Source organism: Megascapheus bottae, chromosome 27 (assembly GCF_031878675.1).
Source record: "Megascapheus bottae isolate mThoBot1 chromosome 27, mThoBot2.hap1, whole genome shotgun sequence".
In the NCBI taxonomy this organism is placed as follows: domain Eukaryota; kingdom Metazoa; phylum Chordata; class Mammalia; order Rodentia; family Geomyidae; genus Megascapheus; species Megascapheus bottae.
Genome location: NC_143535.1, coordinates 23,001,303 through 23,073,391, shown reverse-complemented (window position 1 = coordinate 23,073,391; position 72,089 = coordinate 23,001,303). Strand labels below are relative to the sequence as shown.

Below are 72,089 nucleotides of genomic sequence, written 5' to 3'. Positions count from 1 at the left end.
TCCAGGTGAGCAGGGCATGTCTCAGGACACCATTGGCTGACGGTCGCATTCAGGGAGGTCCCTACTTGATGACTGGTGGTCACTGCTCAATCTGTATTTAGCGAGCACGTTTTCTAAAATAAAGTTACATCTTCACCGAGAGTCTGGTCTCCAGTGTCTGTGTTCCTAGGATTATTCGTGGGCTCTGTGGCCATCTTGCCCCCCTCCTAGACTTCTGAGAAGGATCCCAACATATATATGTATGCATGACATAGAACATTCAGCTACAAAGAAATCCATGCTATGTCTTACAGGTCCCTTGTTTATGTTTCTTTTACCCCTGGGGATCTTATCAATTGTCTTTGTTAGAGGCTTTTCATTGATATTAGCTTTTGAAGAGCTACTGTCAGCAATGAACTATGCTATATGCATTTTACATTCTATTGATTGGTGGGCCAAAGACCCAGACCACCAGTACCCCTTAATAGAAGCCAAAAAGATATGGCCCATACCCTGGAGTTACTCTTGTCCTTGATGCTGAATTTATCACTTGGGTGTGGGGAGCTGGGAGGGCTGTGCCTTAAAGATGGCGCCGGTTTCCGCCTTCCACCATCCCGACGGCGAGTGCTCTCTGTGAAAAACAACTCCTTATATGGCTAAGTTTTAGCTTCTGGCTTGCTTCCGCGTAGTTGGCCCTATCGGCATCTCCCACGTGGCTTTTCAGGATTGGCCAGGCGGAGGTCTTATAAGACCGGGGATAGTCGGGGGGGGGGGGGGGGGGGGGGTGAGGAGAAGAAGAAGAAAGAAGGAGAAAGGAAGAAGCTTGTTAAGGGTTCCTGAATAAACCACTTGGAGAAGAATCCTGTGTTGCGTCTTCCTTGCTGGTTGAGGCGGAAGCGACAAGTGGTGGCCCGTAAGGGGAAACACTTATACGGAAGATTCAGAACTCTTTGTGGTCAGGGCGGTGCACCGGAAAGTTCCCAGGTAAGTGGGAATCCGCGGTCAAAGCGGGCATAGTTCGGGGCTCTACTCTGTAGATAAGAGAGAGAGCAGCAACCCGGGGAGAAACAAAAATAAAGGAAAAGTGAAAGCGTAACAAAGTGACAATTTTCTTAACTGAAGATGGGTGCCACGACGTCACATTCAATTTTTCTGGCCCTCGATGAACTATTGCATTCTAAGGGGCTAAAACTAAGAAAGAGTACACTGCAAGGATTTCTTAATGAGTGTGAAACTGTGGCTCCTTGGTTTATTGTATCAGGGAACCTTACAGTAACTTCTTGGGATAAATTAGGGAAGGATTTGGACTTTGCTTATGAGCAAGGCATGTTAAAAGCTGGAGTTAGAACCATTTGGAAAATGATTAGGGGGTTTCTTCAAGACCAGCGCTGTTGTGACGCTGTGGAAAATGGATGGTCGGCGCTAGAACAGCTGCAGGAGGAAAGATCTGAAAAGGCGTACAGTGAAAGTTCACTTAGCGAGAAAGGGAAGGCGTCCACAAGACTTTACCCTGACCTGTCTGAGTATAAAGAGGAAGGAGGGTCTGATCTAAGCAGCTCAGAAGACAATGAGGAAGTACAGGCCTTGATACAACAAATGCGGAAGACTCGTTTAAAACGAGAGAAGTGGAAGCAGAGCAGTAAGTGGAATGTAGGGGAGGAGGCTCCTGAGAAGGATCCTCCAGCCGCTGCCTCAGCACCCTTTAATCCACCTCCTTATCAGCAGGGGGCAGTTGGTCACACGTTTTGCCCCGAGATGTGAAGGACAGTTCACACAGAACTAGCTTGTCCAGTTTTTCAGGACCAAAACCAACAGAGATATCATGAGCCACTTGAGTTTAAAGTGGTTAAGTCCTTGGCTGAGTCAGTTCGAATGTATGGCATAACTGCCTCCTTTACAGTGGCTCAGGTAGAGGCCTTGAAGAGAAATTGTATGACCCCTTCTGACTGGGCCGGACTTACTCGTGCCTGTTTGAGCCCAGGGCAATACTTGGACTGGCGAGCTTTTGTGTTGGAGTTTTCCAACGAACAGGCAGCAATTAATCAAGCAAATGGTCACGGACCCTGGGACAGGGACATGCTTCTGGGGCAGGGAAGATTTGCTAACGCTCAAACAAGACATCCACTGGAAGTATATGAGCAAATTAATGACATTTGTATTAGAGCCTGGAAAGCCTTGCCTAATAGAGGGGAAGTTAGTGGCAATCTTACAAAAATCCTGCAGGGGGCCACCGAACCGTTTTCGGACTTTGTTGCTTGGATGGTTGAGGCAGCAGGGAGAATTTTTGGCGACCCAGATAGAGCCATGCCCCTAGTAAAACAACTGATTTATGAGCAGTGTAACAAAGAGTGCAAGGCTGCTATAACTCCATATAAACATAAAGGCATAGAAGCATGGATGAAAGTTTGTAGAGAGTTGGGGGATCCATTGACTAATTCTGGCCTTGCTGCAGCTGTAATCCAGCTCACTAGAAAGAAAAGCAATGCATCCGGAGCATGCTTTAAATGTGGAAAAATGGGACATCTTAAGCGAGATTGTCCAGAACGAAGAGGAGCTGGAGGAGCAGGAAGGACCCAGCCAAGCAGACAACCTGGACTCTGTCCAAGATGCAGAAAGGGCAAGCATTGGGCAAATGAATGTAAATCAGTAAAGGATGTAAATGGACAGCCTCTAGGCCACCCTGCCCAGTCAAAAAACGGCCAGAGGGGCCCACATCCCTAGGGCCCGCAAATATATGGGGCTGTAGAGAGCCAGAGCGAGGGGGTGCCCCAGGAGAGATGGCCCACCTTACGCCATCCCAAGGACCGCGGAGAGCCACTGCAGGTTCAGCGGGATTGGACCTCCGTGCCACCGCCAGTATCATATTAACACCTCAAATGGGAGTGCAACTGGTGGACTCAGATTTTCAGGGGCCCCTAAAGAGTGGTACAGTGGGGTTGTTAATTGGCCATTCCTCGGCAACCCTCCGAGGCCTCAGAGTTCACCCAGGGGTCATTGACCCAGATTACACAGGAATAGTTAAAATTATGGTTGAAGCACCAAAAGGCATAGTGGCTATTTCTCCAGGAGATAGAATAGCACAATTACTACTTCTTCCTAGTCTCCATGAGATTTTCCCTGCCAGGCAGGCCGCCAGGGGAGACAAAGGCTTTGGATCCACCGGCGTGGAGCTGGTGTGTATGTCACTGGACTTGAATGAAAGGCCTACTATGGAACTAGAGGTAGATGGAAAAAGAATCATTGGACTTTTAGATACAGGAGCAGACCGCAGCATTATAGCCAAAAAGGACTGGCCTCGGGGATGGCCAGTGCAGGCCTCTGATCAGACACTGAGAGGTCTAGGCTATGCAAGGGCCCCCGATGTCAGTGCTCGGCAATTGAATTGGAAAGATGAGGAAGGACACTCAGGAACCATTCAGCCTTATGTTCTTGAGCTTCCGGTCTCACTGTGGGGCCGTGACCTAATGAAAGAGATGGGCTTCTGTCTTAGCAATGATTATTCACCTGCCTCCAAAGACATGATACTACAGATGGGATATTATCCTGGCCGTGGACTGGGGAAGAAGTTGCAGGGCCGAAAAAAAACCCTATTGAGGTCCAGAAAAAATTAGATAAACATGGGTTGGGTTTTTCCTAGGGGCCGCTGAGGAACAAGTCCCCATTACTTGGAAGACGGAGGAACCAGTATGGGTGCCTCAGTGGCCATTAACTTCTGAGAAATTAGCAGCAGCCCAAACCCTTGTGAAAGAACAATATGACTTACATCATATTAGGCCCTCTGTGTCACCTTGGAACACACCTATTTTTGTTATAAAGAAGAAGTCTGGAAAATGGCGATTATTGCATGATCTGCGAGCCATTAATGCCCAAATGCAAACTATGGGCCCCATACAAAGGCGATTACCTGTGTTGTCCGCCCTTCCCGAGCATTGGCCCATTACAGCAATAGATATTAAGGATTGCTTTTTTTCCATACCCTTGCACCCCCGAGATTGTGAACGCTTTGCTTTTACTGTGCCATCTTGTAATCATGAGGATCCAGATCAAAGATATGAGTGGATTATTTTCCCTCAAGGTATGGCAAATAGCCCAACCATGTGTCAACTATATGTGGGGCAAGCTATCCGCCCTATTAGACAAAAGTATCCAACTTTGAAATGCATCCATTATATGGATGATGTTCTCTTAGCCGCAAAAAATGAGGAAATATTGAATGAAGCATATGGTGAATTAGTTAACACCATGCAACAACAGGGATTGCATGTGGCCCCGGAGAAAGTTCAATTAGGAAGGGTAGTAGAATATTTGGGTGCAAAAATTACCCCCGTTTCTGTGATGCCACAGAAGTTAACTTTGAGAATAGATAATTTGAAAACCTTGAATGATTTTCAAAAATTGTTAGGAGATATTAATTGGATAAGGAATTATTTAGGTATACCAAATTATGAGTTGAAGCCCCTTTTTGATGTTCTTAAGGGCAGTTCAGATTTAGCTTCCCCTCGGGTCTTGAGTGAGGAAGCCTGCTCAGCCCTTGTGAAGGTAGAGAATACACTTAGTAATACTATCCTATGTAGGTTGAAGGAGGGTGAACCCTTTTCCTTGTGTATAATTCCCTCCTTTTATCAGCCCACTGGTGTTTTATGGCAAAAGGGCCCTTTATTATGGATTCATCCTCGAGTGTCCCCTGGAAAGTCCCTTGGATACTATCCTGATGCTGTTGCCCTATTGGCATTACAGGGTATCCAGCAAAGTATTCAATTTTTGGGACAAGCCCTCAACACAATTATTGTTCCATATACCTCTGAACAGGTACAGGTTTTATGTGCTGCTGTTGACAATTGGGCTGTTCTTAAATGCTCCTTTAATGGAGAAATTGATAACCATTATCCAAAGCATCCTTTATTGGGATTTATAAAGGAACACCCAATTATTTTTCCAAAAATTACCGTACAAGAATCTATAGCAGATGCTCCCAATATCTTTACTGATGGGTCCAAAACAGGCTGTGGTGTGTATGTAATTAACACCCAACCCCCAGTTCAACATCAATTTACTCCGGGCAACCCCCAAGTAATAGAATTAATGGTTGTTTTAGAAGTTTTTAAAAATTTTCCTGGTCCCTTTAATTTAATTTCTGATTCTGCTTATGTAGTAAATGCTTTGAAAGTGTTAGAAGCCGTGGGCCCTATAAAGGCGACTGCATCTGTTTACCCCCTATTTGTTCAACTTCAAATATTAATATGGCAGAGAAGAAGTCCATTCTTTCCTCTACATATCAGAGCCTACTCAGGTCTTCCAGGTCCACTTACAGCGGGAAACAATATGGCAGGTGTTTATACTAGAGCCCCATGGATCCTGTCAGTATCCTCTTTGGATAGAGCCAGAGAATTCCATCAGACCTTCCATGTCAATTCTCGGGCACTACGGGCCTGTTTTTCCTTATCCAGGGCAGATGCCCGTCAAGTAATTTTGGATTGTCCCAAATGTGTTATTTACCAGCACCCTCCTAGTGTTGGGATGAACCCATGCGGGTTACTCCCGTTGAAAATTTGGCAAATGGATGTGACTCACATACCCGAATTTGGACGTTTAAAGTATGTTCATGTGTCTGTGGACACTTGTTCCGGTGTCATTCATGCCTCGCCATTGTCCGGAGAAAAGGCCCATAATGTTATTGCCCACTGCCTTGAGGCATGGGCAGCCTGGGGCCTCCCACAAATGTTAAAGACGGACAATGGTCCTGCTTACACTGGAAAGCAATTCACCTCCTTTTGCGCCTGTATGGGTGTTTCCTTAATTCATGGCTTACATTATAATCCTCAAGGCCAAGGTATTGTGGAACGTGCTCACCGCACTCTTAAGGAACTTTTACAAAAACAAAAAGGGGGAGAGGGCTTAGCCCCTACTCCAAAAGAGAGAATATCCCTGGCTTTATTTACCTTGAATTTTTTGAATTTGGATATCCATGGCCGTTCTACGGCAGATAAGCACAGCTCTCCAGCTGCCCCAAATTTAGGGACTGTAATGTGGAAAGATGTGATCACGGGGTGCTGGAATGGCCCTGACCCCGTGCTGGCATGGGCACGAGGATCTGCATGTGTTTTTCCGCAGGACTGCCTGGATCCGGTGTGGGTGCCTGAACGACTTATACGGAAAGCCAAAAATGGAGAAATGCAAGACACTGCAGATACTCCTCCTTCTGATGATACTGTGCTTGACAATTCAGCGAGGGAGTGCAATACTGGATCCTGTCAGCCTTTCCGAGACCCATGCCCATAAGATATGATGCAGCTTTATTCCCTCGCCCTTTTACCACTAATAAGACACTTAATCTCCCATTTTATCCTTTAGATAAGGAGGAGGCAGGGACTGGGGAAGAGCGCAACATCACCCTACTAGGAACTTTGTGTTTCACCATAACTAATGAGACAGGGAGTAATATCACTTGTATAGGGCTTCCTCAGTCAAAGGCAGCATACTTTAGGGGCTGGCAAGGGTCCTCTGGGTCTACGGAGGTTTGGGCCAATGCGACAGGTTTCACATATGCTGCAAATTTATCTAAACAATTATCAAGTTATCTTTTAGGAAATTGGACTGGAGAATTTGATGTATTAATGATGCAGTTGCGGACTGCCATTACAAGTGTGAATTCTACCCGGGTTGATGAAACTCTACTGCAGGATGTTTCTTCCTGGATCCTGTCGGCAGTTGGACACCTGAAAGAGTGGGCAGGAATGGGATCTCTTATGGGAATTTTGGCCATAATTATCCTATTGTGCCTGTGGTGTATTTGCCGCATTAGGAGCCTCCATCGCCGGAACATGGCTATGCTGGTTCAGGCCTTCACTGCCATAGAAGCAGGACAGTCCCCCTATGTGTGGCTTGCCACACTTAAAGAGTAAGCGCAGGATGCGAGGCAAGCGCACTGCACTTGGGAATCGCTTCCCGGCGCGAGCCCCAAGAAGAGCATGTCAGGGTGCATGTAGGTTGATGCCCAAAATCCCACCTCTGTAAAAAGGCATCGGACAGGTCTGGTAGACCTTGGGAAAGGTACCGCCCAGGTGAAGACCAGTGCACAGTCCTGAACAACAATTTTTAGCAGAGCCCTGACCTCTACTCTTGCCTGCTGCTTAATAAATAAAAAAGGGGGAGCTGTGGGGAGCTGCGAAGGCTGCGCCTTAAAGATGGTGCCGGTTTCTGCCTTCCACCATCCCGACGGCGAGTGCTCTCTGTGAAAAACAACTCCTTATATGGCTAAGTTTTAGCTTCTGGCTTGCTTCCGCGTAGTTGGCCCTATCGGCATCTCCCACGTGGCTTTTCAGGATTGGCCAGGCGGAGGTCTTATAAGACCGGGGATAGTCCCGGGGGGGAGGAGAAGAAGAAGAAAGAAGGAGAAAGGAAGAAGCTTGTTAAGGGTTCCTGAATAAACCACTTGGAGAAGAATCCTGTGTCGCGTCTTCCTTGCTGGTCAAAGCGGAAGCGACACCTGGATTTTGCAGGTAAGTCTGCATGGGGTTCCAGCTTCACCACCTCTCACTTCACAGGCAATTTGATAAATGTTTAGCTTCCTCTTCAAAGTGATGAAGTGCATCTCATAATGTGGTAGCAGCCTCGAGTTCATTATTGAAAGAGGTCAGTTTGGGTGCAGATGGGAATGTGGTACATCAGATCAGAGAGATGATTATTTAGCAATTCATGCAGAAGATGGTAATCACTTAGCTTACTTGACAGTTATTATCATGGTATAAGCATATAGAAGTGGATATCTTTAATAAGTGTTTAATTGATGAAGGGTTTGGTAATAGATTAGATATGGCAACTAAATGAAGGGAGTCAGAAATAAATTCCAGGCCTCAAATTCTTGTCATTAGATGAACAATTATAGGTCTGTTGTAATTGTAGGAATTGCTGGTGGATATTCATCCAGATTTTGGCATGATGGGTTTCATCCAGGGAGAGAAATCAGGAAGATTTTGAAATGCATAAGTCTGGAGCTCAGAAAATATGTACTGAAGTCATGTATTTGCACAATTCACATGTATCTATAGTAGCATATAATGCCTAGAATGGGCTTCATATGAAGTCTAAGAAAATGAGTGGCAAAATGATAGTGTAGAACCAGCTAAGATGAACCTAAGACATCTAAGTTCATGTGGAAGCAGAGTTTGGAAGGCCAGAGTGGCCATGTCTTTAGGTGGTGTTAACATTCCTTTTCTTATAACTCACCCAGTGTCAACTAAGAGGAGAGACTACCAGGGATAGTGCTCCCAGTACTGTGGTGGAAAATTGGAGAAAGAAATTAGAATTCCCAGCTAGGCTTAACAGGGGCAATCATACTCATCCCAGCACAATTATAATCCACTTATTTGTCTTAGTCAACTCAGAAAAATATAACTTTACTTCTGGTCTCACTAGAAAGCCCTTGAAACTTCTCATTTCTGAATGTTTTTTCTAAAACTTTTCAATTCTGAAATTCATAATGCATATATATATGCATATACATATGTATACATAAATATATGCACACATATGCATGCATACACATGTATGCATATCTGTATGCATGTATACATTTGCCCACACCTATATGTATATAAATGAAAACTATACTTAAAGTAAAACTATATAAAAGCAAAGAGTAATCTACTAAATTTTGAAGCAAATGGTAATCTACTAAATTCATTCATGGTATTCAAACGTATAAGGATTATCAATTCTTTTTGGAAATTCTTGGAAATATCCCCTCACTTCTCAGATTACCCCTGGATAAAGTGCTATGCTGTCACATACGGTAACATGTCTCACTAAGGATTTAAGGCTCTAACATTAAGTAGTCCAAGATGGACTTAATACAAAGCAATATTACCACAGGTAAACTGCCTCTGGCATCTCTATTAAATATTTCTACTTTGTTTTTTTGCATATATTTTTATTGTAATTAATAGAAGGGTTACATGATATTTGCCAGATAGAAGATCCATTAATTCACATACATTGATACCCTTTCACATGTCTTGATCCCCATTTCCCTCCCCCCCACCCCCACCCCTCATCTTGTTTTCCCCCTTCTCTATCCAATAATATTTTTACTTTGTAAAGTGAGATGGAAGGGACTTATTCAGTAATACAGTTTGTATTGTACTCCACATGTCTCTGGGCTGTGCAGAACTCAGCCTTGCAGATGTTCTATCTGTCTGAGAGATGGAAGCCACTGAGCAAGTAACAGAAATGAAAAATGACTATTAGAAGAATCTTTGGTCCAAGGTATCCTGACTTAAGACACAGACCTATCCCTGCAATTGCTGCACTTTGTTTCCTTAAGACAGTGGCAACATTTGGGGTATTGGTACTTGACCAACACATAATTGAGCACTGAGTCTTTCTGCTTTCTAGCTCCATCCCAGTGGCTGGGATAGATCACTATTCAGCAGGGCTGTCTTTTGCAGTGAGGGTGGTGGCAGGGAATGAGCTCAGGGAGGGGGCGGGTGTGTGTGGTTTGCCCATGAATGATGTGTTATAGTTCAGTAATTGCCCTCTGGGAGCTGGAGGTGCCATTATCTCTTACAAGGTAATGAAGCTGTGGGATGACACCAATTTTCTTAATCCTCTGACTTCTGCTGATTCAGTTTTAGTCACTCTAGCAGAGGGGAGTAGGAGAAAAAGCTTTCCTGCAGTTCCAGGTGGAGCAGCCTCAGATCCAGTGCTTCTCTTTCAGAGTTCCCCAAAGTCCTCCCTCCTGCATTTCAGGATGCAGAATGGAGGACAAATTGACAAAAATGAAAGGGGCACATAAACTCAACATCATCCAGAATTCTTAGATTTGAACTCAGAACCTTATACTTGCTTGGTTTTCTTGCACAGTCTCATGGAATTTTCTGCATGGGCTTGCTTCAAACTGTAATTCTCAGAATCTTACCCACCCAAGTGACTAGGATAAATGATATAACCCACTGGCACCCAGTCAGAATTACATTTCTTTTCTTTTTTACAGGTAAGTGAGAATTGCATCTTTTAATAAAATAATTGTTTTTCTTTCTCATCTTAGTTGACTGAAACATGGTTTATATGAATGGCTGTCATCTCATTAGGTTCTTTACAGCTAGTGATGATTCAAAGCATGTAATCTGTTATCACAAGTTACATTTTAGGAGGGGTGTTGGCACTGGTCCTGCACTGCCCTTACTCTCACAATTACATTTAATGCCTTAAATGTCACTTTATTAATTAAAAATGCAATAGAAAATAAAATTAGAGGCACAGAGAGATTTGGTAGCAGTAAATTGATCCCATCGGTAAAAACCAGAACTTAGACTAAAGTATAGATTTCTAACTATAAAATAGGAGAGAACTGACTGAAGTCTTCATCTCAAATTTAATTCTTTGGGGAGCTATAGTGAATAGTTGCTCTTGGGGCTTCACTGAATCACGAGCAGGGCTTATGAGAGAGATTCTCCTCTAATGGCTCCAAACTTCCCACCCATTTCTTTCCTGAGGTCTGTTCCTTTCTTCCCCATACTGAGGACTGTGGTCAGATCTGGTAGTGTGAGGAGCCGACCCTTCTCAATATTATGAAGTGTGTTACATATAGATGGTCCCTTTCACTTTGTACAGTAGTATGTGGTCCTCCTTTATAAGTGTGGTGACAGAAGCAGTGAGCTTCTTTCCCTTGTTTTCCTCATTAAAGGGCCCAAAGAAGCTGAGATTTCCCTACCCTCCACGAGCCTTTCAGCTAATGCACAGTGCTCAGTGCTAAATCCTGGCTTCTTTGTGGATCTGGACTTATTACTGTGTAGACGAAAAGAATGTTTATCTAGCAAGGTGCAGTTGGCTCACACCTATAATTCTAGCTATTCAGTAGGTTGAGGTGTGAAGATTGTTGTTTGAAGCCATCCTGGCAAAAAAGTCTTTGAGAACCTTATCTCCAATTAACCACCCCCTTTCCCCCCCCCAAAAAAAAAACAAGCTTGAAGATGTGCCTCAAATGGTAAAATGCTAGCCTTGAGAAAATTGCTCAAGGGAGAGCACCCAGGCCCTGAGTTCAATCCCTGTCACAATTTTTTTTAAAGAATGTTTACTGTTTAGTCTCTCTAGGCCTTTTCATTTCAGGTTTTTTAGCTGAGCAAGTGAAAAGAGAGAGAACCAACACAAGCTTCTAGGCCTGATCTGATCTTCATCAACAGGCCCAGGTACAGAGCTGGTCAGCCATCACCAATTATACACATTCCAGCATGTTGTTCAACATCCCCACCCTCCAGGTGATATAACCACAGCTAACTTTCATGGCCATGAATGAGCCCATGCCAAAAACACATAGAATTTAGAAAAGACACTTCTGTGTTCACTAACCACTTGATAGTCAGAAACTACCAGAGTGAATCCTTAGGCTGCAGTGACATTGAAACAAGAGTCGGAGAATTCCTACCTTTGTTCACTTGTCCATGTAAGTCAGTCAGCCATAGGTTTCTGAGATGGTGCTGGCTTTACCTCAGCCACTGGCCCCTCATCAGTGAAAGGCAGATACTGAACCTTAGAAATTTCAGTTCTTGTTATTGCTCCAAGATAAGATTTGCTGCTTCCTGAGCTACTCTAACTTGCTCAGAGTCCAAATCTGTTCTTTCTTAGAAATAAAATTAAGTCCCTTAAATGGATACTTGTTTCACCCAATGCATTTTTGTCTTATGTCATTACTAGATCTAAATCTAGAATTAACATAGGAGATGAGGTCATGTCTTCCAGAGATGAGAGACTCCTCAATCTGCTCCTTTAGGGAAGGAACTCTTCCCTTGTAAGGACCCTATGAGCTTTGCTGCCCCAGCCCTTCATCCTTCATAGGGTTGTACCTGAAAATGTAACACATCCAGGCATGTTAGAACCCCAGGTTGGACAAACCCTGACTGATGTAGATGTTCAGATTTCTAAAAGTGAATATCAGGCAATCTAAGACTTGTACAGATGCAGTGATATTGAGTTAGTAGCAGGAGAGATGAAGAGGTGGTGAGAGGCTAGATTTCCAGTGCATGTGACTAAATGAAATAAGCTAATAATATGCTGGTTTGGAGAATGTCCATGGGCTTATGATGATAGCCCTTAAAAACTGAATGAAGCTGGGTGCTGGTGGCTCATGCCTGTAATCCTAGCTACTCAGGAGGAGACATCTGAGGATCGTTCAAAGCCAGCCTGGGCATGAAAGTCTGTGAAATTCTTATCTCCAATGAACCACCAGGAAACTGGAAGTTCCACGGTGGCTCAAGTGGTAGAATGCTAGCCTTGAGCTGGAGAGCTCAGAGATAGCACCCAGGCCCAGAGTTCAAGCCCCACAACCTATTTTTTTTCCCCACAACCTATTGAATAAGATGGAAAATATACAAACTTAAAATATGTGATTTTAGGTGTGAATAAAGACTATCATCTGAGATTAGGATAAAGAACTTGATTTTGGTCCAAATCAAACCATATATTCTTTTTGGAAAAATATCGAGTTTTTATTTAGTTACTTATTATCCCGCCATATAGTTTATGCAAATATTTAGGATAAAATCTCGGTTATAGAATTTCATTACAGTAAGTTCTAGTGACCTATTGACCAACATGATGATACTCAATAAAATGCATTGTATATTTCACAGAGTTAAAAGAGTAAGTTTAAATGTTCCCACTAAAACAGTGATAGATATGTGACATGATAGTTGTTAATTTGCTTGTCTTAGTCATTCCTCAATGTCTATATGCCTATACATACATATATATGTAAGTGATATATAATGCAGATACTATACATATATAACCAAGATATATATGTACTCCATACATATATATATACAATTATGATTTTTTTAACTAAAAATACATTTCACTACAACTTTCCTTACAGCACAGTTCTAAAAATGTTCCTGGACTTTTACATTATGATATATCAAAAAGTGTGGTTATTGTCCTCTCTCTTAGAGGGCTTATAGTAGGGATGCTAGATATTAGAAACGTCCTAGAGACAAAGGTGTGAGGAGGTCCCTTTCCCTTTGTCATAATGCATTCTCTTATTGTTCTCACAGAAAGAGGAATGGCCCCTCTGCTCCATGAAATCTCTTCTGCTCTGCCACATCCTGTGTGAAGGCTGAGAGAAGCAGGCAAGGAGTCTTCTGGCATCTAAAGAGGAAGTTACAGAAGCAGTACATGACCCTCACCCAACACACTTCAGCTGATGGCACCAGGCCCTTCCTGTATTCTGTCACTTCAGTGACAGGAACTTGGATCTGCTTCCCTGAGTGACATAAACTCTCTCTTTAGTGACTAAAGGAGACATATAATCACAGACTCCTGCCTATCTGTATTAGGCAATTCATATACTGTCCAGGTGGGGATCTTTGACATCTTAGGGCAGCCACACTAGTGAAGGTCAGAAAGGAAAAAGTCAATTTTTACTAGCAACTAGAAAAGAGAATTTTTTTTCTTGTTTATATTTTAAAAATTCCTTTTCACAAGAAAGAGTCTACAGTTTCCAAAATTCCTCTTTGTGCCCCTGTTGTGGTATATGAAGACTTACTCAACATTTCAGCTAATGGGGAGCCGACAGCTGCTAAACTATTCTACATATTGAGAAACATCTTCCATCTGCCCAGGGCAGGCCAGAGACAGAAAAGGGAGCTGGGAAGAACAGAGACAGTAGCTGAGAACATTGCAGTACTATGATTCAAAATTTGCAGAAGAAAACAAAATCTGGCCAAGTGCTGGTGACTCATGCCCATAATCCTAGCTACTCTGGAGATTGAGATCTGAGAATCAGTTTTCAAAGTCAGACTTGGAAGAAAAGTCCATGAGACTCTTCAACAAACTACTCAGAAAAAACAAACAAACAAACAAAAAAAACCAACCCTGAAGTAGTGCTGTGACTCAAGTGGCAGAGTGAAGAGTGTTAGCCTTGAGCACAAAGAGGCTCAGAGACAGCATCAAGGCTCTGAATTCAAGCCTCAGGACCAGCAGAAAGAAAAAAAGAAAAAGAGAGAAAAAAAACAGAATTTTTTCCTTGATTCATGTCATAACTAAGATTGTGTGTCTCAGCTTTAGATGACCTAGGTGGATTGTTCTCTCAGAAGCTCTTACCTAGGCAGGTACTGAAGAGATTTGGTTTAAAAACACAACATTCCATGGGTTGTAGGCACAGTTTGCATAGTAGTGCACCAGCCAAAAAGCAAAAGCAAGAAGGTGAATACGAGTTCCAGATTAAAAAAAAAAATGCAGTCCACAAGAACTTCACACTTCTCTTTATCAGCAAGGGTGTCTGATAGATCCATGGTGCAGTCCCACAATCTCCTTGCACTTCTCAAACATTTATCCTACCACATTTATTCAAGATTCCATTCATTCATTCATCTTTACTACAGGGAGCCATGCATAGGCAAGATCCTCAGGCAATAAACAGTTTTGAAGTCATGCCCTACCTCAGGTAAATCATTAGTCTGAGGTTTAGCTTTTTATCTATACAAAGGACCTAATAACCAATAGCTTCTCACACAAAGTAGTGTGATAATTAAATAAGACAATTATGTAAATCAGTTAATACCATAGCTAAAATATGAAACTGTCGCTGCCCACCGCAACGACATGTCACTTCGGAGGTATATTGGGAATGATCACAGACTCAAATCGCTGCAAGCAGAGGTCATTTATTTCTCTCTCCTTTCTTCTCTGCCTCTCTCCTCTCTCCTCTCCCTTCTCCATCTTTTCTCCCTTCTTCTCGTTTCTTCTCTGGAAATCCGACACTACTGTGATTGAAGCAGCCAATCACAGTAAAGGTCATCTGCAAAGCAGCAAACAAACCTGGAAGAGATCTAGTGATCCACTCTATACACAAGCATGGAAGAAACAAATCAACAAATGCAAAGAAGCTTCGTGGTCAGCAAGTACTGACTCATTAGCGAGCTGCCAGGTGCCATCTTACTTTCTCAGGAGGCTGAAAGCAATGGTCTCCAACATCTCCCCCTTTTTTACTTTAGAAAAGAAAAGAAAGGAAAAAAGGAGAAGACCTAGGATATGTGGAGCTACCATCATATCAGATCGACTGTGCCTGTCTTAGGTGTCTCCAAGCTCGTTAGTCTTCTTACCTGTCATGGGATCACCAAGTACTCTTTACTTGGCTCCTGTCTTAGGTAGATAGGCTAACAACTGGGACTTACCCGTCTCTGACTACCAGCCATCCATTTACGCAAGCCAGACCTGAGGGGAGGCAACTGTTTCCATGGCAGCAAACACCTATTGTATCCGCATTCGCTGTCTACGTTGACTTTGCATTATTTTACACAAGCAATATAGACATATTACAATTATAACACAGAAAAACAAACCCAAGCCAATCAATTGTGCCCACCTTTGACCAAGTCCCAAAACAGTCTCAAATAAAGATGTCCAATCACCCAAGGTTGGAATATCAACATGTGTCCAATTATTTATGTACGTAGAGAGGCTGTCAAGTTATCAACCTGAGCATTCCATGTTATGTCCAAGTTCTTTAGACAGATTAGCCGCTCAACTGAAATTGTTGTATGGTATTCCCATCAAGCAAAAGCCAGAATAAGCAGCTACACAAGAGGTGCTCATCACCTGCTCCAGAATATTCAATTGTTCTTGCAATAGATCAACTCGTTGAATAAGCATAACAATTGCAGTCCTCAGTTGGATTTTGATAAAAGATGACTGAGCCACAAAATTAGCTCTTGAGGATCCTTGACATCCAGTCCAGGAGGGTGGCCAAGATTGTTCAGGTTCCCAGCAGCATGGTCCTCAGCAATGTTGATAGGGTCGTGCATTGTTGCCGCATGGATTCATTCGGGGAACCGTATTGGTGCTAAGTAGAAGAGCCTTCATCTTGATTGACATGCTTCCAAGGAGCATCCACCGTCTGACTTATCAGTCTCTCCGGCACCCAAATGGGACAGTCAGCATCCTGTGGAAAAACACAAACACTTCCTTACCCCCACATGAGAACAGGGTTTGGTCCTTTCCAGTTTCCAGAAAAACTATCTTTCCATAATACTAAAGGTTTATGACTTCTAGAAGGATTAAAATGTGTATCTCCTCAGAACGTCCTTCAGCATCAAGAGCTAAAAAAATTTACAGTAAAAAGAGCTATAGCAAGTCTATCCTTGGGAGTTTTCCAATCCCCCCTTTTGTTTTAAAAGCAATAACTTTAATGTCTGATATGCACACTCTACTATCCCTTGTCCTTGAGGATTATAAGGAATACCTATTTTATGAACAATATTTAAAGTTATACAAAATTGAATAAAGGAAGCAGATGTATATGCCGGAACATTATCTGTTTTTATACTTTCAGGCATCCCCTAAGAGATGTTGAAAATCATTTAAAGTAATCAATTTATCTTTAACAATTTGAATTTTTTGTGGGTTAATACATGTATCCATAATTTGATATCCCAAATAAAGAATGGAAGAACCTGATTGTACCTTTTCCTCATTTATACAAAGTCCATAACTCTTTGACATATCCGACATCAAGCCAAATAGTTGTAAAAGTAAATTTAAATTGGGGTGTGCTAATAAGACATCATCCATATAATGTATTACCGATATGTCAGGATAGCTTTCTCTAAAGGGCTTAATGGCTGCATCAACATACACCTGACAGATTGTGGGTCTGTTAGCCATACCCTGAGGTAGGACTTTCCATTGAAATCTTTGACAAGGGCCTTCATTGTTTATGGCGGGTACTGAAAAGGCAAACCTTGGAACATCCTCAGGATGTAATGGAATAGAAAAAAGGCAATCATTAATATCAATAGCAATAATTTGATATCCTTTTGGAATGGCTACAGGGAGGCCAGGTTGTGAGGGACCCATAAGTTGCATAGAATTATTAATGACCCTCAGATCATGAAGAAGTCCCCATTTCCAAGATTTCTTCTTTTATTACAAAAATAGGGGAATTCAAAGGAGAAGTAGAAGGCTCAATGTGGCCAGCTTGCAATTGCTCTTGTACTAACTTTCGGGCCGCTTGGAGTTTCTCCTTTGACAAGGGCCACTGAGGGACCCAAATAGGATTATTAGATTTCCAGGTTATTTTTAATGGTGATTTCACAGTGGCCCTTAATAAAAAGGATAACCAACTCCACAGTGGTCATTTTTCTTGGTTATGGGTAGAGGCTGAGGATTTCCTTGAAGAAGTTTTCCTAGACCTTTCCCTTGTGCATCATTGTCCAGGCTCTCTTACCTAGTATATGTCCTGATTCAGGTTTTGCCATCCAGGATTCTTTGTCTTCCTTGACAGATTCTGTGGTAAGATGTACTCACATTTCCTGTAATATATCTCTGCCCCACAACGTGATAGGCAACGATGCCAACACATAAGGTTGAAAAGTGCCTTTATGTCCCTCCCCATCCTGCCAGGATAAAACTTGAGCACTCCGATCAGGACTTTGTGAAAATCCTAACCCCCTCAGCATGCAATCAGCCTTCTGAAGAGGCCATTGCTTAGGCCAATGTTGAGTATTGATAATGGATATGTCTGCCCCAGTATCAATGGTCATTCCTTGCACAAGTAATTTGAGCAGAGGCCTTTTTGAACAATCCTGCACCCAACAAACCGTTTGTTCTTTTCCAGTTGACCCAAATCCCCTGGATTCCCTATTTTGAGGCATACTCTTAAAATTTTTATGCATACTTGAAAGTAAGATTAATTGGGCTATTCTATCTCCTGGACTGATGACTGAGATACCACGGGGAGAACTTACCATAATTTTAATTTCACCTATATAATCATGATCTATAACTCCTGTAAGGATATGAAGGCCAGAAAGAGTAAGCGAACTACACCCAAGAAGTAAGACTACTGAATTTGGAGGGAGAGGACCTGACACCCCTGAAGGAATTAATTGGACACCCATCTCAGGTGTTAATACGAGTCGGGAGGTGGAGCAGAGGTCCAATCCTGAGCTGCCTGAGGTTCCTTGTACGAAGGAGTCGATGGAAAGAGGGGGTTGTGATGAGGAATGGTCTGGATTATACCCGGAGTATGGTGTACTGGCATCTCCATAGCCCGGTACATTTGCGGGCCCCGAGGCAAAGGGCCTGCCTTCCATTTTTCGACCCGGGTCAATTCCCTGGGCTCCCGTCAAAATCAGTGACAGATCTCATTAGCCCAATGTTTACCCCTTCTACACTTTGGACAGCTCCCTGGCACTGGGGACTTTTCTGTCTTTACCACTGAAGCTCTTTGGAGCCCTTTACTAGGACATTGATTCTTAAAATGTCCTGGTTGGCCGTAGTGAAAACAAGTTCTTTGTCTAGCTCCCCTGCTGGGCCTAAGGGAGGCACATCCCTCATGGCTGCCACAATCACCTGTCCTGTGACCATTGCATCATTAATGTCCCTACAGACTTTTATGTAAACTGATAAATCCTTCTTCCCTTTCCATGGTCTTATTGCAGCTTGACACCATTTGTTTGCATTTTCAAATGCCAGCTGAAGTATTAATGGCATCGCAGTGTCAGCATCGCCAAAGACGCGAGTGGCTGTTTGAATGAGTCTATCTACGAAATCTGCATAAGGCTCGTTAGGTCCCTGAAGAACCTTTGAGAGATTACCTTGTAAATCACCAGAATCTTGTGAGGTCTTCCATGCTCTGGTAGCTGCAGTAGCAATCTGTGCATATGTTCCTGGTTCATACTGGAGCTGTGCCTCTAACGCAGCTTACTGACCCTCTCCTGTAAGCATCTCAATATTTCTTTCTTTGTGGGAAACCGGCCACAGCATTTCTACATGCTGTTTCTAAGGATAACTCCTGCCAGCCAGTCTTCCAAATCAAATAATGTCCTCCACTCAGCACTGCCTTACATAATTTTTCCCAACCATCGGGAACCAAATTTAAATTTACCAATGAGTCTAACATACTAATAGTGAAAGACACTTGGGGACCATAAGCCATAACGGATTCCTTTAGCTATTTAACGGTTTTTAAATCTATTGGTTGGTGAAATCTTGCCTGATTTTGATCCTCAAACACTGGAAAACCCCACTCATCCTCCATTTCTAATGCTTCTACTCTTTTAGCTAACCTGCGGACAGATAGGAGGAGGCTCACTGTTGGCTCCTCCCACTGAGGCACAGACTGCTGAACTATGGGCGGTGGCCCCTTGTCTTGTAATTCATCCCCCGAGCACAGGCATTCTAAATCTCTACCACTTAATTCCTCCTCGTCCTGTTTACTCGATTCTCTCTCATATATCTCTACAAGCCTCTCTGCGCTCCTTTCCACCTGTTGTTTAACTCCTTGTTTGGACGAAAGCAAGCACTCCCAGATAAGTTGCCACATAGGAAATGTTCCTCGCAGGAGGTCTCCCTGTATTAACGCTTTTTCCAAATCTAACTTATGTAAATCCCACTGTGGTACATTAAGAAGTCCTTCATTCAAAAACCAGGGACTTACTTTTGCTATCGTATCCACATAAGCCTTAACCATGGCTTCTTTTACGACAGTACCGTTAACTTTAAGTAAATCTCTTATGACTCTAACCATCTGGTCCTTGGAAACTTCTGAACCCATTATTCACATTTAACAACTGCACAAACCTTTTCTTTGACTACAACATCCGGTTCTTTACTGAACCCATTAACCCTGGTTCTTTACAGAACCCCTTATTCCTGGTTCTTTACCAAACCCCTTATTGTCTCACCCTTTCCTCTCTGGTCAGAGACTTCCGTGAGGTTCCTCAGTTTCCCCACATGCCGAAGTGACCTGCACTTCGGAGGTGGACTGGGAATGACTATTGCCTCGCCCTCCATGAGGTGCCTCAGTTTCCCCACCGTGCCAAAAAAAACATCCCCGTATAGGCCACTTGTCGCTGCCAGCCACAATGACATATCACTTCGGAGGTGTACTGGGAATGATCACAGACTCAAATCGCTGCAAGCAGAGAGGTCGTTTATTTCTCTCTCCTTTCTTCTCTGCTTCTCTCCTCTCTCCTCAACCTTCTCCATCTTTTCTCCCTTCTTCTCATTTCTTCTCCGGAAACCTCACACTATTTATATCCTTAAGCAGCCAATCACAGTAAAGGTCATCTGCAAAGCAGCAAACAAACCTGGAAGAGATCTAGTGATTCACTCTATACACAAGCACAGAAAAAACAAATCAACAAATGCAAAGAAGCTTCCTGGTCAGCAGGTACTGACTCATTAGCGAGCTACCAGGTGCTATCTTATAATCTTACTTCCTCAAGAGGCTGAAAGCAATGGTCTCCAACATGAAACCAACCCAGATGCCCCTCAGTAGATGAAAAGATCAAGACAATGTGGTGTAATGCCCAAGTCATGAGATGACCACCAAGACCACAGAGAGTCAGACTTTCCGAAATGCAAAAGCAAGGCTTTATTCAGGTGGGCTGCAGCTCAGGCCTCTGTCCTACACCCCAACACAGCGGAGCTTAGGAGGAAGCCCCGAGTTGAAAGTTTACAGGGCTTTTAAAGGCAAAGACCACAGAATTACAGCAACGCAGCAAACAGGTTTTTGAGTGAGATAAAGTGGGGGTCAGGGACATTCCAGGGCCATGGGAGCTAATGGGAAGTTTCACGCTGGTTGAATCCTATTCAGCTGTCTGAGAGTAGTTTTATGGCTTGGAAAACAAATGCTATCCTTGGATTTTACGTGAATTCTAATTTTTATGCAGACAGTCAGTTCCTGGAACTTATGAACACCACAATCCTCTTTCTTTAATTTATGTGTGCTCTGGGTCAGTCATAGTTTAATGTAAACAACAAGATGGTTGCTGCTTCAGAATGGGGGGGGTGCTTCTTAGCTCCTCGGTGGTATGGTAAACATACAAAGTAGAGTTTTATGCTTCCATCAGAAAGAATAACATGGTCCCATTTATAAGGAAATGGAAAGACCTGGAAAATATTATATTAAGCAAAGCAAGCCAGGCCTAGAGAAACATAGTTTGCAAGGTTTCCTTCATTTGTAATAACTAGAATATCTAAGATATTCTTAGCTGGGGATCACAATATCGCAATTGTTAAGTACGCAGGACCATATATAATGAAGCATATTAACATGAACTCCAAGAATTCGAAATAAAGCAAGAATATACAGAAACCACATTTTGTGAGTTGGATCTTGGAGTCTTTATTAAAAGGCTAATGACTGCACGGCAGACTCTTGTTTCAATGCCCTGCAGGCAGAAAACAAGAAAATACAATGAGGAAACAGAAACAACAAGTATGATACCAACAAGCCAATTCAGCTCCAGTGGAGAGCTGAACTGGGACACCATGTTCTCTGGTCACAGAGAACAGCCAGGACCCAGGACAGAAATATGGAGACATTTGGCATGGCATAATGACTCCTAAACTGGTGCAGGCTTAAATAGGCTTTGGGCAGGAGGCAGTATCACAAAAAGCTCCCTGTCCTAGGTACTGGACTGACAGCTATAGTAACCTATCAGCCAAGTGCCCACCCCTGTCTCCAGGGATGCAGGCACAAAGCATTTCCTGGGGGAGGGCAGCTTCACCTTCTCCCACCTGGAGGATGAGAAGCCAGACTCTAAATCTCCATATGTAAGGCTTGCAAGAGGCTTTGTGTTTTCATAAGCCAAGCCTTCCCAGCTCACCTTGATGCTAGCCATCTGCATTAAATGAATAGCATCCCCCACTTTCAGGCCTTTCCAGCCTTGGGTGGACTGCTCCCTACCTCCTGGTGAGGTGCCAGGATGTTTGAGAAATCAACAGCCCCCAGCACCCGGCCAGGTGCTGGTATGGCTGAGACTCAGTTAATTTACTTAGGCTCAACCACTTTATTTCATTATTATGTCCTATATGCATTTATTTTGATTTATTTCTTTCTGTTTTAGTTTTTTCTATACACTTTGTTTTCCATGTAAGCTTATCTGGATCAAGGAAGTGAAAGGGAATCACAGAAACAACAAGACTAAGGCTGAAGTAATGCAACAATGATACTCACTAGACATGAAGTTGGAAATGAACTTTACAATGGTGGTGGGGGAGTGACTGGCAAGCAGGAGAAAATGAGGGAGGAAGCAACAATGTTTATAAAGAAATGCTGGGGCCAAGAGTTTGGCCTAGTGACAGAGTGCTTGCCTAATGTGTACAAAGACTGAGGTTCCACTATTTGGTACTACATACACAGAAAAAGCTGGAAGTGGTGTGGTGGCTAAAGTGGTAGAGCACTAGCCTTGAGAAAGTCCAAGGACAGTGCCCAGGCCCTGAGTTCAAGCCCCAGGACTGGCAAAGAAAAAGAAAAAGGAAGAAAGAAAAAAGAAAAGCACTCATTACCTTACTTATGTAACTGTAACACCCCTGTTCATCATCTTCAACTTTTAATTATTTTTTATTTAATTTAATTTAATTCATTTTTTTAATTATTTTTTTTTTACCAGTCCAGGGCTTGAGCTAAGAGCCTGAGCACTGTCCTTGGACTTTCTCAAGCTCTATCACTTGAGCCTCAGCACCACTTCTGGATTTTTTCTATATATGTGGTACTGAGGAATGGAACCTGGGTCTTCATGTGTCGGGGTTTTTAGTGCTTCTTGCCTCTTGATCCCCAAGAGGTACAAGGCGAACACGCCCCGACTAAGATGAGGCTGAGAAAGGTTAGGGCCGACTGACCACCTTCACCCAGCCCTCCCTCTCCAGGGGGAAGACACAGACACACCAGGGAGACTGTCACAGCAAGACTCATTTATTACGGAAGTACAAGGGGCTAAAATAAAATGGCGGAGGTCACTCTGCAACCCAATTGTCTGCCGCAAATTCCGGGGCAGGAGCACTTGGTGTGGGACTCAGAGGCCCAATCCTAGGATCAAAGGGGACCAGAAATCCCTCCTCAGGGTGAAGCTATAAACCCTTTTCTTCCTGAGCAGAGGGAGGGCTAACTCGCCACAACTCTGAGCTCTCCTCAATTAAAGTTTCCTTGGCCCTAGATGTAACTGAGCCAGGATAGAAGCAGGCCTTAAAGGCAAACAAAGTCAGAGAGACCCCAAGGGGAGGGTCCTCTCCCAAGTTAATCTTTCTCCTTCTCACCAGGAGCTCCACGTGTTCCCATGCGGCCCAATTGAAAAGAATGGCCGCCATTAATGCGGTGCGTATTAAGGCCTCCCAGACCTTCTCAGCCTGGGGATCTGAAATCTCCAAACCTCTGCTTTTAAATCTACACGCTGTGAGCACCGGGTCCTCATTCTTGGTGTGAGATTGCCCCATCTTTTCAGGGAGACCCTACCTCGTAATCCACTTAGCTGGGCTCACCTACAATCCCACTTCTGATGAGTGTTCTTTTCGTGCCCCACATTGGGCACCAGAATGTCGGGGTTTTTAGCGCTTCATGCCTCTTGACCCGCAAGAGGTACAAGGAGCACACACCCCTACTAAGACGAGGTCGAGAAAGATTAGGACCGACTGGCCGCCTTCACCCAGCACTCCCTCTCCAGAGGGAAGACACAGACATGCCAGGGAGACTGTCACAGCAGGAACTTGTTTATTGGGAAAGTACAAGGGGCTAAAGTAAGATGCAGGACTGGGCTGGGCAAGGGGAGGTAGGTGCAGTCAGAGAGGGTGGCGGGGCCAATCCGTGGGTTCGAGGTAGTCTTATTTTACATCACAAACCACAGCCAAACCTCCCAACGAGGCGACAGGCAGGTGGGCCCATTTTCCTAATGTGACATTCCCCACATTCGTGCATACTAGGGAAGCACTCTACCACTAGGCCAAACTCCCAGCCCAGTTTTACAATATTTTTTTAAAAAGCATACATACTTTGTAAGTAATTAAAAAAAAAAGTTAATAACACTCATGACTCTCAAGGAAAGGTGCCTAGCTCCAGAGAACTCAGAGCTTCTGGGATGAAAAATTAGTAAAATTTGTATAATTAGTAAAATTATAAAAAAATGTAATAAATGTATAATATTTATATTATATTTATATTATCTAATATGTAATATATTATAAATACATCAATATGGAATATTATAGTTATATAACATATACTTGTTTAATGTTTATATTATATAATATGTATTATATGTTATATTATATAATAGATAATAAAATTAATATAAGTAATGATAACAACAGTAATAATAATGACAGCAGACAGGTCTCAGGTGTGTAGATTTCACAGTCCATCAGTGGAACAGATTCTATTTTCTCACTTCAAGCTTTCCCAGGTGCTCATAGCAGTGGAGTGAGATCACATGGGATTCAAGTGATATTTCATGCATTCATCACATCAGAATAGGCTATTTTCTAAAGCAAGCTAAGGCTTTTCTGTAGAAACTACTTCATCACCTGAGTTTCTTCCTATCTTCACCATCACAAAAGGGGAACTTTATTGTTGATATTCCTTACAAAAATGGGCTCAACCTGTGTAAGTACATGGAATGTAGCTGTTTTTAGGAGCACATACACACATCTTTTCAATGACATTGCATCTCAGAATTTTCCTACACTAGATTGTTATTTAAGAAACCAGATCAGAAATTGGCGGAAGATGGTGACCTTTCAGTGTGAAACGGTACTGAGCTCCTGCCAAGATTCAAATTCTGGCAGTGTAGGGGACAGTTTTTTTGTTTGCTTGGTTTCTTTTTTTGTTTTTTTTTCACCAAAATTGATCCTACGTAAGCTTTAGCACCACAGAGGAAAAAGGCAGAATACCAGCGTGAGAAGTCAGTGTGGAGCCCCGCCAGATGCGGGGTGGTGGGGGAGACAAAAGCTCTTCTGAATCAGAGCAGAGACAGTGCTCCACAGCAGCGCAGACCCGCCGGTGGCAGGCACACAGAGCCTGCGGGAGCCCAGAGCCTACACCCAGCCATGCATAGACCTGCCAGCTTCACGGAACCGGAGAATCCAGGAATTGGTGAGCCACAGCTGAGAGTAGCGCCATCTTGACTGCTGGCAAGAACCAGGCCAAAGCAATTGGAGCCTGAGAGGTGTTGCTCACAGCACCACCAATCTATAGGGAAAAGGATTTCCCAGAGATCCCTTAGCCAGAAATCCGGCCCTGGCGCAGCTGAAGTCTGTCCCCTGCACCCACCACAGACTGGGTAAACAAAGCTGCCCGTGGATCTTTCAGCTTTGTTTTACCAATCAAGCAACCTGATCTGAAAAAAATGCAAAGCCAAATCACAAGACAAAAAGATGAAGTGTTTAGATCCCGAATTTAGTGGAGACAAAAGTTTCCTATCACCTGCCCCCCCCAAAAAAAACTGAAGAATACCCTTTTTGTTTGTTTTTGTTTTTATTTTCTTTGTTTTTTGGTTTTTTTTGTTTAGTTTAGTTTTGTTTTTGTTTTTTTTGTGTGTGTGTTCTGTTTTCTTTTATTTTGTTGTTGTTTTGTTTCTTTTTTCTTTTTAAAATTTGTATCATTGAAATCTCCTCTATCTACCTCCCTCTTTTCTCTACATATTCTTCTTATTATTCTTCTTATTTTCATAAGTTTTATCTAAGTTCATCTAAACTTTATACTCAAATATTCTACCTGTCTATCCCTTTAGGTCAGTTATCCTTACACAATACCCTTTCTTCACTACTATAATAATCTTACTTTCCTGCATTATTCTTTTCCTACCTCCCTTGTCGTCTTTCATATTATTTTTCTATCTCTGGTCCTCTGTTCATCCTTCAACTCTTATAATGCATGGATCTACATTTGATGGTTGTTGAGCAATGCTGTGTATCTAGGTGTTCAATTATACCCTAGGTCCAGAGGGACTTAAATACAAGAGATTGGATTGAGGGGCTTATTGTTTTGGTCATAAATTGGTCATCTGTGATTGTATTAGATTTGTATGTAAGTGTACAAAAAGAAGGAGAGAGTGATATTACCAACCGAAAAGAGCAAACATCTATTGTCAGCCAACTAAAAAGGTCTAGGTTGGTTATATCTGAAAAATTATCATCTTGTTTGCCCCCATTTTCAAATGGGCAGAACAAGAAACTCAAGAAAAATGTCAAATCAAGGAATAGCATCTCCCACCCGACATAAACAGGCAATGGAGCAGTCAGTGGCAACTCTAGAGGAGAGTCTTCCAAGTGCTGTACAAATGCAATTGATAAACATCCTTAATGAAAAGTGTGAAAACATAAAGAAAGAGATAAGGGAGGAAGCCATAGCTAAACAAGAGGAAACAAAAAACAAGCGATATGTGAAAAAGGGGAAGCCATAAAGGAGGCCATAATAAAGGATTTTCAAAGAAAAATGTATGAATTTATAGAATCCACAAACAAAAAGGTGACCGAACTCCAACAAATGTCCAAAGAGAATAAAGCTGCTGAGCTAACCACTCAAATGGAAATCAAGGAGCTAATGAAATCCATACATGATCTAAAAGAAGAGATGCAAGGCATCAAAAATGAGCAATTAGAAGCAAGGGAGATGAAGAATAAAATAGAAAGCTTTGATAGCAGGTTAGACAATGCAGAAGAGAGAATTTCCAGGGCTGAAGATAGTTTAGTTGTTATAGAGAAAGAACAGAAAAATGAGTCAATTCAAGTCTAGGAAATATGTCAAAATGCTACAGGAGGTCCAAAATGCAATTAGGAAGCCTAATTTAAGGCTAATTGGTATTGAGGAGGGTCTGGAGAAAGAGGTCAATGGTATTGGAAATATACTTCAAGGAATCATCTCAGAGAACTTCCCAAATATCCAGAAGGGCAGGCCCATCCAGATACAAGAAGCTTTTAGAACCCCAAACAGACCTGACCAGAAAAGAACATCCCACCACCACATCGTAATCCGAACTGGATAAATCGAAACCAAAACAAGGATCCTAAAGACAGCCAGGGAGAAGAGAACAATTATCTATAAAGGCAAACCAATCAGAATAACCCCAGATTTCTCAGCAGAGACCATGCAAGCAAGAACAGATTGAAGGATGTATGTAATGCCCTGAAGTCAAATAACTACCAATCAAGAACACTGTACCCTGCTAAGCTCTCATTCATAACAGAGGGAAAAATAAAAACATTCCATTCCAGGGATAAACTGCAACACTACGTAGCAACGAAACTAGCATTACAGAAAATTCTCAAATATGTTCTACACATAGAAAACCAACACAAATGTAATACAGAGAAAGACATGGCACCTAAACCACATAACATCTAAGTACCACAAGAACTATCAAGACACAGGCCCTAATAAAAGCTTTTAAAAATGGCAGGAACGAATAAATATTTCTCAATCCTGACTCAATATCAATGGACTTAATTCTCCAATTAAATGACTATCGAGTTGGATTAAAAAGCAAGATCCATCGTTCTGCTGTCTTCAAGAAACACATCTTACCCAAAAAAAACAAACATTTTTTGAAAGTGAGAGGTTGGAATAAACTCTATCAAGCTAATGGCCCCCATAAACAGGCTGGAGTTGCCATCCTCATATCAGATAAAATAGACTTCAAAATAAAATTAGTAGGAAAAGACAAAGAAAGTTACTACATACTACTAAAGGGATCTTTCCTCCAGGAAGACATAACCATCTAAATATCTACACACCAAATCCCGGAGCTCCGAACTTCATCAAGCAAACTTTACTTACACTGAAACCATACATAGATTGAAACACACTGATTTTTGGTGACTTTAACAAACCACTCTCACCTATGGACAGATCAACCAGACAAAAAGTCAACAGAGAAACCTTAGAATTGAACAACTAGACCAACTAGATCTAACAGACATCTGCAGATTATTCCACCCATCAACAACACAATATGTTTTTTTCAACAGCACAGGGAACATTTTCCAAAATAGACCACCTTTTGGGGCATAAAACGAACCTGGGCAGATTCAGAAACACGGAAATTATTCCCTGCATGCTCTCACACCACAAAGGCATCAAATTGGAACTGAACACCCATCTCCACCAACGAAAACCTTGTAACTAATGGAGATTGAACAACACGTTGTTGAATCACCAATGGGTCATCGAGGAGATCAGAAAAGAAATCCAATAGTTTATGAAATTTAACAAAAAGGAGCACACAAAATACCAGCTCCTTTGGGACACAGCAAAGGAAAATTCATAGCTCTGAGTGCCTACAATAACAAATTGGAAGAATTGCAAACCAACAATTTAATGTGTTACCTTAAGCTCCTGGAACAAGAACAACAAACCAACCCTAATCCCAATAGAAGGAAAAAAATTATTAAAATCAAAGCAGAATTAAATGAACTGGAGTCTAAAAAAACTATAGAGAGAATCAACAAAACAAGGACTTGGCTCTTTGAAAAAATTAACAAAATTGACAGACCCTTAGCAAATCTTACCAAAAAAAGAAGAGAGCATACCGATATAAACAAAATCACAGACAAAAATGGCAATATCATGACAGAAATTACCAAGATCCAGAATATCATGAGGGAATACTTCTCAATCCTTTATGCCAACAAATTTGAGAATCTAGAAGAAATGGATGAATTCCTAACCAATATTAACATACCCACACTGAACCAAGAAGAACTGACCCAACTAAACAGGCCTATTTCAAGCACTGAAATAGAAATGGCAATAAGAGACCTTCCACCTAAGAAAAGCCCAGGGCCAGATGGATTCACAGCTGAATTCTATAAGGTCTTCAAAGCAGAGCTCACACCAATACTCCTCAAGCTCTTCAATGAAATTGAAAATGAAGGCTCTTTTCCAAACTCATTCTATGAAGCCAATATAACCTTCATCCCCAAACCAGATAGAGATTCATCAGAGAAAAGAGAACTATAGACCTATTTCTTTGATGAACACCAATGCAAAACTTCTCAACAAAATACTGGCCAACCGTCTACAATAACTCATCAAAAAAATTATACACTATGATCAAACAGGATTCATCACAGGGAGGCAAAGCTGGTTCAACATATGCAAATCAATTAATATAATTCAACACATCAACAGGAGGAAGGACAAAAATCACATGGTTGTCTCAATAGATGCAGAAAAGGCTTTTGACAAGATCCAGCACCCCTTTATGTTAAAAGCTCTGGAGAAACTAGGAAACCATGGAACATTCCTCAATATAATAAAGGCTGTGTATGAAAAACACACAGCTAGTATTTTCTTTAATGGCTAAAAGCTAAATCCATTCCCTCTAAAATCAGAAACTAGACAAGGATGCCGACTCTCTCCACTCCTCTTTAACATAGTATTAAAATTACTAGCCAGTGCAATATGGCAAGAAGCAAGCATAAAAGGGATCCAAGTAGGGAAAGAGGAAGTAAAACTATCCCTCTTTGCAGATAACATGACTCTGTATTTAAAGAATCCTATAGACTCCACTCCCAAGCTCCTTGAGCTGATTCAAAACTTTGGAAGGGTTGCAGGGAATAAAATTAACCCTCAAAAGTCAACCACCTTCCTCTACGCCAACAGTGGGAGGAATGAGGCAACAATCAGGAAAGCAACTCCTTTTGCAATAGCTTCAAAGAAAATAAAGTACCTAGGAATTAGCTTAACTAAGAATGTAAAGGACCTTTTTGATGAAAACTTTAAAATCCTGAAAAAGGAAATTAAAGCAGAACTTTGAAAATGGAAAAACCTCCCATGCTCCTGGATTGGAAGAATCAACATCATGAAAATGACAATCTTGCAAAGGGCTATCTATAAAGTCAATGCAGTACCCATCAATACCCCAATGTCATTCTTTAAAGAAATAGAAGAGGCAATCCAAAATTTCATATGGAATAATAAAAGACCCAGAATAACAAAACACTTAGCAGAAAGAACAGCTCAGGAGGAATTTCAATATCAAAATTTAGACTCTATTACAGGGCTATAATCATCAAAACAGCTTGGTACTGGCACAAGAACAGGCCTGAAGACCAATGGAATAAAACTGAGGACCCAGATATTAAACCACAGACCTATGGCCACCTAATGTTTGACAAGGGAGCCAAAAAAATAGAATGGAAGAAAGACAGCCTCTTCAACAAGTTGTGCTCTCAGAACTGGTTAAGCACCTGCAGAAAACAAAAGTTGGATCCTTCTTTGTCACCCTGCACTAGTATTAACTCCAAATGTATCAAAGACCTCGAGGTAAAAGCCAACACACTGAAAACTTTACAAGAAGGAATAGGATATACACTAGGCCTCCTTGGCACAGGTCGAAACTTTCTAAATAAGGATCAAGAATCACAACAAATTAGAGAAAGGCTGGATAAGTGGGACTGCATTGAACTGCAGAGCTTTTGTATGGCAAAGGACATAGCTAGTAAATTAATTAGGAAGCCCACAGAATTGGAGAAGACCTTCACCGACCACACAATGGCCAAAGGCCTCAGATCTAAAATATATCAACAGCTCAAAAAATTGTGTTCCCCCAAAACTAATCTTCAAAGAAACAACTATACCATTAAAAGATGGGCCAAAGGCTTAAAGAGAGACTTCTCTGAAGAAGAAACAAAAATGGCCTATAGACACATGAAGAAATGCTCAACATCTCTGTTCATAAAAGAAATGCAAATCAAAACAACTCTAAGATTCCACCTCACTCCAATTAGAATCAAGAAAACTAGTAACAACAGATGCTGGAGGGGATGTGGCCAGGAGGGATCACTACTACACTGCTGGTGGGGTGCAAACTTGTTCAACCACTATGGAAAGCAGCATGGCAGTTCCTCAAAAGACTAAACATAGAGCTCCCATATGACCTAGCAATTCCAATACTAGGCATTTACCCAATTGTCCAGACACAAGGACAGACTAAATCCATTAGCACAACGATGTTCATTGCAGCACTATTTACCATAGCAAGATATGGAACCAACCCAAATATCCCTCAGTTGAGGAGTGGATCAACAAGATGTGGTATTTGTACACAATGGAATTCTATGCTGCTGTCAGAAAGAATGACATCACTCCATTTGTTAGGAAATGGAAAGACTTAAAAAAATCATATTAAGTGAAGTAAGCCAGATTCAAAGGAACATAGGCTCAATGGTTTCCCTCGCTTGTCATAATAAGTAGAAACCTTGGTCTCTCCTAGCAGAGATTTGCAATAAAGCAAAACCTAGATACATAAGGCTATATAGTATGACGCTAAATGAAAGGACCTCTAGGATATAGAAACAAAAGTCATATAATGAGTGATTGTTGTCCTTAATGTACTATGTTATCTCTCATCTCTTTTCCTATCCCTTGATTATCTCATATTGGTACAGTATCTTACTTTGTTATCTGATATATTGGATATATTTGTATTTGGTTATTTGAAATTGGATAGGGAAGGGGGGGAAACAAGATAAGGGGTGGGGGTAGGGGGAGGGAAATGGGGACCAAGACAAGAGAAAGGGTATCAATGTATGTGAATTAATGCACCTTGTATCTGGCAAATATAATGTAACCCTTCTATTAATTACAATAAAAACTATATGAAAAAAAGAAACCGGATCATTGTGTACATCAAAGAAAATCATTGCATCAAAGCCTTAGTTTTCATTTAATTAAGTTAGAGGTTCAATAAATTAGACGAGGGAGGGAGAGGCCCAGGAATGAGTGAAAGGTGCTGTAGGCTAGTGGTTGTTTCTTGTCATTATCAATCAAGAAATTCAGAATGAAAGATAAAATGTATGGAGAAAAATATGTGAGCAAACCAGTTCTGGGTGCCAGTTTTAACTATTGATACCTGTTGTGAAGTAAAAATGACACTGTTACCTGATATGTGTTCTCTAGTATTAAATTCTCTTTTCATGTCTTAGGCACATCACACAGCTGCATCTAAATGTTGTTCTTCACTCACTTAAGACACACACACAGACACCTTTCACTCACTTCACACACACACACACACACACACACACACACCAAACAGGAACTGCATTCATTCATTCATTATCTGCTAAGTGTCTACTACTGTTAGAAGTGCTACTTGTAGTACTAACATAAAAAGGGGCCTGCAAAGAGCAAATCAGGGAAGGGACATAAAATTGGGAATGGCTTCAAGAAATGATAAAAAATTGCTTCTGGGGGATATGAAAGTGAATGGGAAAGGTAAACATTCATTCTTTAGGAGTCATTAGAAAAAAACTTCATAATGGATGATATAGCAGGGCAGACTTTGAAATTCACCAAAGCCTTGTAAAGAAACAGCAAGCTAAATATGTGACATGAATAGAATCAAGTGGCCAAAAAGCAGCTTCTTCGTGGGAACAGAACAGTACAATCAGGCCTGAATGTGGAAGGACATGCAAGGAAGCAGAGGAGCAACTTGGGCACTCAATTGAACTTTGACATGGTATTGCATAAGACTAGGAAAAAAAAAGGGAAAATGTTCTGGCCAAGTCATGCTATCAAAAGCAAAGGGCACAAGCTCACAAAGTCAAGGCTGACTTCAATGCATAGAAAAGATTAGCATTTAAAACTGAATTTATTACTTCAAGATAGCTCTGGCTTAGCTCTAGTTTGCTCTGTCATGATGACTTGTAACCATAAATTTTCACATTTTTGTACCTTGATAGCACACAAAGTTTTACATTCCTGATAATACAGCTTCAAGAAAAATCATGCTAATGCCAGGGCCAAGATGCAATAAAGACTGAAAGAATGCAAACAAGAGTGGATTTCATGTGTTTTTATAGAGACTGCTAGCATTATTATTCTGGATGGACCTGATTTAGGTATGGGTATCTCTGAAGTGTGTAGGTCTAAAAGTGAGCACTTAAAAACCCAATCTCTGCTGAACACCTAGCTTTGATCACTTATGGTAGAAGTCCTAGGAAAGAGTAGAGTACAGAGACATTCAAGGGTAGATGCTTTTAGGTATTTGATCTCAGACTAAGCTTCTTATTGAAAACCATACAAAATTATTTAATGCACATTATTGTGTGCAAGTAATACATTAGGCTTTGGGGAAGGTCTAAAAAGGTATGACAAATAGTTCTGGGTCTTTAACAAATTCAAATTCATCAGGTGCTGGTGGCTCATGACTGTATTCCTAGATGCTCAGGAAGCTAATATATGAAGATCGTAGTTTGAAGCCAGACTATCAGAAAAGACTGTAGGACTCTTTCTTCCAATTAAGCACCAAAGCAGAAATAAAAACACCAGAAGTGGAACTGTGGCTCAAGTGGTGGAGCACTAACCTTGAGCAACAAAAAGCTCAAGAACAGTGCCCAGGTTCTGAGTTCAAGCTCCAGGAAGCTCCAGGACTGGCAAAGAAGAAAGGAAGAAGAGAAAAGATGAGGAGGAGGTGGTGAAGGAGGAAAGAAAAAAAGAAAGAAAGAAAGAAAGAAAGAAAGAAAGAAAGAAAGAAAGAAAGAAAGAAAGGAAATAAAGAAGGAGGGAGGCTGGAAGGAAGGAAGGAAGGAAGGAAGGAAGGAAGGAAGGAAGGAAGGAAGGAAGGAAAAGAGAAAAAGAAAGAAAGGAAGAAAGAAAGAAAGAAAGAGCAAGAGAAAGAAAGAGAGAGCAAGAGAAAGAAAGAGAGAGAGGCCAGGAGTGTTGCCTAGTGGTAGAGTGCTCACGTAGCATGCATGAAGCACTCGGTAGAAGTAGTGCTATGGCTCCAGTGGTAGAGTGCTAGCCTTGAGAAAGCCCAAAGATAGTGCCCAGGCCCTGAGTTCAAGCCCCAGGACTGGCAAAAATAAAGGAAAGAAGAAAGGAAGAAAGGAAAAAGACAATGTGAAGAAGTAAGACACCAGCAGAAATCTTGTTTCATTTTGCTTTGTTTATTTGGGGTGGGTATCTCAACATAAGGTATGATAAATACCAAACATATTTGTATTTCATTTGCTCTACTAGCTATTCAATATTAACTTCATTGTTTTATCTATTTCAAAAATTGTTTTCTTACCTTTAACCTGAGTATTATTATTCTTTTCTTATCAAATACTTGTAAAAAAGAAAATTAAGTAAGAAAAATGAAATTCTAGAATGTAATTTTTAGAATGAAATTTCATCTATTTCATTTCTAGGTAAGGAAACTGTTAAACAGGCTTTATGTGATATTTTCCAAGGTCACTGAGATAGCAATAATAATTGACATAAATTTATTTTAATGTGTACATATCTACTTCATAAATATTTATTGACAGTCCAATTAAAGGCCCATATTTTAAAAATCTGAAGATAGTATGATTACTTTCTCAGGAATCACAGTCTCTCAGGACACCAAACACATAGTCCAGATAGGAGAGTGGCAAAGCAGGGAACAGAGAGTGCTAGACAATCAGATAACAGAAGAGCCATGCCCAGCCTGTAAGACCAGGAAAGCCTCTAGGAATGACACATCTCAGCTCAGAATGGAAATGCAGATTTGTCTAAAGAAAGCAATGCGACTGTGCAATAGTGACCAAAGTATGTCAAGAACATAAAACAATTTGAATTGAAGGTCAATATTCTCACTTTGAAAGTAACTTTCAAGAGTTTAGAAATAACCTTTACCATAAGTAACTGAAAATATGTACAAAAATATTTTAAAAGAAACTATTTTCATAAACTATCACAAGAATGATCAAATCTGGAGATATAAAAATATCTGTCTTTCTGTCTAGTAGGAATTTTAGGACCAAAGAACAAGAAAATGCAAACAAACAGAGATGAAAAACTCATTCAGCTGGTGAGAGACAGAAACAGAATTTGAAGAACATTGGGTAACTAGAATTTTCAGTCACAGAAAAAAACAGCTATTAGAGAAACAATTACAGAGATCTTTAAAGAGTACTGCTTAAGGGGCCAGGAGTTTGTTCTAGTGGTAGAGTGCTTGCCTAGCATGCACAAAGACCCAGGTTTGATTCCTCAGTACCACATACATAAAAAAAGCCAGAGGTGGTGCTGAGGGTCAAGTGGTAAAGTTCTAGCCTTGAGAAATCCCAAGGAAAGTGAGCTCAATCCCAGGACTGGCAAAAAAAGAGTACTGCTTAAGTACTTGGTTTCTTGCTAGTTTTCATATCTTCAGGGGATATTGAGGAATACCAAGAATGTAGGCAAATAACAATTTCGGGGGAAAGAAAAATATATACCACAAATTTCCCAGAGTACACACAGAACTGAGAATTGTTCAAGTTTCAAATGTACATATAAAGAGCCCTCACCAAACACATGTGACATGTAATAGAGGAAACATGATCTAGAAATGTTTTCTAGCCATTAAAATATGTATATAGTAGTTCATAACTGTGGGGCAATATTCAAGGTGCTCAGTGGGTATGTGAAATCTTAACTATTGCCAGATGGCACATTTTATACATTTCATATTCCTATGATAATGCTAGTTTATAAACTAAGTATATTAAGATAAATTAAGTAAAATAATAACAACAGCCAATAATAATAAAAACAACTGGAGCACACTATTAGAAAGCAAAATGCATGTAGTCTCTCTAGTCTTAAATTACAGAAACCATAGGGAACAAAACAGTGGATGAATGAGGATTACTATGTACATTCACCACCTGGAGAAATTTAAACTAAAGCTTTACCAATAATCTATCCAATACTGGTTGCTCACACCACCAGTGGGTAACTCCAGCTATTCCACAGGCTGAAATTTGAGGATGCAGGTTTGAAGTTAATCAGGGCAGGAAAGTCCATGAGAATCTTGCTTCAATTAGCCATAAAAAAATCAGAAATGGAACTGTAGCTCAAGTTGTGGAGCACTAGCCTTGAGTGAAAAAGCTTTAGTACACTGCCCAGGCCCTGATTTCATGCCTAAATACTGGCTTGCATGTGTGCTCCCATACACACACACACACACACACACACACACACACACACACACACACACACACAGATTTACCAATAATCTAATGCCAATAAGAACATATTCACTGAAGGAATGCAGGAAAATACAGTAGCAATCAAAAACTAGTTGACAAGTAAAAAGACAAAAACATAACTTATAACTAATTAAAACATCAATCAGCTAAAAGATAGAAATAAACGAGGCCAGTGGCTCACACCTGTCTTCCTGGTTATTCAGGAGACTGAGATCTAAGGATCCAGGTTTAAATCCAAGCCTGGCCATGATAGTCCATGAGGCTCTTATCTCCCATCAACCCCCAGAAAACCTTGTCCCTAAGGCAAACATGCTCACCATACTTGATAATTTAAATATCACAATAATGAAGATAATGGAAGATGTAAACATCAACCACAATGTAGGAAATGGAAATTATGTCAAATTGGGGTTAACTGCAGATTAGAAAACACAAAGGACAAGAATATGTATTTGAAAAAAAAAATGTATTTGAGGGAACCAGGAGTTTGGCCTAGTGGTAGAGTGCTTGACTAGCAAGCATGAAGACTCCGGTTCGATTCCTGGTAACACATACATAGAAAAAGGCAGAAATGGTGCGGTGGCTCAACAGGTAGAGTGCTAGCCTTGAGACAACCCAAGATCAGTCTTTTGCCTGCTTCCCTCTTCCCCTCAGTGCCCCTCCGGGTGCTCCTTGTTCGCTCTAAGCTCCACTGAAGCCAGCATCTATCTACAAACTCTCCCACGATCTGGGCAATCACAGGCGGGCTGTGCTCGGAGGTAGAGGGCAAGATTAGTCAGTAGGACAGAGAGGAACACTGAGGACTCGCTCATTGGTGGAAAGGTCTCCGGTGAGGGCCCCCCCCGGGATGCAGGCACAGAAAGCACAGTCCCCACTGGTGTGGAATTCCTCGTGAACCATCACTTGCACGAGACCAGCTTCACAAAGGAAACCTACGAAAAGTACATCAAAGACGACATGAAATCACCTAAAGGCAAACTTGAAGAACAGAAGCCTGAAAGAGTAAAGCCTTTGATGACAGGGCCTGCAGAGCAAATCAAGCACATCCTTGCTCATTTCAATAACTACCAGTTTTTGTTCTGTTTTGGTTTGTTTTTTATTGGTGAAAACATGAATCCAGATGGCATGGTTGTTCTCCTGGACTGCTGTGAAGATGGTGTGACCCCATTTATCATTTTCTTTAAGGATGGTTTAGAAATGCAAAAATGTTAACAAGTTAGGCAATTATTTTGGATCTATCACTTGTTACCATAACTGGCTGTTGCTTGGCATCCAAACAACACGAATACTTAAGACAAATGGTACTGATGTCATTGGGAACGCTTCATTTCTTTTGACCATGGTTTATTTGGAGTGGAGACATTGTTTTTTTTTTTGTTTTTAATTTGTTTGGCATTTTATTTTTTCATATATTTTTATTGTAATTAATAGAAGGGTTACATGATATTTGCCAGATAGAAGGTGCATTAATTCACATACATTGATACCCTTTCACATGTCTTGGTCCCCATTTCCCTCCCCCCCCCACACCCCTCACCTTGTTTTCCCCCCTTCCCTATCCAATTTCAAATAACCAAATACAAATATATCCAATATATCAAATAACAAAGTGAGATACTGTAACAATATGAGATAACCAAGGGACAGCAAAAGAGATGAGAGATAACATAGTACACTAAGGACAACAATCATTCATTATATGGCTTTTGTTCCTATATCCTAGAGTTCCTTTCATTTAGCATCATACTATATGGCCTTATGTATCAAGGCTTTGCTCTATTGCAAATCTCTGCTAGGATAGCCCAAGGTTTCTACTGATTATGACAAATGAGGGAAACCATTGAGCCTAAGTTCCTTTGAGTCTGGCTTACTTCACTTGATAGGATTTTTTTCTAGGTCTTTCCATTTCCTAACAAATGGGGCGATGTCCTTCTTTCTGACAGCAGCATAGAATTCCATTGTGTAGAAATACCACATCTTGTTGATCTACTTATCAACTGAGGGACATCTAGGTTGGTTCCATATCTTTGCTATGGTAAACAGTGCTGCAATGAACATTGTTGCAGAGCTTTTGTATGGCAAAGGACATAGCTAGTAAATTAATTGGGAAGCTTACAGAGCAGGAGATCTTCACCAACCATTCAACAGACAAAGGCCTCATATCTAAAATGTATCAACAGCTCAAAAAATTGAATTCCTTCAAAACTAATCTCCAAAGTAACAACAATCCCATTAAAAGATAGGCCAAAGACTTAGAGTCTTCTCTGAAGAAGAAACAAGAATGGCCTATAGACACATGAAGATATGCTCAACATCTCTGTTCATAAAAGAAATGCAAATCAAACGAACTCTAAGATTCCACCTCACACCAGTTAGAATGGCCAGGATCAAGAAAACTAATAACAACAGATGCTGGAGGGGATGTGGCCAGGAGGGATCACTACTACACTGTTTGTGGGAGTGCAAATCGTTCAACCACTGTGGAAAGCAGTATGGCAGTTCCTCAAGAGACTAAACATAGAGCTCCCCTATGACCCAGCAATTCCACTACTTGGCATTTACCCAATCATCCAGAAACAAGGACATACTAAATCCACTAGAGACATTGTTTTTTAAGAAGAGAAAAAAAAAATGGGGCGGGAGTTTGGCCTAGTGGTAGAATGCTTGCTCAGCATGCACAAAGACTCAGGTTCTATTCCTCAGTACCACTTACATAGGAAAAAAGCTGGAAGTGGTGCTGTGGCTCAAGTGGTAGAGCCCTAGCTTTGAGAAAAGTCCAAGGACAGTGCTCAAGCCCTGAGTTCAAGCCCCAGGACTGGGGAAAACAATATATATATATACATATATATGTATATGTATATATACATATATGTATATATATATATATTTGAGGATACAATAGCAGAATCTACTAAAAATTAATGAGAAGTTTAAAATTGTGTAGTGTCAAACATTAGCAGAGTAACAGAAATCTAGGAAACACCTGTGTTATATATACAATTAAAGTCCTAGAATAAAAAGTAGGCAGGAAAAATATATGGAAGAAATAACTGCAGAGTGCATAAAAATTGAGGAAAATTACAGCTTTACAAGACAAAGCCTGACTGATCTAAACAAAACAAAAACAGTAAAAGCAAATTAGTGTCTACTGAAATCAATTATTGAAAAATAATTATCAACATTTTAAAGCAGTCAATTGTAACAAATGGCTGTTCACCAGGGTCTATAAAAGGCAACAAATAGATTAAAATGCATAAAAAAACTAAAAAAAAACATATCTAGAATTCTCTGTCAAGTGAAATATCTCATAGCAGTAAGATGAAACAATGAAACCTTTTCAAACAATTTAAAGCTGAGAAAGTATGTTGTGAGCAAACCTACTCTCCTTCCCTCCCTTCCTCCACCCCCCTCCTGCCCCTCACCCTACTGAGACTGGCATTTGAGCTGAGAACTTTGTGTTCCAATCCTTTTTGCTTTCATTATGTTTTAGATTGGATCTAACATTTATGCTCAGGTTGTCCTGGACTACAATTCTATGTAACTTTCTTTGTAGATGTTATGATAGGCATGAGATATTACATCCAGCTTATTGGTTGAGATGAACCATTTGCCTGGTCTAGCCTTGAACTATAATCCTCTCAATCTCTGCTTCTGAGTAACTAAAATTACATATGTTAATCACCATACTCAATATGAATTTTTATTTTTAAAAGTTTAGACTATGTTTAGATGCTTAAGGAACTAATAACTACATATCATGGAGACGACAGGGTTTGAAATTAGTTCTTAAATATAAATGAGCCGAACATTCCAGTAGATGGCAGAGATCAGCAGAATGGAACAGAAACTCAGTTTTATCCTGTTTACAAAATTAACAATTTAGATTCAAAGACATACAAATATTGAAATTAAAAGAATGGAACACCACATACTAGGCAAAATGCAAAATACAATTAGAACTGTTTATACTAAATTAGAACAAGATAGACTGTTGGGTTTTGTTGTTGTTGTTGCAGTACTGGCATTTGAACTCAGTGCCTTTCTAGGAAGGCATTCCACAACTTGATCCATGCTCCTGGTCCCTGACTCCTCTCTTTCCTTTCTCCCTCCCTCCCTTTCTTTCCTTTCTTCCTCCCTCCCTCTCTTTCCTTTCTCCCTCCCTCCCTCTCTCCCTCCCTCTTTCCTTTCTCCCTCCCTCCCTTCCTTCATCCTTCCTCCCTCCCTCCTTTCCTTCCCTCCCTCCCTTCTTTCCTTTCTTCCTTCCTTCCCTCTTTCTTTTCTTTCTTCCTTCTTTTTTCTATTTTATTTTTTAGCCACCTAAAAGGAGATAGCTTATATTTTGAGATAGATCTTATATTTTTGATGGGGTTGGCCTCAGACTGTGATTCTGCTACCTACACTTGCTATAATATAGCCAAGATTACAGATGTACAAGGCTTTACCTGGTATATTAGTTAATATAGGATCTTTCTAATTCTGTTACAGTGATCTGAAACTATGGTCCTCTGAACTCCATGGCAAAATAGAACTTAACACAAAATGTGTAAATGTTAATTCACTACAAAGACATGAAAATTATATACATGCATACATCCAATGCATACAATAGCAAAATGCCAGCATATGAGTCAAAAATAACAGGAGAGAAACCCATAATTCATAAATAATAGCTAAATACTCAGCACCCTACTTTAAATACTATAAAAGTTAGATTATATCAATAAGAGAAGATTTGAAATATTTTAGCCAAGTAGACTGAAGAGAAATATGAGGCGCTCTCTACCCACTACCAGGAGAACAAATATTCTTGTCTAGAGCTTATTACAGAAAAGACCACATGGAAAGCCAGAAAAAAAAGTCTTGACACCTTCTAAATGCTGAAATCATATAAAGAATTTTTCTAGAAATAAATAAAATTTGGTATAGAAAAAGCCTTTTACAAAATTGAAAAACCTTTCATAATAATTAATCATAGGAAACTAGAAATAAATAGAAAATTCCTTAATTAAAAGTATTTGTTTTGTAGAAACTCACAGCTAACATAATTCTCAAGTTAGAAGAATAAAAATTGCCCTTGGGCTGGGTTGTAGCTCCATTGCAAAGCTCTAGCCTAGCAAGCGCAACGTCTTGAGTTTGATCCTCAGTACCAAAAAAAGAAAAGAGAAAAAAATGCAGTGTAAATAATTTTTTTTAAAAATCCCCTTAAGGGCCGGGAGTTTGGCCTAGTGGTAGAATGCTTGCCTAGCATGCACAAAGACCTGGGTTCGATTCCTCTGTACCACATACATAGAAAAAAGCCAGAAGTGGTACTGTGGCTAACGTGGTAGAGCTCTACCCTTGAGAAAGCCCAGGGACAGTGCTCAGGCCCTGAGCTCAAGGCCTAGGACTGGCAAAAAAAGAATTTCCTTAAGATCAGGGTCAAAACAAAATGGTTTCCTTTTACCACTGTTCTTCAACAATGTGTTAGAAGATCTAGGTGTGTATTGAACCATGAAAGGAAATGCCAGTCATAAAATTGAAAAAGAAGAAGCAAACTATCTTTATTCATATGTGACATGTTCCAGAAAAGAAAACTACTATTGAGCTACAACAGCCCTTTTATTTTTTTTGCCAGTCCTGGGGTTTGAACTCAGGGCCTGAGCACTATCTCTTGGCTTTCTCAAGGCTAGAGCTCTACCACTTGAGTTACAACATCACTTCTGGCTTTTTTTCTATGTATGTGGTACTGAGGAATCGAACCTAGGTCTTCATGTGAGCTAGGCAAGCATTCTAGGACTAGGCCAAACTCCCTACCCAACATAACCTATTTTTTGTGTGATTTTTCTATATCAATAAAGCAATCTCAAGAAGAAATAAAGATAACAATTATATTTATCATAACATTAAAACTAATCAGGCACCAATGGCTCATATCTTCAATTTCAGCTACTTGGGAGGCTGGACCCCATTTCAAACAACAGCTGTGTAGAGTAGCATGTACCTGTAATAACAGCTGTGTGGGAGGCTGAGATCTGGGAGGATCTTTGTTCTAGACCAGGACTGCCAGAAAAGTTGGAAAGACTCCATCTCATGGAAAGAGTAACATATGCTTATCATCACAGCCATGATGGCAAGCCTAAAATAAGTGGATTGAAGTCTAGGCACATGTCCAGACAAGAAGACCTTGTCTCAAAATTAATCACTGCAAGGGCCAGGAGTTTGGCCTAGTGGTAGAGTGCTTGCCTAGCATGCGTGAAGACCTGGGTTGGATTTCTCAGTACCACATACATAGAAAAAAGCCGGAAGTGGTGCTGAGGCTCAAGTGGTAGGGCTCTAGCCTTGAGAAAGTCCAAGGACAGTGTTCAGGCCCTGAGCTCAAGTCCAGGACTGGCAAAAAAAAAATAAATAAAAATAATCATTGCAAAGAATGGATGAGGGGGTGACTCAGTGACAGAGCAGCTATCAATCAACACAAGGCCCTGAGTTTAAATCCCAGTACTTCGCCTACATAAAATTGATATAACGTGTATCTAACCAAGAAGGTGAAGGGTATAGAAGATTACAAACCAGCCAAGCACAGTGGCTCACACCTGAAATCCTAGCTACTCAGGAGGCTGAGATCTGAGGATCACAGTTCACAGCCAGCCTGAGCACTAAAGTCCGTGAGATTCTTATCTCCAATTAACCACCATGAAACTGGAAGTGGTGCTGTGGCTCAATGGGCTTGAGCTGAAGAGCTCAGGACAACACCCAGGTCCCAAGTTCAAGTCTTACAACTGACCATAAAAAGATTAGAAACCATTTGCTGAGCAAAAGAATGTTTGCATAAGTGGAAAAACATATATCCTCAAATAGGGAATGATCATAAAAGCAATGTCTAGATCCATTATATCCCTGCCAGAATTCTAACAGTCTTTTATATAGAACAAGAAAAGCAAATCTTTAAATCGATATAGATTTGTAAGAAACTTCAATAGCCAAAACAATCTTAGAACAACATGAAAGTCAACATAGAAACTTACAAAAATTTACATGACATGTCTTCAGAAACTGATTAATGGCATAGAATAGAAAGAAATCCCAGGAGAAACTCCTCATGTAAATGGTTAATTAATTTTCTACAAGAGTTCCAAGAACATTCAATGTGAAAAGGAAAATCATTTTCAATAATGCCATAAGAAAATTAGGTATCTATATGCATAAAATGGAATACCTTGACCTAACACTTAACCTAACATAACACACACACACACACACACATACATTCACACACACAAAGACACAAATACTTATACACACAACTCAAAACTGAAGACTTAGGAACCAAAATTATAAACATCAGTACAAGAAAAACACATTGGGGAATATCCTCATAACTAGAATTTGGAAATAACTCCAATGCTATGATACCAGAAATATGGATAATAAAAGAAAAACAGATAAATTGGACCTCATTAACATTGAACATTTTTGTGTATAAACAGATGTGACTAAGAGTGAAATTGTGACCTAAAAAATGGAAGAAAATAATTGCAAATAATATATCCTTTAGGGACTGATATTATACACAATATAAAAGAAGTTCTACAATTTAACAATAGACAAAAACCTAATTGAAAAATGGGTAAAAGTCTTCTTTCTTAAAAGAATAACCAATGAGCAAGGTATGAAAAAATGTTAGATATCACTAGTCATTCATTGAAATGCAAATCAACAACATAGACCCTAGTGCTGGTATATCTACTTTGTAATCCTATCTGCTCTTTCAGGTGGCTGAGGTCTGAGGATCAGGCTTAGAAGCCAGCCTGGGACAGTAAGTCCAGGAAACTCCTATGTTCAATTAACCAGCAAAAAGCAGGAAGTAGAGGTGTGACTCAAGTATAGGAGTGCCAGGCCTGAGCAGAATAACCGAGAAGAATGTGAGTTTCTGAGTTTAACCCCAGTACCAAAACATGTATGCACCTCCCCACACACATACACTTAACCCACAATAAAATATTTCATCCAGGAAGCTGAGAACCAATAGCTTATGCTTGTAATTCTACTCTGAAGACTTATACGTGAGGATTGTGATTCAAAGCCACCATCAGAAAAGTCAGTTACGATTCCTATTTTCAATTAACCAGTGAAATTCTGGAAAGCTGCCACTGGTAGCTCATACCTATAATCTTAGTATAGGGCTGAGATCTGTGATGGTAAATCAAAATCCAGCCAGGAAAGCCTTCGAGACTCTTATCTCCAATTAACTATCGCAGTCAGATGAGGTGGCTCAACCTTGAAATCCTAGCTACTCAGGGTGCTGAGATGTGAGCATCATGGTTCAAAGCCCGTCCTGGCACAAAAAAAAGTCCTTGAGACTCATCTCCAATTAACCACCAGAAAACCAGAAGTGATACTGTGGCTCGAGTGGTAGAGCTCTGGACTTGAGCTGAAGAGCTCAGGAACAATGCTCAGACTCAGAGCTTCACTACCAAAAGAGAGAGAGAGAGAGAGGGAGGGAGGGGGAGGGAGGGAGGAAGGGAGGGAGGGGGAGGGAGGGAGGAAGGGAGGGAGGGAGGGAGGGAGAAAAGAAAAAGAAACAAACAAAAACAGTTATCACAAAGCAGGAAGTAAAGCTGTCACTCAAATAGTAGAGTACTAGCCTTGAGCAAAATCATCTGAAGAACAATGCACAGCCCTGAGTTCAAGCCCCAGGATTGGTACAAACACTTGTCTATGCAAATACACACACACACACACACACACACACACAGTCTGCAAATTGAGCTATAGCTCAAAGGGGAGAGCACCAGCCTTGAGCAAAAAAAGTTAATGGACAGTACCCAGTCTCTAAATTCAAGCCCCGGTATCACACACTTAAAAAACAGTAACAACAATAACAAAATTGGAAATAACCAATACTGGGGAAAAAAAAACATGAGAAATGAGAATGTTTACAGGGATATGAAATAGGAATGTGCGTGCTGCTCTAAGGATGTCAGATAGTAAAACCACAAACAGTTTGGTGGTTCCTCAAAAATTTACAACATGAGCTTGGTGCTCAGAAGATCAATATCTGAGGATCATGGTTCAAAGCCAAACCGTGCAGGAAAGTCTATGATTTTTCTTTGTTGTTGTTTTGGTGGGTCATGGAGCTTAAACTCTGAGCCTGGGTGCTGTCCCTGAGCTCTTCAGCTCAAGGCTACCGTCCTATTCCATGAGCCTCAGCCCCACTTCCCATTCTCTAGAGTTTAATTGGAGATAGTCTCCCAGATTTAATGCCCGGTCTGGCTTTGAACCTTGATCCTCAGATCTCAGCCTCCTGAGTAGCTAGGATTACAGGTGTGAGCTACCATGCCCTGCTAATTCAATGACTTTTATCTTCAATAAACTACTCAGAAAAGGGCTGGGAGTTTTGCCTAGTGGTTAAAGTGCTTGCCTAGCATGCATGAAGACCCGGGTTCTATTCCTCGGTACCACATACATACAAAAAAGCCAGAAGTGGTGCTGAGGCTCAAGTGGTAGAGCTCTAGCCTTGAGAAAGTCCAAGGACAGTGCTCAGGCCCTGAGCTCAAGCCCAGGACTGGCAAAAAAAAAAACCTACTCAGAAAAATCTGAACATAAGCAAGGTGCTGGTGGCGCATGACTGTTATCCTAGCTACTCAGAAGGCTGAGATCTGAAGATCATGGTTCAAATCAAGCCCAGGCATGAGAAAAGTTCAAGAGACTCTTACCTTCAATTAACCACCAGAAAATCAGAAGTGGTGCTGTGGCTCAAGTGGTAGACTGCTAACCTCGAGCAAAAAAGAAGCTCAGGACAGCACCCAGGTCTACAGTTCAAGTCCTAGGACAGACAAAGAAAAAAAGGAAAATTTAATATGGAACTATCATTTAACCTTAGTGCCAGTCCTAGGTTTATATTTTAAAATAACTGAACAATTCCATGAAGATATATGTTAATCAGCAGCGCTATTCTTAATAGACAGAAGGTTGAAAGAGCTAAAATATCTATCAGTAGACAGAATTGATGGACCAGATGTTGTAGATACAAATAAATAAAGTTACATAACTGAGGTATATGAAAGTGAAACACAAAATGTTACATATATGAAGATTTTTTTCTGAAGTCCAGAATAAGATCATATAAACTGCATACATGAAGGTTTGCTCAGTCTAGTGAGAGATGAGGAGAATGTAATGAATATTAGTTACCTGCTGTTGTCACTGTTGTTGTTGTTTTATTTTCAGTACCCTTTCTATTGTTTATAAGTTTATCTGCTTTGAGGATGGAAGGGGAATCACAGAAATGGTGACACAAAGGACAAAGGATGAACAGATGCAGCAGTGATAGTCATAAGATACTATGTGAGAAATGAACTTTACAACTTGCTGGGAAGGGAGTCGAGGGAGAAGGTAACAAGAGGAAACAGAAAACAATGGGGGGGTAACAATGTTTAACAAGAACATTGCTTACTTATTTAAATGTAACCTGTATGTACATCGTCTTTACAATAAAAATAATAAATAAATAAATAAATAAATAAATAAATAAGAAGAGTCATGGACTTTCCTACCTCTCACTGTCTCAGATCTCAGCTCTCGAGTAACTAGGATTAAAAACCATGAGCCACCACCACTCAGCCTAAGCATTCATCTTTAAATGGTTTTTTAAAATATGCATTACACCCCAATATATTTTAAATATGTTACATAAGAAAGATGAAATCTTTTTTTTTTTGGTGGTGTTAGTCATGGGACTTGAACTCTGGGCCTGGGAGCTCTTCAGCTCAAGGCTACCATCCTACAACTTGAGCACCATTTCCAGATGAAATCATATTTAACATAAAACAAGCCGGTTACAAAAGCACATAATCTATTATTCCTTTTCATAAAAGGTAAAATGTAGACAAGCTCACAAAAACAGAAAATATAGTCATTTCAAGGGTGGTATTAAGAAAATAGCCAGGGATCTTAATAGGTAGAAAGAATGATCAAATTCCTAAAATAAATAATACTTGCAAGTGCTGGTTGCAAACACCTGTAATACTTAGCTATGAGAGCTGAGATCTGAGGATTGATGTTTGAAGCCAGTTAAGGCCAAAAAAGCTCATGAGAGTCTTAGCACAAATTAACCAGCAAAATGCTGGAAGTGGAGGTGTGGTTCAAATGGTAGAGCACCAGCTTTGAGCAAAAAATACTAGACAAGAGCTTGGAGCCTCAATTCAAGGCCTAGCACCAATCCATACAAAAAATTAATAATAGTGATTTTTGTACAGATACTGGAGTAGACTAAGTTTCAGGGAATAAATTTTATGAGTTGTCAATAACTTTGCAATATATTATAAGTAGATAAAATATACAGAAGTACAATTATAGCTATAATGACACAAAAATAGTAAATAAATATGGATAGTTTTCAGATTCTTACAGTTTTATCTTCTAAAATTACTTGGAATGGTGGGTGCATACTTTAATATGCGTGTTTCCCAGAACACAGATTAAAAACACATGAAGCAATACTAGACAAAGTGAAGAGAGACACAGACAAATTCAAAATTGTATTTGGAGATGAAAGAAATGCTTCCTTGGTAATTGAGTCAGAAACAGAAAAATAATGTGGATAAAACAAACAATTCCAATCAACATGGCTAATGACATTTGTAGATGAGTCTACCCACAAGCACAAAATACATATTATTTTCAAATGCACGTATGATTTCACCAACAAAGATTGTATGCTGGTTTATAAAACAGGTGTTTGACAATACCAAATTCTCTCACTCTGTTCTCTGAACCTTGAGAGATTAGATTAAAAAACATCAAAAGATATCTAAGAAAAAAATCAATAAATAGTTGGAAATTAAATAGAATCTTTGTAAACAAATTGTGAGTCAAAGAAAAATCAAGATAAAAACTGGAGGAAATTTGGAACCATATGAAAATGACAGAACACATCATGTTTTTTGTGGGCATCTGAAACATTGCTGAGATAAAATTTCATATGCTGCCTTAAAATACAAGGATGAAGCTTGGAATGGTGGGCTTAAGCATGTATCCCTAGTTACTCAGGAGGGTGAGATCAGGAGGATTGTGGTTCCAGGCCAGCCACCCGCAAAAGAAGTTCAGTGAACCTCATCTCAACCAAAAGTTTGGTGCAGTGGTAAGCAGCTAGTAGCCCAGCTGCATAGGAAGGCTAAAAGGAAGATTCCAGGCCGGCTCAAACAAAATGAGTTTGCAAGATCCCCATCAGACAATGACAGGACAGCTGAAAATTGTCAAACAAATAGTCCACTGAGATAGAAATAGGAAACATCCTCCAGTAATAACTGTAGCTCCTAGGGAGAAGGAGTTGCCAAAGCCACAGGATAAGCAACAGACTGGGACTTTGGTCACAGGGCAAGCTGACAGTTCTCCCAGATCTTAAATCCAGTGGAGGGATTTGGTGAGGTAGCAACTTCTGCATATCAGGATAGTACTAGGGAAGAAATTTTGTCACTCTCCACAACTTAGGAGACAAAAACTTCAGCATCATTGTTAGCATACCCTCAGTTTCAGGTTTTCAGCACCTCCCACTTTACTTTCCAGAGCAATTTGTATCTGTCCCCAGATGCATTAGCAGAGCACCCTCCACCCAAGCCTGAACTCCCTCCTGTCCTTCACAGAGAATTCTCTTGGTGCTCTTGTCAGTTCCTCAGGGATTGGTCAGCATTCCCACTCTCAGCCCAAATCTAGCTGTGCATACCTAGTACCTCCCACCTCTAGCCTGTGTTACAAGGATGAATCTGGATAGAGACAGATGCCATTTTTCTCCCACTCCCATGAGGGATATGGCCATGTCATACCCTCAAATAAACCTCCTTACAAAGCTCCTTTTCCTGTATGTGACATTGTCTGTTAGGTTTTCTGGGATGGCTGCTTTCAGTGCTGCCAAAACCCAGGATAAAGCTCCTCTAGTGAGTTTGCTTCCCTTCACCCCTGAATTCGATCTGCTAGGCCCTTGTGCCAGTTCCAAGCCCACCCAGAGGACCCAAAGGACCACCAAGATAACTTTCTCCCAACCAAATGATCTACTTCCATCCACCACAACAGCAGCCAATTCGCACCTCCACTTCCCAGATGAGTGACTGTTTCTGAATAGTAAACCAGGGATTTGGGTACTCTAAGGCCACCAGCCATAACAGGAAAAAATCTTGACCTGAATTTCCAAATTCTACTCCAGAGGCCTTAGGCCACTGAGCCATAGGCCAAGTGACTCTGCAATTGTGAGTGATGACCCTTCTTGCTGCCTGTTCCCTCTGTGTTAGCTGGACAAAACACTACTTAGGACATTAGTGGTTGTTATAGCTTCAAGCCCATTGGTCACTCATGAAGGAGAGACCACAATCTAGAATTCTTCAGGAAAACTGCTCAAGTTTTAGCCCTATCTTAGGCCTCATGCAATCAAATTTGGCCCCAATATTTACTGGACAATAATTCCACATGGTCCCTTCATGAGACACTGGACCTCTGATATATAAGGTATTTACATAATTTCAGTGAGTGTTTAGGCAAATAGAACTCTCTTTATCTTTCCCACCTTCTCTTCCAGGCTAGCCATCCTGGCTTAAACTCCTCTGTGCCTGCCTGCCGGCCTGCCTGGCTAACACAGGGTGAGATGGAGACATGCTTCCAAAGGGAAAGCAACTTCCTTTGTCTTGTCTCTCTAAAGGTCCTGGAAATTAACACCCACCAAAGAAAGATTTTCTGTTCTTGTTAAGTCCTAAGTTTTTTTTAATATTGACTACATGGCAGATAATATAGAATTGGGTTTAATAGGCACCATCTTGGCAAGGTGGTAAATTTTCAAAAACTATTGGAGGTGGAGTCCCACTCTTCTCCCAGGTAATGGACATGTCTGAATTCTTACAGGCAGGGGTAGTGATGTGGAACAGAGGTTCTGTAAACTCAAGTTTTCTATAGCTCTGCCCCCTGAACTCTGTATAGCCTCCATATAGCTCAGCTACCATTTTGCACCATGCCTCATGTTTCAATTAGCTAGGTCTCCATAATCTGTGACAGTTTTTGTTTTTCTAACTGACCATGTGGTTCCACTATGTTGGGCAAAATAATGATATTTTACAGCCTGGAATTCTAAAGAGCTTTCATGGTTGATTTTCTTTTCCCCCAAAAATCTAAGCATGCCTTAAAACTTGTGCAGAAGTGAGTATGTTTGTGTATGTAAACACGTTCAAAGTAATTAAAAACTACAATCATGGTGTCAGGTTTGTTTTTTGACTAAGTTAACTACCAGGTGTGCAGCCTGATAAAAGATCTTTATCAGTGGAAGCTGTGATAGCCTAATGTAGCAAACTGTGCTACCCCACCCTGAGGTCTGACTGGCAGGCCAAAGAAAAAAAATCTGGCAGTTTTAAGTAGATTTGGGTACAAGCAAATGTGCTTAAGAGTTAATCCAAAATGCAAATTAAGGAAAATTCAGTAAGTAAAAAAGGCCTTAGGAAAGGAATTGAGGTCCCTGGCTAGGCAGGGTCAGCATCCCCAAGTCAGCTTGAAGAAGTCATAGAAGATGGATCTTAACCTATCAACTCCCCTTAAGATCAAAGGACCAAGGCATTTTTGGAAAAATAAGGCATGATAAATTAAAGGGAAACAATGGTAACAAGTGTGCAAGTGTGGAGACCATGCTAGTGAGAGATGGTTACAGGTTTAAGCTTTATATGTCTGCATAGAAAATTCTAGTCTTATTGGGGAAAAAAAGTCTGGTTAACAAAGTTGTCATGCTGGTAAATTAACCAGGGGCTACTGCCTAAATCAGTGGGGCACCAGCCTGCCAAACCCAGTGTAAAATCAGGCTCCTGCCTTAGGTTAAATGTCTTTAACTAATCTCTGTATAAATGTGCAGGCAACCCAGCAGGAGGTGTGACAATTCAGCCAAGGGATAATGGGAGATGAATCTGCAGCCTAGCCCAGATCCTGCCCATACCTTCCAACCTGGATGGCCTGAGAGTCATATCTGCAGGCGATTATACTTCATCCAGATCACCTCCACTGTGATAAAAGTAGATGAAACTCTTGCCTGATTCTATCACATCCAGCCGATTCTTGATGTAAGACTGATTTGGATTTGCAAAAACTAAGACTCTTGTGGGATATTCTTTCTGTAAAACATAGACCTGGAAAAGGTTGCCTATGTTGTCATGCAAATGAAATAGATGTAGACCAGAAAGCCTCTTGTGAACTTTGGTTAAAGTAATTTGGTTAATCTGGGCATTGTTAGGGTCACCAGAAATCAGGTTTCCCAGTTAACCAGGAAAATACTTTTATAAACCAAAGTGCTTAACAAGCTACATAGCTCAAGGAATCCTAAAGTGCTAATCATTTGCTGTTTGAAAACTTTCATCACATCAACTGAGTTTTGCCATTGCAGAATTCTGACAAGTATTTCTTGGTCAATTCTTAACAAGTTACAGGTAATCTCTGCTTATATTTCTACTGGTCTCGTTGCTTTAATTAAAAATTTTAAAAAGGGGTTTTGTGGCAAAGACTCCTTTGATATTGCAGTTCAAAACCAGCCGGGACAGAAAAATCCCTCTGAGACTCCATTTCCCAACTAACTAGCAAAGAGCCAGGCTGGAAGCCTGGTTCAAGGGACTCTTATCTCTAACCAACCAAATGCTAGAAGTGATGATGTGACTCAAAGTGGTAGGACACTAGTCTTGAGCAGAAGTGCCCAGGCACAGTGCCCAGGACTTGAGTCAAACCCCATGCAGCCAACTGAGATGAGCTATCCCAGGAATGAGCAACTAGACCCCCCAGGATGAGGCCAGTCCTGACAATGAGGAACTGTGGAGAGGAGTAAGAGGAGATGATGTCACAATCCTAAATAGGGAACAATGCCCTTACTGAAACCTGAGCTATCTTCACTTACATTTTATTAGAGTTGAATTGCAAAGACCTAGTGGCTGTTTCTGCTCTATCGCACTATTTGTGGTAGGAAGAGGCTAATACACTTATTGTGAGCCTGTAGGAGGAGAGTCAGAGGTTTTGGGGTTTTTAAATATTTTTTTAGTTTTGTGTTCTGCTCATGTTCTTTACTAGGCTACTACAAAATTTCCCTTTATTAGTTGTTTGCTAATAATATTTTTGTTAGAAATACTTCTTAGGTTTTTTTTTGTTAGTTGTAGGACTTCAACTCTGGGCCTGGGCACTGTCCATGAGCTCTTCAGCTCAAGGCTACCACTACTCCTTGAGCTACAGTGCCACTTCCTACTTGTTAGCTTTTTTATTAAATGACTTCTCTTTATCAATTGTCAATAGAGATAATCACATGGGTTTTTTTTTCTATTTGGAGTGAAAATGGTGAGTTATAGTGATTGATTCTCATTGTTAAACCAGACATGCATTCCTAGGTAAACCCTATTTATTCATCTTGCTAGTATTACTACCTAAAATCCAATTAGCTAATTCTTTTCCGTGAAAGAAAAAAAGGACCATTACCTACAATTCAATTATCTTTTTCACAAAAGAGAGAAAAAGAAAAAGCTTCTAGTGTCCAGCTGTTGCATATTAATTTTAATTAGATTGCAGAAATATTGATTATATCCCTAAGATTTATTCAGCATCACAGCTAATTTATTTGAAAATATTTTGTCCTTGTTGCTCCTGGCTTGCTTGTGTATGTGGGGCGGAGTGGGGGGGTGGTATACACTTGAGTGTGTATGACTCATTGCTCTCTGTCTTGGCTTTTTCACTTAAGAGCAGTGCTCTACCACTTGAGCCATACCTCCACATCTATCTTTTTGCTGGTTAATTGAAAATAAGTGGATCATGGGCTTTTCTGCCAAGGCTGGCTTAGAATCATGATATTCAGACTCCTGAGTAAGTAAGATTCCAGGTGTGAACTGACAGTGCCTATCTAGGCCTGACTGTTATGATATCCTGAACAGACAATACTAACATCCCTGATCACTGTGCACCTCGGGATTTTAAAGTTTCAAAGTTCTCACTCAGTGCTCCATGAATGTGATGTTTTATAGCCCTGGCTCTGAATGAGTTGGAGACAGTGCTAGCTCTAATTATTTTAGATATATTTTCTGTGATGTTGTGTAAGTTTCTTATGCACTGAGTAGTGCTCAGCTGAGTACTCAAGGGGATTGTGCAGGTCTCGGGGAGCTAACTCTACATTCCATCCCTTCTGCAGCCTCAGTTCTGAGGTTTCTCTTCTGTGGTTCTTTCTGTTTCTCAGTCCCATTTTCTGTTGCTTTGTACTCTAGCCTCAAAATGCTCTGGAGATGATAACACATCTGTCAGAGATCATTATTCTGCACTGTCTCCATACCTCCCATGATGCCTGAAGACCTTTCTTTCATATGTTCTGTTAATTTGTTATTGTTTTAGTCAGAGTGAGGGACTGCAACATAAAGATCAAATCCTCCAAATTCACAATTAATTTTGAAATGCAAAACAAGATGATGTAATAGATGAGAAGATTATAAATGTAAGATATTAATAGTACATTACAGTTATATTTGCCATAGTAGATGCATTACTTCTCACATATTGATCCCTTCTTATGTTTTTGTCCCATTTCCCTCCTTATTTATTTATTCATTTTATTTTTGCCAGTTTTCTAGGGCTTGAACTCAAGTCTGGGCACTGTCTCTGAGCTTCTTCTGCTCAAAGCAAGTGCTCTACCACTTGAGCCACAGCACCACTTCTGGCCTTTTATGGGTAGTTCATTGAGATTGAAAACCTCATGGACTTTCTGCCTGGCCTGGCTTCAAACCGTGATCCTCAGATCCTGAGTAGCTAGGATTACATGAGCGAGCCACCAATTCCCCTTTTCCCCCGGCCTGGCTTTCATCATAAGATTCTATCAACTTGAAATACTTAAATCTTTCTTTAAGCAAAGCTAGATGCCAATGGCTCATGCCTATAAGCCTAGCTACTTAGGAGTTTTAGATCTGAGAATCATAGTCCAGGCAAGGAAATCCTTGAGACTCTTATCTCCAATTAAACACCAAAAAGCCAGACATACAGGCTCAGGGAAAAAATGCCAGCCCTGAGGGAGAAAGTCAAGGGACAGTGCCCAGGCTGAGTTCAAGCCCCAGTGCCAGCACACATAATAAAATGCTAGGGGCTACTCATGGTGAGATGTTGGGAGATCATGTACAAACCCTTTGTCATTATGAACAAGTTCTAAGATGAAGGTTCTGATCCCTAGAAAATCAAATTGGCTGGAGCATTTTGCAGCCATCATTTTAGGGCAATAAGCTTTAGAGACTAATATGTGTGATGGCTCAGTCTACTTGCAACACCATTCCAGCTCCTGTTTATATAGGCTACCAGACAATCCTAGGTACCTTACCTCAGTGACAGCGGAGAGGACAGTCTAACAAAGGAGGGAAAGGAAAGGGACAAATGAAGAACACCAGCAATCTCCCACAGCAGGGAATGTGGTTCAGAAGGCCATTTTGAAGAAAAAGCCTGTGAGGCTAAAAAGACTCTTTCTGCCACCTTTGTTATAGAAAATAATACTCTGATACTTGAGACTGAGGTTTCTTTCATCATGAATTGCTTATAGATTGAAAGCACCAATTAAATATTTCCAATGGAGGCTCTAAAATGGATTTGGGGAGCCTGCCTGGTCAAATTCAGTGTTCTTATTGAAAACAATATAATCTCTGAGCCCCCCTGATGGGCTTGGCAAATGAAGGAAATTAAAGGGCAGGAGGAAGGAGCCAGCAGTGCCTAGGGCAGTCATGTGACAATCGGCATGAGCCGGTTCAAAGCTGCATTGATCTTCTGTCTGTTTATCTCAACAAGCTCCCAATCCTGGTGGATGTGCAGCTGGCTACTTGACTAATGGACCTTGAAACAAATAGAACTGCTCTCCTGCTTCAAATAGAAAAAAGCAGCAAAAAGCAAGGCCATCATTCTGTGGTGAACTCACACTCAAAACAACCTCAAATATCCAGCAGTATGTGTACAAAATTGACAAGCTATTTCTAAAATTTGTATGAAAATACAAAAGGCCACAGGTAATCAAACTAATCTTGAGAAAGAAAAATCTGAAGAACTTATTCTTGCAGACATCACTTCTATTAGATAACATTTCTGTTTTAGTTAGTGGGTTTGTGAGCTGAATATAGACAATCTGGCCAAAACAAAACAGTGAGATGTGTTGGAATATTCTCACCATATATATAGTTAAATATAATACAAAGGGAAGGGGAACAAAATAGTCTTCTCACTTTTTTTGCAAAACTTATCGTTACCTCTGGCCATAAACAAATTATCAATAACAAGAAGGCAGTTCTTTATGGATTATAGGTCTATACTTGATATCAACTAATAAGCAAGCATAGGAGAACATCTCCATAAACTTACAATAAAGATTTCTTTAAAATTACACATTTCTGAGTGCTGGTGATTCATACCTATAATTAGTACTTAGGAGGCTGAGATCCTGAGGATGACGTTTCTAAATCAGCCTGGGTAGAAATTCTGAGATACTCTATCTCTAATAAGCCTTCCAGAAAAACTGGACTGTAGGCATGGCTTAGCTGATAAAGTGCCAGCCAGGAACAAAACAGACAAGCAAACGCAGAAGATCCTGGGGCCTGGGAGTTTGGCCTAGTGGTAGAGTGCTTGCCTAGCATGCACGAAGACCAGGGTTTGATTCCTGGGTACCACATATGAAGAAAAAAAGCCGGAAGTGGTTCTGTGGCTCAAGTGGTAGAACTCTAGCCTTGAGAAAGCCCAAGGACAGTGCTCAGGCCTTGAATTCAAGATGAGGACTGGCAAAAATAAATAAATAAATAAATAAATATAGTTGGTAGGATAAGAAATAATGTTTCAAATAGGTTTATTTTTGTGTTTGTTGTGTGAGGTTATTTCTTTATTCACCCCACCCCCAGCTTTTTTTCTTTGGTTGTTTTGTTTTCTTTTCTTTTCTATCCTTATGGCTTATCTCATATTGTCACTATATCTGACTTTGGAATATTGTATACATGTTTATTTGTCTATTTATTTGAAATATGGAAGGGTAGGGGGAAAACAAGATGATGGGGGAGGGAAACTGGGAGAAAAATATTGGAAGGGGTATCAATGTTCAATAAGTAATGTATCCACTACCCGGCAAATGTAACTGTAACTCTGCTTTATATCACCCCAACAATCAAGTACAATTAAAAAATGAAATGATCTTTCATAAGCGGGTGTTCTTTCATAAGAGGGTATTCATATGCTGACATGCACATGAAGTATTCATACCCATTTGTCATTAGAGAAATGTAGATTAAATTCACAAAGTACCTTTCAGAATGGCAGAAATTAGGGAAAATGTATCATACCAAATAGGAAGACATCCTATCTTAGGAAGATTTAACCACCAAAGCCGGAACAGAAAGCTACACAAGGGAGCATGGCTCTTTTGAGACCCTGGGACATTCTCAACTGGGTGTTCCTTTGAAAGTCATCTTTTTTTCTTTTTTTTGTTGGTTGCGAGGCTTTCTGGGCCTGGGCACTGTCCCTGAGCTCTTCAGCTAAGGCTAGTGCTCTACTACTTGAGCCCCAGGGCCACTTCATTTTTCTGGTGGTTAATAGGAGATAAGAGTCTCAAGGTCGGCCTCCACATCCTTCTCCTCCTCCTCCTCCTTCTGCCCCTGCAGGGCCAGAACCAAGTGGTTAAGCACTGGGAGGAACGTTGAGCCATGGCGCACCAGACGGGCATCCAGGCTACTGAGGAATTGAAGGAATTCATTGCCAAGGCCCGGGCTGGCTCCATCCGACTCATGAAAGCGGTCATGAGAACGAACAGCTTGTGCTGGGTGCCTCGCAGGAACCCGTGGGTCGCTGGGACCAGGACCAGGGCCGAGGTGTGCGGCCCTGCTGACGCCCAGCACCCCTGCTACCTGCTGTTCGGCCTCGACCCCCAGACTGCTCACGGCTCCCAGTGGCTCTTTCTCGCCTGGTCACCTGATGATTCCCCTGTGCGGCTGAAGATGCTGTCTGCAGCCACACGGGCCACTGTGAAGAAGGAGTTTGGGTATAAGTGCAGTGTCAAAGAGCGCATGCTCTACTCCAGCTGCCCGAGCCGTCTCCTGGACTCTGTAGAACAGGACTTTCAACTGGAGATCTCCAAGAAGATCGAGATCGGTGACGGGGCACAGCAGACGGCCGAGTTCCTGTATGATGAAGTACACCCGAAGCAACATGCCTTCAAACTGGCCTTCACCAAACCCAGGGGTCCCGGAGGCAAACGGGGCCACAAGCGCCTCATCCGAGGCCCCGGGGAGAACGGAGAAGACAGCTAGAAGGCTGGGCCTTCTGTAGACTCTGGGGTTGTCTGTTCCCATCCCTTGGTCACCTCCCTCTTCCTAGCCTGGTTTTCAGGAAATCCCTCCTTTGTGGACAGGGACAGGAAGGCTGGGGGTCATTTCTCCCAACTTCTGAAGGTCACTGGGCTGACATTCTGTGCCCCTTCTCTGTCTACGCTGTCCCTGCTTATCATCTGTGTGCCCAGGAACCCTGCCCATCGGGCTTGACTCAAGGAAGATGGGGTGGGGGTGGGGTGAGACTGGCATCCGGGGAAATGGAGTCTGGGGTCCCAACACAGGCTGGAAGCCTTTGACTACAGTGGGCAGGGTCACTTAAGGACTGGGTAAAGTTGTCCTCAAGACAGGATGATTGATTGAATGCTGTATTTTCTAAAGAATAAAGTATTTTTAAATAAAAAAAAAGAGTCTCAAGGTCTTTCATGCCTGGGTTGAACTTGAACCATGACCCTCAGATCTCAGCCTCCTGTATAGCTAGGATTACAGACAAGAGCCATGCACACTTGGCTGGAACTCATCTTAAAGACTGGCTCTTACCTGAGAAAGGCTATCAATGTATGTGAAGTAATGCACCTTCTATCTAGTGAATGTAATGTAACCCTTCTATTAATTACAATAAAAATATATGAAAAAAATAGCATTAAAAAAGACTGACTACCGGAAAAGACGCCTCCTTATTGCCAAATGAGCCACCTACCAAGAAATTCACAGTCAAATCAGCCAGGTTTTAATATTAGTCTCACTTGTTGACTCTAGACTCTGAGTTCTTGAGAGATCACACCATCTAATATGAGAATCCCATACAACTTTCTATCAATGAAGAGGTCTCCTAGAGGGGAAAAAAGGGGGCCAGGAGTTTGGCCTAGTGGCAGAGTGCTTGCCCAGCATGCTTGCCCAGTGTTCGATTCCTCAGTATCACATATACATAGAAAAAGCCAGAAATGATGCTGTGGCCCAAGTGGTAGAGTTATAGCCTTGAGAAAGCCCAAGGAGAGTGTTCAGGCCCCGAGTTCAAGGCCCAGGACTGGCAAAAAAAAAAATCAGGGACCATCCTGGATTTATAGCCCAAGCGTATATGTTCAACAAATGAATTATCTTGGTATAAGATAGGTGTAGTTAGAAACCAGAGTACAAAGTAAATACAGTTCTCTAAGAGCATGAATGAGATACCTAGAGTTTAAGTTCAGGTTGGATGTAACATGGGTGATGGTATTTAGGGTTAGTTCAGCTAGATACCTTGGTTGCTGCCATCTTTATTCTTACTTATTAGCTATGAGCACAGTGAATTAATACCCATTGTTGAGAAAGCTAAACCAAATGAGTGGGGAATTTGTATGGAGATTAAAAAGCAACATGTAAGCTAGGTGTGGTGACTCATGCCTGTAATCCTAGCTGCTCAGGAGGCTGAGACCTGAGGATGGTGGTTCAAAGACAGCCTGGGCACTAAGATCCATGAGACTCTTATGTCCAATTAACCACTAGAAAACTGGAAGTGGCACTGTGGCTCAAGGGGTAGGGCGGTAGCCTTGAGGTGAAGAGCTCAGAGACAGAGCCCAGGCTCACAGTCCAAGTCCCATGACCAACAAAACAAATTTAAAAAAGAAGTACCATTTACCTTTTAAAAGTAACCAAACTGGTATTTGGGTAATTACAAGAAGGAAAATACATCAGGATTTCCCCCCCCCTTTTTTTTTTTTTTTTTGCCAGTCCTGGACCATGAATTTGAGGCCTGAGCACTGTCCTTGGGCTAAAGCTGTACCACTGGAGCCATAGCACCATTCCCAGCTTTTTTGCTTCTATATATGTGGTACTGAGGAGTTGAACCTGGGTCTTTGTGCATGCTAGGCAAGCAATCTACCATTAGGCCAAACTCCCGACCCAATTTGCCAATTTTTAAGAGGCTTTATAGCCTCTGCTAAACTAGTTCTGTGTGTGTGCGTGTGTGTGTGTGTGTGTGTGTGTGTGTGTGTGTGTGTTCCTCAGTACTATTCCATGAACATTTTAAGAAGATTGCAATATTCTGTTAACTCATATAGTCAAAAGGTATGGCTTAGACCTCTTCTAATGCAATGCAATATGAGATAATTATCAAGATTAGATTGTTAGGTTCTGAGAGTTTGCCCTAGTGGTAGAGTGCTTGCCTAGCATGCACAAAGACTCGGTTTAATTCCTCAGTACCACATACATAGAAAAAGCCAAAAGTGGTGCTGTGGCTCAACTGGTAGAGCTCTAGCCTTGAGAATGCCCAAGGACAGTGCTAAGGTCCTGAGTTCAAGCCAGGACTGGCAAAAATGAAAGTTTAGATTGTTATAGACTCTTATTCTCCATACCATGGAGTTAAAAAAGAAATCAAAACTTGCCATATTAGATGGAGGGTTTGCAAAGAAAATCTAGTAACCTAGATATCTCCATAAATTTACGAGACACTTTTACTCTGAATTTCGATTGTTTTTCTAGGGAAAGTGGCAGTCCTTAACAGGTAAGTAGATTGCCTCAACTTCCTGTTTCTTGTGTTTTCTTTTCCTATATAAGACCACTTGCTCTAGGCTGTTTGTCTTGAATGCCTAGGCTGTTCTCTGCTTTCTAACCAACATAGAATTTCGTTCCTTTTTCCTCCTAACACCAATGTACAAGTCAATCACATTGGTGTAAGGTGAATCCAGTCAGCAAGATACAGAGAAGCCACATTCTGAGAGGTCAAATTGGGGTTCTTTACTAGATTTGGGGGGGTGCTGCAGGTATACTCTTGTTTCAAAGACCAGCAGCTCAGAATTGAGCTAGAACCTAGCTTTTAAAGACAAAAACCCCATGTTTGGGGTAGAGGACATGCCTTAACAAAAGTGTTAGACATAAACAAAGCACACAGCAGGGTTTTCCTGGGGCTAAACAACATGATGTATGTGCATATTTTCTGAAGTAGAGCTTCTTCTAGCAACTCAAAGGATGGCTTGTCTCACCTCTAGGCCTTTGAAGCTGAATGGAAAGCCCCTATCTAGTCACCCAGATGCCTGTGAGAATAAGGTGACACCTTACTTAGACCTAGTCTCCTTATTTTGGGTTTAAAGCCAGCTTGGACAGGAAAATATGTGAGACTCTTTTTCTAATTAATCACCAAAAAGCTAAAGTGAAGCTGTGGCTCAAGTCATAGATCACTAACCTTGAGCAAAAAAGTACAGGGAAAGCACCCAGGCCCTGAGTTTATGTCCCACAGCGGTATGCACACGCATGCACACACACACACACACACACACACACACACACACACACAGAGTAAATTAGAAAATTGAATATTTCTATACATCTATAAAAATAAATATGGAAACTATGTGAAATGGATAATTTTCCAGGAAAACACAAGTCACCAAAATTGTTTCAATTAAAGAAATAGATAAAGCTAGCCCCATTCCACAGGACAAAATGGCTTATACTTGTCATTCTATGTGGGAGGCTAAGATTGGAAGAATTCCAGTGACACGCCTGGCTAGATAAAAAGTTTTACAAAATTCCATCTCAATGAAGGGAAGCTGGTCACAATGGCATGTACTTGTCACTCTATCAAGGCAGGAAGCCTAAGATAAATGGATCATAGTTCAGGCATGTACCTAGGCAGGACAACAAATCTTAATTAAAAAGGAAAATAGCTAGAGAAAACTACCACAGTTCTACTTTCCGTCACCTATATAAGTTTCCAATCTCAAATAGTTTCACAAATGAATTTTAGCAAACTCCCCAAAACAAGATAATATATTGCTATAAAGGTTGTTTTATATCAGTGTTCTAAAAGGAAATACTTAGGTCCAGGAGTGGTGAGACTGCTTGCCTAACATGCAGGAAGACCCAGGTTCTATTTCTTGGTACACATACCCAGAAAAGTCCAGAAGTGGTGCTATGGCTTAAGCAGTAGAGCTCTAACCTTGAGAAAGCCCAAGGACAGTGCTCTGGCCCTGAGTTCAAACTTCGGGAATAGTTTATTTTATAAAGCACGATATTTAACCTGATATACATTGTTTATATAGCAAAATTATTGATGTAAAGATTCTAAATATTAGGGCTCAGAATCCCAAATTTAAGTTTGCTTAAAATTGAAACTAAAATTGACTTCATATAAAAGTAAGATTTAGCTGGCACTGGTGATATATGTGTATAATCCTAGTTACTCAGAAGGCTGAAATCTGAGGATTGCAGTTCAAAGCCTACCTTCAAGAAAGTTTGAGACTCATCTCCAATTAACCACCAGGAAACCAGAAGCACACTGTGGCTCTAGTGATAGAGTGATATCCTTGAATTAAAGAGCTCAAGGACAGAGCCCAGGCCCAGAGTTCAAGCCCAAGTATGGACCAAAAAAAAAAAAAAAAGTAAGATTTAACGAAGCAGGCTGAGAGTATAGCCTAGTGGTAGAGTGCATGTGTAATGGGGTCCAGAAATATATGAACTATGAGACCACTCAGAGCTTGATCTGGATATTAGAAGTTTATCGAGCAAGGAGGGAGCTGATGTGCCAGAACTACACCCCAAGGTGGGGATCTCAGAGTACAGCCCTATTTGTAAAAGTGGGCAGTTTTTAAAACCTTAAGAGAACCCTTTTGTCTTAGAAGTTATTGTGTAAGGCCAGCAAACATGCTGGGGGGTTTTCACAACTATAAATTCCATGCTTATCTATCTATAGGTTACAGGTTTAGTGTAATTAGTGCAATCAGGATGTATCTGATTGTCCTCTTCAGGATGTCTCAAGGTACAGCTTTAGTCTGGGTAAACAGAGAAGTGGGGGGCGGGGAAGAGTGTTAAGTCTGGGTAAACAATGGGAAGGGCTCTAAGCCACAGTCCCTTATTTTCATAATTCTATTACAACAATACATTCTCTACATTACAACAATAATTCATTTTCTACTTTCCACATTACACTTGCCTGGCCCTGGGTTTGATTCCTTGGTACTACATATGGAAAAAAAGCTGAAAGTGGCACTGTGGCTCAAGTGGTAGAGCGCTAACTTTGAGCAAAAGGGCTCCAAGACAGTGCCCAGGCTCTGAGTTCAAGCCGCAGGACTGGCAAAAGAGAAAACAGAAGATTTAACAAAGGAATATTATTTAAAATATATTATTAACACATCTTTAGATAATTTTGACAAGTTATCTAATTCTATTTAAAGACATAGTTTACCATAGCAACCCTAACACACTTCAAATCTTTTTCCTTTCCCTTGCATTCTAACACAGTGGTTAATGTTAACAACTCTGGATTCGTGATACACTAGTAGTTCATACCTATAATCCTGGCAACTCAGGAGGCTGAGATCTGAGGATCACAGTTCAAAGCCAGCCCTGGCAAAAATGTCTGTGGACTCATATCTCCAATTAACCATCAGAAAACCGGAAGTTGCACTGTAACTCAAGTGATAGAGTGCTAGCTTTGAGTTGAAGAGCTCTGGGGCAGCGCCCAGACCCAGTGTTCAAGCCCACCACTAACAAAATAAAACAAGACAAAACAAAAACCTCTCTGGATTCCTCATCTCTATTTCTTTTGTTGCTTTTTGAGCTTCAATGCAGAGCCTGGGGACTGTCTTTGAGCGTTTTTTGCTTAAGGGTATTGTCCTACAGCTTGAGCCACAGCTTCACTTCCCATTTTTTTATTTCTGTTTTTGTAGTTAATTGGAGATATCATTCTCATGTACTTCCATTGAAACAGCGATTCTCAAATCTCAGCCTTCTGATTGGATTACAGGCATGAGACACCACTGCCTAGCTCCTTATCCCATTTTTACCATGCACTAATCCTATGATCTTAGAATGTTTTGTAAGTTCTAATAACTCAATTTCTTCATTTGCTTAAGATATAGATAATGATATCCCATACCTTCCGGAATTGGTGTGAGTTGTTAATGAATTAATGGATTTAAAGAACACAGAACAGTGTTTGCAGGTAACCAGAACTTAGAATTTGCTACCACTTTATTAATTACTACTTATGTGGCCTAAATCTAGATTTGGTTTACAAAAATGTCCTACTCAATTCCTCTGAACTTGTGTTTTTCCTACTTGTTATAACTTTATCAAGGTTATACTGAATTTTCAGTTTCAGAACACAATGGCATCAAACCCTTCAAAATATTGGCTATGAGTACTACTATAGCTTGGATAAGTCTACAATTTAATGGCTTGATGCTTAGCCCATGGCACTGTTGATGGTAGCTGGATCTTGCTGACATGTATCCTCATAGAATGTGGTTAGGATAGGTTAGGTTAGATTGGATTAGGTTAGTTTAGGTTATAATATCCCCATGAAGAGGCTATTAGGATTCTGATATCATGTCTCTTTTTCTTGTGTCTTGTTGATCCCCAGCTACCATCAAGTAAACAGGCCTTCTCTGTCACACATTCATACCATGAATGGGGTGCTGAGCTACTACAAGCCTAGAACCACAAGGCCAAACAATCATAGACTGAAACCTCAAAAACTATGTGCCAAGAAAAATTTCCCCTCTTTTTAAGTTGTGTAATTCAGATATTTTGTCACGGTGATGGAAAATTGACCCACATAAGTATTGTATTTGAAGGATTTATGGCCATTACAATGGCGATTTCTTTCTCTCACAACAAGATCATTCCAAGCTTCGGGTTTTATAATTGTCCTTCCACATGGAGAAGGAGGAAAGAAATTATGTATTGCTGATTACTAAAACTCTATAATTAAAGAGGAAAAATGTGGATGAGCTGGAGGAGAACATGCTGAATATTTAAATGCAATGATCCTCTCAACTCAGCAATTATATACACATAATTCCTGTTAAAAATATCTAAGCTTTAATTAAAACAGATCATTGGAACAACAATATTTGATATTAGACTTGTTAATAGGAGTCCAGATATCTTAATTTTTAGAACCACCTAAAGCAGGAATTTTACCTTTTTTTTTTTTTAAATCAAATAACCTGGTTCCCTGACTCTCCTTCTCTGGCCTCTGATATGGTCTGACTTTTCATTGTATCATTATTGTCTGAAGTCATTGGGCCCTGAAGTAGATCAGAGAGTTTTCAATTAAGCTCCCTGATGTGCTGTCAAACCTGAGAAGAAGAAATGACCTCTCTCTCTGTATCTTTCTATCTCATGGAGAAGGCTATTTCTAGGATATGTGTTTATTTTGCACTTGGCTAGGACAGCACACACACACACACACACACACACACACACACACGCTGACTCCACTGGACACTGGCCTGTTTATCAGTATCTTCAGAAGTATTTCCTCTTTTCTATAGTCGTAACTAAGGACAGCACCAAGATTGGACTTTTGTCTTTTCCAATTAATGAGTGTCATTCATACCCAATGCCCTAACCAGAAGGGCTGATTCTTCTCTGTAATATTAAAAACAACAAAAAAACCCAACAAAATAAACCCCAAAACAACAAAAAAAAACCAGCCACTTTAATATGAGAGGGAGTGAGAGGAAGAAAGAAAAGGAAAGAACATTCGCTGTTTTAGTTGATTTTACTAAGAATCTATGATGGCTCACAGATGAGCTCTTTACCTTTGAAACTGCTTTTCCTTATGGGGTGCTTTAATACATCTCCTTAGTTTGATCCTTAGAAAAATAGTGTGTGAGTAGATGGGGAAGTAGTTTCTATGTAACAGATGAGCAAAGACATACTTAAGAAGGCAATGGATAATGCTTAAGGCTTATATATAAGTCTCCAAAGATCTTTATTTTTAGAACCAAATGGGGCAAGCATTTTTTGCTTCTCAGTTTTCTATCATCTAACCTGGATTGTTGGTCTTTCTAATATTTGTTTATGTGATTAATGGATTAACAAATTAGTGGGTAATCTTGAGTATGGATCTGCTATGAAAACTGATTTGGCTAGGTCTGTGTGTGTCTCCCCGTCTCTCATGGTTAGAGCCTTTGCCACTTTGGAACGACAGCAAGAAGCTTTTTACCTGATATAGTCCTTCAGTCCTCAGTCAAGGCTACAACCTCAAATAAAATGCTTTCTTTTTACAAGTTATTTTGTCTACAGTATTGTTACTAGCAACACAGAATGGATTAAGGCCTCTGTTAGTCCAGGAAAACATTTATGAGCTTCCTCTTTTGCTCTCCAAATTGTCCCCATTTTAACATTATATTGCAAGGATACCCAACTCATAACCAACATCACATGAAAGTTAAAAAAATAGAGTTCAAACTTTAAAGGTAAACTTTAAACTGAAATCTTAACAGCTGAACCTTCCTACAGACCAAGAATTTGGTTGTAGAATTTTTTTCTCCCATATATTGTTTGTAACAGAAGAGTTACATTATATTCACTAGCTAGAAGGTGCATTACTTCACAAACATTGATACCCTTTCTTATGTTTTGGTTTCCATTTCCCTCCCCCCACCCCCACCCCTCATCTTGTTGGTTCTAGAATTTTTCTTCTAGGGCAACATTGGATCTACTTCTTGGTGGTGTCTGTCTGTGCTTGAGGTCTCAGCCTTCCATTACAACACAGACTTATTGAAACTCAATACCATATTTAAAGCTCTCTATGTTCCCCCAAAGAATTAGTACTGACGCCTGGATACCCCAACTTCCAGCTTGTCCCTCAGAACTGACTTTCAAGGCCTGCCCTAAGGAAATCTTCAGTGACCACATGTCAGCTGTCACTGTACAGCTGCATCTGCCAACAGCTATGTGAGTGGAGCAATCATCAATCTATCTAAGTCCCAGTCTCCAGGGCTGTAAGATGTAAACAATGATTCCAAGAACAATGGAGACTTACAATGGAGAAACGGTGAAGTATACATGGCAAGGCACTGTAAAACACAATGAAATAGTAAATTAGTTAAAGTGACTTCTCTTGGACAGATTAAAATCAGATATTAAACCTTGTTTCAGAACATCTTTACCTCTGTCTCTCCTTGCCTCCTTCAAGTTTCAATACATTTTTCATATCCTGTATATATGATTGTATTGATTCCAGAGATATACCCAAGAATCAAAGGTTTGTTTAGCTAATCAAAGGCCAATTTGAGCTTATGACCCTGGAGAGAGGTTATGTACTGAAAATTAACAATCATCAGCATGTTGTAGGATCAGGTCACAACATTGTTACCTTCCAAAACAACTAATTATAATAGGGACATACAATCAGCACAGTCCAGGATATAAGAATAAGTAGATTTTGAGCCACAGGGGAAGAGAGATTGATAGAAGTAGGGAGAGTATTCTGAAGAAGAGAGAATGGATGACTGACAGAACAAACACAGCAATAGTGACTGCTTTTCACACTCACCCTCCTCTATCTTGGACTTGATTTTTCTTTTTTTTTTCCTTTTTTAAACATTTTTATTTTTTATTGTAATGTACAGAGAGGTCACAGTTATATACGCCAAAAAGAAGGTGCATTACTTCTCACACATTGACACCCCTTTTCATGTTTTTGTCCTGATCACGTTATTCATTTTTAAACCATGTCTAGTACACAGACCATACTTGTTCAGAATTTCAAAAATAATTAACTTTTTGACATCATCTCCTCTCTACCACTTTTTTTTGTCAATCCTGGGGATTCAACTCAAAGCCTGGGAAGTGACTCTGTGGCTCAAATGATAGAGCACTAGCCTTGAGCTGAAGAGCTCAGAGACAGTGTCCAGGCTCAGAGTTCAAGCCCCACAACCTACAACAACATATTTTGTGTTATATTAAATTTTGTGTTTATCTATTGAATTTGTATATATATATATATATAAACTCAGTTCACTCTATGTACTATAAACTCTTATGTACAGAAAAATGCATCATGTTTTTATCCCAAATTAAAATTTAGTGTGTAATTGTTCACCAACATTAAATGTATCAAACATGTTCTTCATCAACTGGACCTTCATACTCCTCCATGAACCTTGTGTATTTTTTTCCTATTTCCATAGTTTAACCTTTTGCAGAATATTATATAATCATTATCATGTATTATATAGCCTTCTGAGATGGATATTTTTCACTAAGCTTAATAGTAAGTTTACTTTTATTTCAGAATAATTTTCCATTGCATGATTGGACTTGATTTCTTAAATTCCAGACTCTAGAACTGGAGCAGCATTGTCACTAGACTTGCAACACTGCCAGTCATTTTCTGCCCTGAGGTACAATACTAAGTAGGCATTGCCTGGTATACACCTAAAATCCTAAAAATCTTTGCTAACTGCTGAGTAAGAAAGGCCGTGTGCACTTTCTCCTTGTTTAGTTCCTCCAAAGTTATACGCTTATTCTCAGAGGAACTGATAGGTCCATTGATCACCCTCAGAGAAAAAGCATCCATGAAGAATGAATAATGGAGCATAGGCTTGCATGAGTGGCAGAAGACACTACAAGAATCGATGTTTGACAAAACTAATGACAATCTGATAATAGGTCTGCAAAATCAGCATCTTCGTCACAAATATTGCAAATTGCCCGATAAGGGGAGGAAGTTTTAGCTGAATTAATCACAACCTGGAAAACAATTTCACACTAGAATAAACAAGGAGAGATAAAAATGATAAATATACCATCTTGCTCTTAGCTCAAGTCATATAAAATAGGGAGGAAAGAAGGAAGCAAAGAAGAGGAGGTAAGGGAAAAGGAAGGGAAGTGGGGTGAGAAGAGGCAGGGAAGGGGCAGTAGAGAGAGAGGAAGGGAGATAAGTGGGGGTAGAGAAGAAATAAACTTTATCAGTTACTACAGCTATTCTGTTCAGCAAAACAAAAACAAAAAAAATGAAGTCTGGTCATGGAATATCATTTCCGATGAACAGTATCCTGAGATAAGAAATATATAATGCAAAATGTCCAACAGAATAATACCAGCCAGTTTCTTAGGAGAGAAGATATATTGCTACTAGAAAGCTACTGTAAAATATAGGTAGAAAATATCAAAACACACAGTTATATTTCAATGAAAGTACCCCACTTTCTCCATGAACTTGTTAGCATTTTGCTTTAGCATTCCGGGCAGCATTTTGAGAAGACACCTGGCTTTCAAGAACAAATAAAAAGGCAGGAAGATATGCTTATTTTTCAAAAAATAAGCCTGGATTGTTTTTCATTTCTCTCTGCTGGATACTTAAACTCTGAATTCATGTGAAATTGCTCAAAGGACAAAAATAAAATCTTTTTATCCTAAAATGATTGGGTTTTTATAACTTTAGACTCATGGTGGGAAAATAAAAACCTGTTGACCATTGAAAATTAAAGTCATGTTGGCTTCACAGAACACTGAATATTCTGTTCATGTTTCACTGGGAACAGTGAAAGCTAGTCAGAAAACCTTGGCATGAAGGATGTGGTAATAAGCCGGGATAGCTTCATCATGTAAGTGTCCCACTGAGACGGCAATGCAGGACAGACATGTCATAGTACAGTGTGCCCTAAGACAGTCCCCAGGATGCCTTGACACAGTTGAGAGTCTGCCATTCTTAATATTCTGTAATACAATACTCTCACCTGTTTGCTTCCAGAGATATTCTAGAGACATATCTAAGGATCAAGGGTTTGTTTAGTCAAAGTCCAGTTAGGTTTATACTGCCAAGATATCTCAGATGACTTCAGATTTACATCAACTCCCTGCTTAACAAACAATAGAAACAATTCTAAAGAGGGAAAATGACCTTTTCTAATCCAAAGTCAATTTTATTGACAAATGATATTAAGTGGGATTTATTTGTTTGAATTGGATTGTAGATTCTGAACCCTGTTGGCTCAAAAACCTGTTGATCTTCTATGCCAAATACCTAGGCCCCATCCTAGGCCTGCATCATGGAAGATACTCAATTAATACTTAGAATTCCTTTTACTTAACATGGAAATGATGAATGTACACAGTGAACACATTTTTCACTAAAATTTTACCTCTTCTATTTTCTTACCATCTATCTCATTTTTTCTGGTCCTGAATGCTAACCATTCTGGCAAAGGATAACAGAGCCCTAGGAAATCTTTGCTGATTAGGGATAGTGAGGGGGGAAAGGAGGGTCAGTTTGAATGCGATAGGCCGTTTTCTTTCAAGAGAGGCATCGAATTGAACAAAAATAGGCCCAGTAGATATAGCACATGAGATACCATGCTGACTGGCTCACCAGCAGGTGCTGGTTAGCCGGAAAGATGTAAGACACTAGCCAAATAATATAAAAAGCAAGAAATGCAAGGGTATAAGGTCCAAATATTTTACTGTACATGAAATGATTTACATGAAAGCATACTTATAAGTTTGAAGGATATATTGAATGGCCTAGGGCAGCCACAAAAGACAACTTCTTAGATATTGAGAAAAATTCACTCCAAAAGAATGCAAGTTATTGTCCTGTTTTTGATTGGAGAATTGGAAAAAGCTTTTCTCTCAAACTTATTTTTGTTTGTTTTCACATCCACTGTATCTTTATTTCAGAGCATGTATTTGACAATAAGATGGGCATTTTTGATTCACATATTGCTCTCTTTTTTCTTTTTTTAAAATTTTCTATAAGTTGGGGCCGGGAGTTTGGCCTAGTGGTTAAAGTGCTTGCCTAGCATGCGTGAAGACCAGAGTTCGATTCCTCGGTATCACATATGTAGAAAAAAGCCGGAAGTGGTGCTGAGGCTCAAGTGGTAGAGCTCTTACCTTGAGAAAGTCCAAGGACAGTGCTCAGGCCCTGAGCTCAAGCCCAGGACTAGCAAAATAAATAAATAAATAAATAAATTTCTATAAGTTGTTGTACATAAGGGTTTCAATTCAATGACTCAGTTTATAAGTACAATAAATCTTAGTATCACTCTTTCTGTTATATTGTCTACCCTTTCACACAATCCCAACCACCCCCTATTGTTACCTAGTTCCATTTTCACATATGTACATGGAACATCATAACTGTAACCACCCACCCTTTTTCTCTCCATTCATATCCCTTCCTTTCAGCAAGATGAACAGCAGGCTCACAGTTTTTCTTGACCTCATTTTAAATGTTGAAGAGATGGGGAAATTGCTTTGGCCAGAATTTAGAGATAAAGTCCTGAGAATAATTATCAGACATGTGACACCAAGAAGAGTTAATCATGAGTAATTGATGTCTTACTGCAGCCATTTGTGCTGTGACTAAAAAGGACAAAGTACTTGGGATGGAAAATTTAGAGAATACCAATTCTTTGTGTTTGGCAGATATTTTCTCCATGAATGCTCCTGGATAGTTACAGAAGAGATTGGGAAATTGTCATATGGACCCTCTTTGATGGCATGCTTGAAGAAAGAGAACAAATGCTCTGTGGGAAAAGCAAGAGCATGCATTTTCCCATCTGTTCTCCAAGAAACTATTTACTTGCAAAAATTTACTGCCATAAAGGTGCCCATAATAAACCATTACTATTTTGGCATTTATGAGATCTAAAGGATTTCCATTAATTTTTTCTTTCCTGCTTCCTTCCACTAACTTTGTATTTTATTTTCTCCTCTTTTACTACTTTATTTTTTTATTTTTTATTGTAATTAATAAAAGGGTTGCATGATATTTGCCAGATAGAAGGTGCATTAATTCACATACATTGATACCCTTTCACATGTCTTGGTACCCATTACCCTCCCCCCACCCCCCCATCCATCTTTTACTACTTTAAAAATGATGTAGGTTTTCCTGCATACTGAAAAGATTCAAACATTATCTTTAAATTTTTCTTTAATTTGTAATTGCTTTTTGGAATTAAGCAAGAATATACCATCCCGCTTACTCTACTTTGTACTCTATTGAAAATCCTAACCAATTCACTAAGGAAATAAAAAATACACACACACACACACACACAGAGAGAGAGAGAGAGAGAGAGAGAGAGAGAGAGAGAGAGAGAGAGAGAGAGAGAGAGAGAGAGAGAGAGAGAGAGAGAGAGAGAGAGACTAGAAAGTAATAAGTAAAACTGTCCTTGTCTAAGTAAAAGCAGAAAAAATATAAAGCAAAAGAATCTACATATATAACATCCATCAATGTAATATTAACACTGATTGACAGCTAATAAATCTTCTTTTCCTCCTCCTTCCCTTTCCTATTTCAAATAAACAAATAAGTGTATATACAATACGGCAGGTAACAAAGTCAGATATATTAACAATATGAGATTAGCCATAGGGCAAAAAAGGGAAGAGAAATTACATAGTACATTAAAAACAACAATCACACAGGATAAAGCTCTTGTTTCCATATCCTAAAGATTCCTTTCATTTAGTCTTACCCTATATGTCCTGGAGCTATTGCAATCCTCCACTAGGAGAAGATTAATTATTACAAATCAGGGAAACCATTGAGTCTATGTTCCGGGTCTGGCTTACTTCACTTAATATGATTTTTTCCAAGTCTTTCTATTTCCTTACAAATGGGGCATTGTCATTCTTTCTGATGGCAGCATAGAGTTCCATTGTGTATAAGTACCACATCTTCTTGACCCAATCATCTACTGAGGGGCATCTAGGTTGGTTCCATATCTTTGCTATGCAACTAATAAAATCTCATCTAGCATACAGAGAAACAAGAACGTATGACCCTAGTGAGGAAAATACTATCAGTTTTGTATTTGAGACAAAAACTGTTCAAGTGCAAAAAGGAAAAAAGCCACAAGTTAAGCATATTTTAATAGTCTTTCAATAATTCACAAAGCAAATTGAGAAAAAAGAGTTTATAAAAAATATCTCTAACCTAATTTATCTAATTGACATTTCTGGAGCATCATACCCAAAATAGAACCATAAGCATTTTTTTATACTGCATCTAGTATACTTAGCATATTATACATATAAATAACATATAATATGAATATTGCATACATATTACATTATATACTATAAAAAGTTTACATTTAAAAATGAAACTAATATGCAAAAGATGTTCTTTAGCTGTAATGAATTTATATTAGGTATCAATTAGCGAACTATCTGTCAAATATTTTCAGTTAAGAAACTAAAAAGGAATCAAAGCTGCAATTTGAAATGAATTTAAATTTGGGTGTGGTGGTGCATACCAGTAATCCAAACTCTTCAGGCAGGAAGAGTTTGTCCTTGAGGCTAGCCTAGGTACAGCTAGCAAAACCCTATCTAAAAAAACATATACCTTTAAGCCAGGTGCAGTGGCTCATGCCTGTA

The 72,089-nt window shown here is 40.3% G+C and overlaps 1 protein-coding gene and 2 pseudogenes across 1 annotated transcript; all 3 read left to right on the top strand.

Annotated features, from left to right (window-relative positions):
• The first annotated feature begins 1,851 nt into the window (after nucleotides 1-1,851).
• Nucleotides 1,852-2,700, top strand: LOC150045773 (endogenous retrovirus group K member 10 Gag polyprotein-like). Its single transcript, XM_090319767.1, has one exon. The coding sequence runs from the start codon at nucleotides 1,852-1,854 to the stop codon at nucleotides 2,698-2,700; it is 849 nt and encodes a 282-aa protein (XP_090175893.1).
• A 29,214-nt stretch (nucleotides 2,701-31,914) lies between these two features.
• On the top strand, nucleotides 31,915-36,906 carry LOC150045772 (translationally-controlled tumor protein-like; annotated as a pseudogene).
• A 19,457-nt stretch (nucleotides 36,907-56,363) lies between these two features.
• LOC150045771 (twinfilin-2 pseudogene) lies at nucleotides 56,364-56,966 on the top strand (annotated as a pseudogene).
• The last annotated feature ends 15,123 nt before the right edge of the window (nucleotides 56,967-72,089 follow it).

What these genes read in the sequence shown, in the direction of transcription:
- LOC150045773 (XM_090319767.1), top strand. Translation starts at nt 1,852, where the DNA reads ATGTATGGCATAACTGCCTCCTTTACAGTGGCTCAGGTAGAGGCCTTG.